The 72,089-nt window shown below is 40.0% G+C and overlaps 1 long non-coding RNA gene across 3 annotated transcripts; it reads left to right on the forward strand.

The window, feature by feature from the left end:
* Positions 1–1,836: 1,836 nt before the first annotated feature.
* On the forward strand, positions 1,837–55,660 carry LOC118777416. Of its 3 annotated transcripts, none has more exons than XR_005004964.1 (4): positions 1,837–2,426; positions 23,543–23,634; positions 42,964–43,051; positions 55,361–55,660. It is a non-coding gene; the product is annotated as an uncharacterized LOC118777416 (long non-coding RNA). The 3 variants fall into 3 exon arrangements; XR_005004965.1 differs by having other exon boundaries at positions 1,837–2,163; XR_005004963.1 differs by lacking the exon at positions 1,837–2,426 and adding an exon at positions 4,622–4,996.
* Positions 55,661–72,089: the final 16,429 nt, after the last annotated feature.

Consider the following 72,089-nt stretch of genomic DNA (forward strand, 5'->3'; position numbering starts at 1 on the left):
ATGTCTATCCGTACTTTGTACATTCTTCTGCTTAAAATTTCGCACTCAGCGGCAATATCCAGATCAGCCCGGGGTGATTATGCATGTCAGAGTGGTAATACGCTGTGTGTAATGCTAAATAATTATACTTTGGATAACAGACTTTGTAACATTAAATAAAGAATTCTAATTTGTGTGAGATTTTCTATTAATCATGCCACCCACGTTACCCACTGAATACTACCTAGATTTGTAATGAAACGGAGGATCGATGCAACCGTATTCTGGTTATTTGTGGCTTGTTAAAAAGATAACGGTAATAAAAAAATAATGGCTATTTTACTATGGACAATTTTAAGTTGATAGAAACAATTGTCAGGATGTAGGCAAAATTTCAATGGCAAACATCGAGACAAAATGTGTTGCGACGTCCATATATACACATATACGTATTGTGTTGGTGAGTATAGGCCTACTGCACATATATTGCCCTCGATTAAACCGGTCATTAAAAGGTTTCGAAGTATTAGCTACGCTGCTCACTTCATAGTCAGGCCTTCATTCTTCATTACGGTTTTCAGGCAGTGTGTATTTACTTCTTGATGAAGGCAAGGCCTACATTTCGGTTGTTATTTACCTCGATTCAAAGAATATTGTGGAAATTATGACTTCCCTCGAACTCCATTAATTATTTATAGTTATGACACAACTTTATAGTATGCTTTTTCTGCAAACACGGAATTCTTTTACCAAATGAAATCATTGCAATCCAAGGCATCCTGGTTTATGACGTTCTTGTGTGCGTCTACTTTATGTATAACTCCTGAGGTACCACTGGGTGTCGCAGTCACGCAACAAGAAGCGTTCGTCGGGAGAAATGTTGATAAAATCAGGAACTATACTGGGACCCTTTCAAATATCTCAAATTAAACAACAGTTAGTCTGAACAACAGCCAATATTAAACAAATACGCGCAGTTGCACACATTGCTTGTAAGCGTGCACACACACACACGCTCGCACGCAACACTCTTTCAGCCATCACGCTGTTCTGATCAGACTTCACCTTAAGAGTAGATATGCTTGGCTGCAGATGTTTTCTTCAGAAGCAGCGGAAACGCAACTATCTCCAAAGAAAAATCTCATTATTAAGTCACTGCAGCCAAACTTTAAACAACTTAATTTAAACCGGTGGCGTGCCATCCCGTTGAGTAGACACCGTGGGTATTTGTGTTCAAAACATTTTTATCTATGTGCGGAGTAATTTGTATATTATATTATATTATATTATATATATTATTATATGTAAAGTGACTTAACGTAAAATACATATCGACGGGATAACAAACGGGTGATAAAAACTGGATGACAGTACTAAAGATATATAACCTCTTCAAAAAATTATTGCTGAAAATGATAACAAATCCAGATTATAACTTTTAACAACATCATCATTATCCTCCACATCATCGTCATCATCATCATCATCATCATGTTGACACTGCATAACAATAAGTTTATTAACTCCACATAGCCAGCAATAAGTAGAGAATAAATACATTCAGTTGAAAATAAACCTGCGTCAAATGTGACATGAACATGTGTAAATGCCTTCTGATGAACGCCAAAATCAGGATCTTTTTGCCATTGCCATTATATATAATGTCTAAGTGTATGCCCAAGACACGCCCAAGGATTCCACACTATCATTAATGTATACCAAAACGTATTGAATGCTTCATGTAGTTAATAAGATTTTGAACGTACAATAGTTTTAAATCTAAACTAGTGTCATTTTTTATAAACGAATGTGTGTGTTTTTTTAATAATAAGATGTAAAACTGTAGATTAAGTGTGTGTGTGTGTGTGTGTGTGTGCGTGCACGTTTAAAAACACTTAAAAGAATTTACAAAAGTGCTCTGTGACTTTGTCCCGCTTTTCCCGTTCTTTTTCTGTGCTTGAGTTAGGGGTCTGAGACTGCAACTTCAGTTTAGTATTCGCGTGACGGGCTCTGCTATTTTGATTTGTAGTGAATATGCATTAAGATGGTAATCTGTCAGTAGTTCCGCTGCAAGCTCGTATTCAGTCGACGTGACTGAACTGGGGAAATCACGGAGACGTTTTAACAAGACGTTTTACAGGATTGCCATGACGTTTTTGTGTGGATATTAATATTTCGCTGCAGGTAAGAAAATCTATTGGTATACCGTTTGCGGCAGGACAGAAATGGAAGCAGGTGACATATCTTCTAATATGACTAAAAAATTGTCTAACCATGTCCAGCTCATTGGTGACACATATGATCACATCACAGGGCGAGGTATCCAAAATGAGGTAGCAAGGTTACTGGTGGAACTCATCTTAAAGCAATACCAATAGGTGACCGCAAGTTAGAATTTGGGTGTTATTGAAAGTCATGCATTTGGATTAGGGAAAAAGACCAAACTGGTAAGTTAAAACCGGAGGCAAACGCGCTTGGTTTTCCAACATGTGACAGTAAGAGCCTTCGCTTGCAATGTCTACCATGGAGTTTCTTAATTAACCAGCGTTTACACAGTAAAAGTAGATTTAATATGTTCGTGGCTGTAATATATGTCGTGTATAAATGTCTAATGCCTCTTCTTTTTTGAGAAGTATAAATATAAACAACAATAATAAAAAAGTGATTCGGAAACAGCGATTACAAAATGAAAAATATCTTAAGAAGAATATATGTTTAATGTTTTGGTTTAATAGAAGTAGGCAGTTTATCCATGTTTCTGTTTGTATTAAAGTTAATAGTACGTTGGTCCTACATTAAGGTCAAAACTAACAAAATTAAGTAAGTACATGCCATGGTAAAACTTGACTATACAACGCTATAAAACCTTAGAACGTCCACTTCATAAAATTATTTTTGTTCCTCTTCATCAGATAGGATGAAGATTGTTTATGATTCTTAAACTGCTGTTTTATGAAACGCATACTTACATAACTAGATTTCAGGGTATTTTTTCAGCATGGTAAGCTGTTGGGTTTTATTAATCTTATTAATGTTATAATAAATTAATAAATCAGATCATCATATCTTCTCGTATGTATTTTAAGAATATATATATATATATATATATATATATATATATATATATATATATATAAATGCGCACACACACGTTGCAATTCACTATGTAGAGATCACAAACATATAATCATACTAAACAGTGTGTGGATCATTCAGTAAAGTAAAGTAAATGCGAATCTACCTCACAAATGCATCAAGATTAAAACTGTATAGAGGCTGGAACCAACAGCATCGGGAGAGTGGGAAAGGCGCCGTAGACATCTCATTATGCATGGACGATTTCCCCGGCAGAACTCTTCGTTTCTTCACAACACGTCCCTAGCTTCGCATGACATGAAGTATACATGCTTGGGGCTTCATGAGAAAAAAAAGTAAATGAAAGCCTTTAAACTTGCGAAGGAATAAATAGGTTTAGGGAAAAATCTAGTCCGTCTGCTGGAAGAAAGACTATGCAAGCAGGATTTGCATATTTTGATGTACTAATTTGCGTAATGTATTTAAATATGGCTGCGCGTAGCAAATATGCTAGACTACGTCATTGGACATGACCTCGCTGCTAAACCTCAACGTGAATCCAATGGAGACAGGCAGATGCAACTGAGGTTACTGCCGAATTTTGACTCCCCAGAATCTTCGGATGAAATCGAAAACTGTCGCATTCAACTTTAGTCATGTTGTATGATCACTTAGGACATAATTAAATATAACAAAGACTGAAGAGATAAACGGGCAAAATAGCTACTAGACTCTTATCTCAGATTAACGTCTTTAAATGGATGGAAAAATTCAAAGTAATTATGTAATTCTGAAACATGTTAGCTCAATCTTTGGTAAGCAGAACACCAATATTTTCTCAATACATTCATGGATAAAATGATGGTTCGCATTAGCTCACGGGATATAATGCATTAACGTTCAATGAATACAAGCCTATAGTATGAAGTCACAACATACGAATTTAAGACTCTGTTCCCAATATTATTACATCTATGCATGCATCCACGGGCATTTCATTGAACAGAATTCCTTTTGGTTTGTTTCCCGAATACAATACACAGTTTTTCCACTACTCACACTAATGGTGACGGGTAAACGCGCAACATTGGATGGTAATTAAGTCATTATGTGGATGACCTGTCTATATGAAAGCACAGACTTGCCAATTATCATTAGTGCCATATACGACGTTAAGAACTATTAATCGTTATGCACGTTAAAGGGTCTCAATTTTGAATGTGCGAGAAAAAAAAAAAAACACTTTAAAAACTTTCTTAATGAAAGACAGTCCAGTCCTTGCTCGTTACCGAGTGACTACCATTACAAATAGCGAATGCCTTATATTTCATACCGAATTATTGAAGGAGCTTCTCTAGTTTAGTTTAATAAATATCCAATTTTCAATAAATGTTTAAACAATGACTCTAAACGTTAAACGCGGTCTAATAAGGCGCAAAGAAATTTCTGCCATCAAACCGTAAGGCTTGGGAACAACGTTAAATTCGCGGCTATAGATGAACAATGGCTCTTCAGTGTATGTTCAGCCAACTAAAGATATGGGCAACTTGTTTGAATTTCAGAGCACGTCCCTCTCTAAAAGGAGGGATGGACTATGCTTCGGCCAGCCCCCCAAAACTTGCCCACTCCTCGCACAGCACTTCACTTTTCCATTTGGTGCTGAAGACAAATATGTTATGGGAAAGTTTTTTCCTCCTTTCTCTCTCTCACCGTCATGTGGTTGGAATATGTTCCAGCTTTACTCACAGCAACTGAAGCACCGCGTAATGAGCTGAGAATTAGCGGCAATTTTAAATGAAGTGACGACAAGGAATGGATGGATTTTTGGTGGGAAGTCGAGAAAGAACCCTGAAAAATTTAGAAAGGCATTATTCCTGGATGATTTCGGACGTCAGGGTTGATCAAGCCACCTGCGATATAATATGGCATACATTTACAAAATGTAAGTACAATGCTTATTTCCTTACAAGTAAATCTCGTTGTGTGGAAGTTGCTGTAGTTATGAAAAAAGAGTTTATTAAGAGATAGTTCAGTATTGTTCATTGTTTGAAAATTCGAAATCAGCTTCAATGAAGGGTTAAAGGGTTATTACTGGCGACAAACTGCTTTTGAAACTAGGCTAATTTTGAATATTATGTTGGGCGCAACAGCGACTGGGTTTGAGCACGACTAGGATTTATTCTTGAACAGAAATCTCATTTCTGTATCATGCGTTATAATGTATGAGCACATGGCGAGTGAGCCGTGGGAGTTTACAAACTGTAACCTAATTTTAGGCATGTCGCCGGGAAGGTAGTGTCTTATGGCCGGTCACCCACTCGTACAGTCGGATAGAAACTGGTCCCCAGTGGGCCACAGATCACATCTGCTCTGTGGCCAGCTCTATAGATTTCCACACATTCGATTGGGACTGGTTGCAGAATATCAGTTATATTAATAACTTTATAAATGTAATGAATATGACAATATGCTATTGCTGACATGGTAGGCTTACTGTACAACTTTTGTAATGCATTTGTAGTGAAACATTGTAATCAATCCCTAATATTAAAAGAAAACAGTTGTGGGATATTGCTCCCCTCTACCGTGACGTCACATCAGTGCTGCGATTGAACCAGGCATTTGCTTAATTGCTGCACGAGATGATGATGTATGCGTGCATTTGTGCAGAAAGGACTGAAACCTACGTGGCTAACGGCTGGCCACGACACTGTTTCCCACTGCGATTACACGCTCTACTGAAGAAATCAGACACACACACATACACATAAAACTGGACACAATTTAATTGCAATAAACAGTATTGGATTTTTTTATTAAAATTTATAAATGAAAATGTACATGCTTATTTACATGTGAACGACAGTTCTCACACCAGGAAATATAAATAACCAAAAAATAAATGAAAGACATATTGTCTAAACGTTCCATGTCTTGGCTCAGAGACTTTCATTTCATTCCTACTCATAAAATTACAAAAATCACGGAACAATTTACTGAATTCGATTTGCTACAACGCATATATATGCATATGTGCATGTGATGTTTAAACTATGAACATCTAGGTAAGTGGCGGTTACTGTCGTACTCAGTTAAATAAAACAGAAATACGTCATGGCACAAGGGAAGACATTTTCCATTTACTGAAGACATGCACATTTATGTCTCCACGTTCTATTTTACAAGATCAATGGTTGGCATAATTATTTAAGGTAACTGCAATAGTGATGGCGTTTGTTTCCTTATTGCGTTTTCATTTGTCTGTTGAGTATGTAATGTCAGGGAATAAGCCAATCGGTGACAAGGCTACTAATGAATGGCGCATGTGCGTACAATTGTCATCTCAGTTGCTTCCCCCTCCTTAATTATTGATGGGAAATCAAGAATCGCAACACTTTAATCTACACGTGCTTTGTAATTCGGTTGCCATTGACGCTGAAATTGTTACTACATGTATCAGGGAACAACAACTTGGACGCAGAAAACACAGCAAACGAAACGATTCTATGCGCAGGACAGCAATTAAACACTTAAACGGCAGTCATGCTTCTAACTAGATATGAATGCCCTGTTAATAAAGATATGAATTAAATTCTACTGTAGTGAGCAATCGATTCCCAAACGTGGAAACAATACAATATAATAATCATACGTGTTTAGTTGATGCACTCGTGGCATGATAACCATGTGTGGTCACGAATATTCTCCAGTCAGAATCCGCTGGCGCGGCTAGAATGTAGCATTTGGAGCTATTTTAATGTACCAACTGGAGAACACTGTATTTATTCATTTACATGTATACACGGAGGTGCAGTAGACACGGGTTATGAGAGTCTGTGTGTGCGTGCGCGCGCGTGTGTGAGAGAAAGAGAGACAGAGAGAGGGGGATAGAGAAAGGAGGGGGAGGGAAACTGAGAATGAGAAAGATACGGCATGCTTGGTCAAAAAACCAAGAAAAATCATATCGAGATTAGACTGGAAATCGAAAAGCTATCCATCTACTAAACGGCACAAAAACTGAGACAATATGATTTTAGAGTTGCGATTTCATTCTGGTTCATTTGAACTGAATAACGATCTGACGCAGAAAAATCTGGGAGGGGTACCATGCAGGTGCTCAATGGTCCTGTAATTCGCCTTCTCCACACTTATACACGAGTTGTGTGTAGGCTACAACAGTATTAATGAAGAGCCTGGTTTGGTTGGGGTTTCGCGTGCTGAGATGTTCGGTGTTCTACAGCTATAAGCGAAGGTATGACACCGATAAGATCATTGTGTCTTAGTCGATATGTTAGTGCCTCTAAAATTAATAGTCTACTATCAGCACACTGAAATTGCTCTCAAGCGGGCGTGTGTATGGAGGTGGGCACGCGTTACTCCCTCTGTTACCAAATGTCATCTACAACATGCATTCAAGAAGGTATAATACAATATCTTCGCGAGATACAGTATGTGGACAGAAGCAATAGGCCTACATTTAATAATATTAACAGGTCGTTATAAGATAAAGTAATGCACCGGACGAAATTGAGACTGTACGAGTGAGCTGCGTGCAAGTTACTAAAGAAGGAAACCTACCTTATATTACACCTTTCCTGGGGGAGAAACAAAGTGCTGTGGTTTACGGCATGTGGAAATGAATGAAGCAAAGACGAATGTCTTCGAATACCTGTAAATCCCCGTAGATATTGACTATGCCTGTTAAATGAGATATGAGGTCATTAAAATACAACACCAAAGCAAGCTGCCAACAATACACCGATTCACAGCGTTCCTTGGACCCACTTGATAAAGCGATACAGCAGGCCCGGAGATCTCATCTGACCGCGCGAGGAGAAAATGTAGCCCAGAATGGATATTACAACGATCTTCCTGCAAGACAGCAGTATATAGGCCGTGTAATATTATTCCCCTTTTCCTTGGGTTTTAGTTCGTTGATGGAAGAAGGAATTATTCCTGTCTTCTTGGTAATACCGCGAGGAGACCGCTGCTCACTCGTGCATACAGCTAAATATAAACGTGCACTTGAGAATTCTTACGACATCATCATTACCATACACTCCCGCGGTCCAAGACCTTTGACCTCACCGTGTTGGTCCAGATTTTGGTACTGCAAGCCCCCTCCCTCTTTCAATGATGGCCCTTTTCTCCTTTCAGACTGTTGGCAGCGGGAAGCAAGGAAGGACGGCATCTTCGTCTCCCTAGCTCTCTCCTCTGTATGCGTCGCGATCCAGCTCTCGCTCTCCTCGAAAGACGCGTAATGCGTGCAATTAAGTTTCCATCAGCCGTTGAAAATATATTATTAGCATAATCAAAAGCGGTACGGCGACGTCTTTCTTGCATCCTTTCTACACTCTACGCTGGAACAGGAGGGGATTTTTTCGTACAGTATATTCGTACTGGGTGGATACGCAGGATTTTGTTCGTACCACAAGGTGTTAATAGTGGCAAAGGAACCATTTGTGAGAATGAAGCATTTACAATTCAAATACGGGCCTGTGCAAGGACGGATAATTCTTACTTTTTATTCTTTTTACAACTTGTCGAAAATTGTTTATACACACCAAGCCGGCACTATTCAACCTCTGGGATAGCATATTCCTTTGATTGAAAAACTAATTGATACAGGTAAAAGTTGGGATAAACTTTGAAGGACAGCGACCCCAATCAAAGGATGATACACTTTTGGAAATAGACCCAATTCTTGTCGTTAAAAACTCCAGACCACGAAGAGAGGATTTAACATTATTTTTATGGACTATAACGAATAGGACCAGAATTAAAATAATAATTGGAGTGAACATTTGCATGGAATACAAGTGATGGATGGGAAGTGGGTTGTTATCTTTGGTTATCTAGCTGTATGAGTGTGTTGGTCGTCATAAAGCTAGATAACCGAAAGTAAAAACTGCTTCCAGGATCGTCGTGGACGCTGGAAGGACGTTTCAGAACGTAAAGAAGACGTTACTACAAATAATGTTAAAAATGCTTGGCTTGATCTAGTGCGTCAAGTGGCAACTCCTTGAAATCATAAAATAGAGGTGGAAATTGTGCATTGCAGACATTTACAGTGCTTAAAGTTGTTGGTCGGATGAATCGGGTTAAGAGTATGTCTGTGTGTTTATCGCTCATGAACATTACTGTGGAGAAACATAAGGAGGACACTACTGTAGATCTGTGTCATTTAAAAAATAGGCCATTACTGAAGTTTGATTAGTGCGCGCGCGCAGACAAGCAATCTCTCTCTCTGCCCCCCCCCCCCCCCCCCCCCGCTCTCTCTCTCTCTCTCTCTCTCTCTCTCACACACACACACACACACACACACACAAAACAAACGAGTATGCGCACACTCACAATCATTTTAAAATGTTATTGTTACGGTGTGTACTGTTATTATTACTATTGTTATTATTACTGTTTTTATTATTGACTCCTACTACCAATAGTACTACCCTACTAATAATAAAGCAATGCATAGCATTTCCGAAAAGATACCTTTTTATACGTATATATAGAATGAATGCTCCTGAAAAGGGATTTTCCTTGAGGATGGTAATCAAGCTTAAAGACAAGAGAGAAAATATAGTCCCACTTGTCAAAGTGCGTGGAGCATTGAAATGAGATTGATATTCATGAAGGAACACACGTGCGCGCCTCTCTTCCTTTTCATTTAGGAATAATCGCTCTAACTAGGAAATGGCTTCGCAAACTGAAATAATTGGGACGTATGTAAACCCGACAAAAAATGGAATGGCTAAGGAGAGTGGCGCTGGCCATCCTTAATTGATTCCGTTAAACGGACTGCATGAGATGTGAACGACTAGAGCCTCTCATTCCCACGCTCGAGGGCAAGTGGCAATGTCGCGCAGAGGCCGAATATGACAGACAGCGCTGTCAGAGTTGGGGGTGGGGGCGACCTAGGTCACGAAAAACCACCAAGTGTCCCAGACTCATCTGCATCACTTTAGAAGGTGGCGACGTTTCCCACCCACAGTAGACGCGGGCCAAACTTGCATGGCAATAGTCTGAATGTTTAATGGCAAAAATATACAACGGGAATCAGGTACAGAACCCGTAGTTAAAAAAAAAAAACATTTGAAAACTGCAGATGTGAAATGAAAACAATATAAGCGAAAATGTAATTTATTATTTAACATCTAACCAACACAAACTAGCTGTATTTGATTTTGAACTTGAGACATGGACTGCCTTTTATTTTGAGTAAAATGCAATTTATAAAGATTATGTTTATTAATATATCCCATTTAGACAAATGTTTTCGTGGGAATGCACAAAGAATCAAATATAAAATGTACAATTTTAAACTAACCTTAGCCCTGGAGGTGGTGCATGAATGTGTACCTATAGCCTAGCGGCCTTCTCAGTCAGGAGTCGGTGTATTTTCATTGCACAGTCGCCAAGGCCTTAGAGGAGACTGCGATGAGTTACTTGGACTTGACTGTGAAACACGTGCCTGACTCTTACGTACCCCGTGGACCACTAACGTGTTGGGTGTTCTCAGTAAAGAGTTTTTGTCTTTTTTTATTAGGGCTACAACCAAAGTGTTGTAAAACATGGTTGTATAGGTTAAACTAAAGCCAACGCCTTTTAAAACAACAGGCCCTAAATAATAATTTACTTGACGTGAGGTCTGGGTGGTCTTATTACCCAATTAACAGGCTGCGGATAGTTAAATTGTGTTTGTCTGCATTGTATAAGAGCAGAGTTATGTTGTCCGGGCACTAAATACAAGTAAAATAAACTCGAATTATTTCGCCTCTTTTGTTACCTACGTTCTTCGGTCATTGTTGTTTAATTGGTGATTAAAGGCGAGGTTGTTTTAAGGTCGTATTTGTGGCTCTGCAGGAGAAGTTTCAGAAAGAAGGAGCTGTATGTAAATTACTTTTGGTAACTATACGCAATGAATTTCGCATCTGTTCCGTTCTGAGTTGGTAGTGTTTGTGTATGTTACTGAAAGTGTGTCAGTTCAAATGGTGTTGGTAAGATCCAACTAGTTTTTTTCCACACCGTCAGAACTCCCTTCAGCAGTCCTTAGTTAAAAAGCCATGTACGGAGATATTGTACGTTCGCTGTTCAAACGACAATATAATTCGGGTAACCGTTGAGTTACCAAGTGTCTGTGTGCCCTTAAGTCGATTGAAATTGTCTATAGTCAGGTGTGACAGGCGGCATTGCCATCCACACTGGGACAAATTTGGGGTACGTTTTGTAGAGTTGTTCAATATCGTTCTAGATTACAGTAAAAAGAGACCATGCGCCCCAGCCCCCTCTGTGTTAAACTGTGTGCAGCAGTGTTAATAAAACAATTAAATATCTATATGTTAAAATGGCCCAGGACATCGTGGTGAGCGACACCGTGACATCGTTTAAATTTATTTTTATCTGGATGCGTATTTGATAAAGGAAATAAAACGAATATCAGACAGGAAGTCACTATATTCGTCCTTTACATGTGAAAACACACTGGCACCAGTTTATTCTGTTGCAAAATTGAATTGGACTGCCAAGTGTAGCAAGTTCTAAGCCTTCTATCTACAAAACAGGTCAGTGTGTTTACTTAGACTCTCAAGAAGTTAATCAGTGTTTTGATTCAGTAAAATACCTTGCCTTGGCTAGTTAGGTGAGTGTACCTGGTATTGTGATGTATGGTTTATAATAGCGAATGTTCATTTCTCTAAACCCCTAAATACAAGTTTTAGTCAGTAATAAAATGCAGCTTGCTCTTACTTTAACAGTAGACAATATGAAGTCAGTGCAGGCTATACGGATGTTCCATTGCTGGGGGAGGGAGCATCATTTTTTTTTTTCTATTCTCTGTATTAAAGACACGAGAAAGTATAGAAATATCCTCCATCGTGATATCGTAAGAGAAGGTGTAGGTAGCCTATTTATTTGGCATAGATTTTAGGAATAATTTGTGTCGTTTGTTTACCTAGTGGGTTTATTTTCATGAATAGGTTATCTAGGCTTTTTATCCCGAAATCAAACATTTTGCCATGCGATTACTGTTGTCGCTGTGCTCATGGAAAAAATATTTTCCATTGTAGCTATTGTGTTTTTTTTTTTTTTTTGCGTATGGATGCTTCTTACCTCCTTAAAAGTTCAGCTTGACTGTGGTTAGCGGTTTGGTCACGGACATGGTGGACAAGATTCATGGATAAAGACATTAAGGTTTTCAATGCTGTGCACTATAAATTATTGGAAAAGTCACGCTTGAAACAAAACCCTACTCACAGAAAATTAGAAAATTGTTTTGAAAGCGAACATGGCTTTTACCGCATTCAGTAAACAACCTTGAAGTCCTGTTCCTTGTTAACTAAAATGAATAGCAGTTATGAGTGGGATCCATTACTTTTAATCATTAGTCATTGTTTTCAGAGGTAACTGCTACTAGTTGCAGCACAATACATACCTGTGCAGTACAACATATACAGTTTATAGCAAAATAATGATGATTGGAAACGCACAGTCAAATGGGAGTGTATAATTGTGAAAATAAAACAAGCAACCAATCGTACTCAGATAGGAATTTACATCTCCTGACCACCTCTAATATTGATACTGTATACAGTAATGCATCCAATTAAACAATATAAAACCGAACACCTCCATTGTATGGCTAAATACAAGCAAATTTCATTTGTGTAAATTTCACTTTAAATACTTTTTTGTACTTTTCTTAAAGACTTAATAGTTGAGCATGCCAGTCTTTTCAAGGGTTGTAAATGTTTTGTTGGAATCTGAATTTGCTCAAAATGAGTGTTTGATTATTGATAATCCATTGTAATCCTGAACTTCATTCAGCATTTTGATGGCCAGGCAATACTGCGTTTTTATACTAATTTCTTATTGAAAATACACAAGTATCTATTGCATTTTATTTGCCTCATGCTGGATTTATCCTGGACTGGATGTGCATGGGGTGTTTCACTTAAACAGCAGCTGTGACACTGAATCCATAGCTTCCAGCCTTTTCATCCTGCCTGTCTCCAGACATGAACTTGAACTTGTTTCAGATGGGCAGACCCAGTGAGTGGAAGTTTGGTAGCCTCACTGCATGGGATTGGGTTAAAGAATTTAGTGGTGGGAACTAAGCCCCTGCTGATGTGACAGTTAATCAATGGTGGTGGCTTTGTGCATGTGCACACATATATAAATGGTATTAGATTTGTTACTTAACATTGTAGTATCAAATACACAGAGCTTTATGCTGAAGCAGCAAAAGAGGAAGCACTCAGCATTTATCTGATGCAAAGCTGTGTGTAAAAATGTAGGTTAGCAGTATTTAAGGTTCTGACCTGCAGGAGAGAAAATGGAGTATTTACAGAAATAGAGTGTTTGTTGAAGTTATTTTTCCCTCTCTTCCCTTGGTTTACACTGTCTACGTGTACAAACATTTCACTTACTACCAAAGCTAGTCTCCCAATTCAGTGGGGCTAATGGTGACATGATGAATTTGGTGACAGCTTAATTAAAAGCTTCTCTCTTTTTTTAGAATGCTGAGATCAGGTATTTGGGAGGAGTGTGGTTGTTAAACAAGCTACTCTTAGTGTGAATTAATACGCCCACCCCCTCCTCTTCGTGCACCTCTGGCGTGTGCGGCAGACCCGACCCCCCCCCCCAAATACGCGATTGGTGTTGCTATGGCAATGGTGAGGTGAGCTCACGGCACACGTGCTGGTAACAGCAGCGGTGTGGCAGGTCCGTCTGTTGCAGAGCACAATGCCGGGAGAAAGCTGTGTGTCTGCCTGTATGTACACTATGCAGTGGGATAAAACGAGTCAGTTGACTGCGGTTTTAGCCTTTGTTTATTTAATCAACTATTATGTTATACATTTCATGTGAGGCACAGTGTATTAATTGTGGCTGGCAATAGAAAATTCCAGTGAGGTGCCTTGTGCAGGCTCATGTAGGACCATAAATTAAAAGAAAATGATATTGCACAGTGTTATGTGCATAATATTATGGCCAGGCCCTCTCTGTTACTGTGCAGTAGTATTGAATGAAATAATTATCACTATATTGTTCAATGAAATAAGCTGAATGTCCCAACCCACACTATCCCCTTTATTCTCAGGGCTAACAAAGGAACATGTACCTATAGGACTTACCTAAACCTATCCTTCATTGCCTTAAATACAGTAAATACTATGAATAATTATCATAAACTATTCAGAATGTGGTAATTCTGATTCCCCCTTACATGGTTTAACAGGTGCTACTAATCCTTAAATCAAAGCTTTGCTATTTATTTATCTCATTAGGTCTCAGAGAGTATTAGAGAGGGTCCAAGCTTAATGCTGTCACGGAGTGCCTCAGCTTAGCCAAGTGACTCAAACCCAGTTTGTGGGTGGCACACCATTTGTGTGGAGGGGTCATTACCCATCAGAGTAAATAGTCTTTAATCTCTTTACTGTAGTCTGTTTAATGGAGTTTATGATGTCTTGTGTTTGTGGGTCGTTGTTTCTGTGGCAGATCACTTAATTTGTGGATATCGTCACACATCTGGAGGACAAGGATACTGTCTGCTTGCCTTGTCTTAATTCTGCTTGTTAGTTGACTTCAACCCCCTTAAGCAAGGTGACAATGCCCCACCTCAGGTATGGCCCATGATCCTTAGGGGCATCAATCTTGCCATTGGCCCACACTGCCACACTGCTGGCCCACACTCTGCACCATTGGATGTACAAGTGTACAAGCAACTGTAATGGTGCTGTGCTGTAGTTCTGTGTCACCCTGCATTTAAGCACACAGTGACAGCTTGTTCACAGTCCACATTTTAAATCAGCTGCTGTTTGAGGGAAGAAAAAAACATCCAAAGAAGTTCAGTAAATAAAGCAGAGATAGATGAAATAAGGACGATGCAAGTGATAAAAAAAAAGTGATTCTGCATTTCCGTTCTGGAAAATGCCAGAAATTGAAAACTGAAAAATGTGCTAGAAATTGAGATTTTCTCAATAAACATCTAAATATTTTCTCAATATCAAGTTGCAAATATTTCCTTTTTCTAATTGCATCCTTATTTGCAACAGTCATAAGGCTATATTACTGCCCACTAATGATTTACATTGTAGATGACCTTACCCAGGGCAGCTGATACCACTCATAAGTGTACTTATTCAGTAACATATCTTTACCGCAGCATTTTTACTAGTTCAATTATGGATAAGCTTGTTCAAGGTTAAAATGGAAGAGCATCAGCTAGTATTCAAATCCCCTGTATCTACAGACCTTCAGTCTGACCACTAAACTGCACTGCTGCCCTTCAGTATTGAGTGGAATACCTCAATTAAGTATCTCGAGAGGTGAGTGAGATTATTTGAATGTTAGTGATGTAGTTTTATTCAGTGCATTGATGGATGCTGTCTTTGCAATGTACGCTGTCTTTTTAATGTCAGTGTGGTCACATGAACTAAGAATAAATGAGTATGATTGCATTTTAAAAATCCCTCGATTGCATAAAAAACAAAAATCTAAATTATACATGACACATAATTTGTTTGTCTATCTTGATAAAATATAAATAACTGAAAAGGTACAGCTTAAAATCTGGAGTGTTCTAAACAGACAAGGCCATAATATTAGAATTGAATTAAAAACGTACCTCACACCTGCATTGAGAATTAAACTGAACACGATTCTTTGAACTGGAGTCCAGACATGTCTTTTTACAGGAAGATGTGGTGCTGACTGCGCAGTCAAAGACAAAAAGAGAGGTGTCAGAAAAGCATTCTATCATTTAATAATAAATGATTTCATTATCAAGCTCCTCCCCCCAAAAGGAGATTCTTAAGCCCTCTTTGTTTATAGAGACTGCGCATGCATATGCAAGTCAATGCTGCACTGGCACCATCCAGCACAGTGCAGCAAGAGCATATTCATTTTACCCTGTACAGTAATAGCCGTTGAAGCTTTTGGCCGCTTTAAGCAAATTTGATTAGAGATGACTCAAGCATGTAGGTGTATTTTCAGATGTGTTCTATAATTTTCCGTATGTAGTGTTGTCTGTGCAACCTTGCTGTGTGCACTTTTTTTGCCTTTTCTCTGTAAGTCCCTTTGTAAGAGCATCTGCCAAGCAACTGAATGTAAATGGAGCATCTGCTGTAACCTCTTATTAGAAAAGGGGATGTTCAAAATTCATTAGAAAGCATGCACATGCCCCCTTATCACCATGAGGGCGTGGGGGCACCTAGCTGTAATGCTTTGCTTCCAGCAGAGGCACTCCTTTCAAGGTGCCACCATCTTATGACTTTGACAGTGGTGAACAAGGGAGGAGGGGGGGGGGGGCAGTGGTGTTAGACCTAAAATGTCTGCTGGCACACACATCGCTTGGTTTTTGCGCTTGTCACTAAACAATGAGCGCGGTTTTCTCTGCGAATGCAGATTTCTAATTAGTGCCGCCGCTATCCGTGCATGCCGTGCGGTGCATTTGCATGCGTAATTTGCATGATTGAAATCGCGCCGTGGCGCTTGCGGCATCCCTTGCCATGCTTAGCCAACGTAGGGTGTGCAATTTTTTTTCCAGATAATTACACAGGGATTTGCAGATAACCGTGTCAGTGGGTGCGTTGGAAATAACTGATTCCCCCTGCAATATTGTGCCACGGATATACATAATGTACCTACTTATGTTACAGCATATGATGTGGCATATGTATATGTGTGCACATGAGTCACTAGCGATTCTTGAGCTGCCTTCTGCAGAAGCTTCATTTATGTCTGGCTGTATTTTCTGTGTATTAAGAGGGAAATGTTGCCGGATCTTGTTAGTGGTGACTTTTGTTTCACGATTGAATGTGTAATGACTGAGGCCTGGGATTTGGTACAGCTGATTTTACAGTGTCATTTCCTCAGTTAAACAGCAGAGGAACCACAACTGAACACTCAAGGTGGAAGTGAGTTGCGTTCACCACTGATCTGTGTGATTATGCAGTCGTTCTGAATCAGAGCTAAATAAAAGAAAGAATGAAGGAAAACAGACGTAAGTTGTGGCATGCTGTCAACTGCAGATGTCTGCAGGAATGTATCAAGTTGCAATACTACATGCACAACATATTATGAATGTTAAGAATGTCGTACAGTGAAGAATATGAACTATGTAGTGAAATAAAAAATACACAAGGTTCTATGGCTCATATACAAATATATATCATGATTGATATCATAAATGTATAAAAACAGTTTTGCCTTTCATTTGGAATTTCGCTGATGAACCTCATTTATTTTTTTAAAATTCATATATTTTTGTTATTAATATTTCATGTAATTAATATTTTGTTATGAACACAAATACAAACGATCACTTAATGTATATACTGTATTTAATGTTCAATAATGTAGACAATATTTTATATCATTGTTGCATGTTAATATCATTTTTTTTGCATTCTTATTTTTACATCAAAATAAGAAAGCCCACTGTAACGGTGTTTATGTGTTAAAAGCATGGCCTGTATTTCGCCTGCAAAGGCCTGGCTGGGTACAAGCCATTTAAAGACACAGCTTTAAGACCATCTTACAGGGCACTTTGTTCCTTCTCTTGTTCTGATTATCTCAGAAGACTTTACCAAGGATGGAACAATCTCACCTGCACCGTGGTTTGCATCTCAGCTCAGGGTGGAGTGACGGGAGCCTGCATCCAGTGGTGCTAGGGTACAAAACGGGTGATGCTATTCAAAAACGTGCTACTGCATGTCATGCCTTTTTGCAGCCCTGTTTCTCTCTTAGTACATGTGAGCATGTCAGTTCAAGACTGGCCAATTGCAGTTCCCCTCTTTTAAATGTAGACAAGCCACAGTGAGGATGCTTTTGCATATTTGAATTCAAGGAATGTCTGAGTCCTTGAACCAGATGGAACACGAGTGAACATTCTTGCAACTTTGTCAATACTGACAGGACCACAAAGAGCACCTAGAATCAGCTGTGCTATTTTTCCTTAGTGGGCATTTGAGTCACACATGCAAATAAGGGGTGTAATTAATGGGCAACGCACCATATATAGCCAGATTAACCCTTGAGAATCTAAATCACTCACACACTCAAAGGTGACAAACTGGAGACATTTTAACATGTTTAGAGCCTTCGTATAAAATACGTGGCATTCTTGTACGTGTATATAGGCACAGACAAGCATTATGCAAAAATGAAAGAGTTCTAGTAATGAAGTGTAGTTAAATGCTTGCTGAATTACCCTGTGGTTCATGTGGGAGTACATTCGGCAGATGCAGTGGAGAGTGGAATGATGTAGACAGCAGATTGAGGAACTAGGTGAAGGCATCTTGATTTTGTGGATATTACAGGCATCACCTGTCATTTATTAATGTAAGAACCTCATCCTGGAAATGTGTGGTACAGAGGAAGCAAAATAGGTGAGGATCGGAAAAATGGTGTGCATTTGTGTTTACACCAGGCAATTGATAAAAACAGTACTGTAGCACTGTATCTTTGTGTCTAAAAAAAGTTTCTGCAGAAACGATTTAAGGTGCACTTGCGTTTGTGGTGGCCAGTGTTTATTGTCATGTATGATCCCTCAGTATTTCTACATATGTGAATGTATTTATTTATATCACCTGGTGCTAGCTGTCATGATTTTTTATGGTCCTTTTTATGCCTTGATATTTACTTGGAAATATGTAAATACAATATCTTGTTATGTGTGTGTGTGTGTGTGTGTGTGTGTGTATGTGTGTGTGTGTGTGCACATGTACATATGAAAATGAGTATGCATCAGGGTTGTGTTTTTCACACATACACATAAGTATTTTGTGTCTGCAGTGGTAGGATCTGGCCACCATTATCCAAGACACTGTCAGCTGCAGTGATGGGATTCCTTGCACATGCAATACAAAATAGGGGGATTTGGAAGGAAGGGGGTAATGAGACCAGCAACACAATCCATGCAGGAGCAGAGAGAATGGCATGGAGAGAAAATGGAAATGCCCCAGCTCCTTATTGCCCCTGCCACAGTATAATACAGGCATTCTGGCTGGTACATAGCTGTGTGTGTGTAGCTGTGCATGGATTGGGCACCTCCATTTGGTCCACGAACACTAGAAACCCAGGGAAAGACTTTTATTGGACATAATGTTATAGGCTTTTGTAAATCAGCTTTGCAAGGGAGCATTTAGTTGGTGATTATCCAAATAATTTGCTTCCTTGTGGATGCAAACTGCTCAGTTTGTCATTTCCAGAAAACATAAATTAATAGCCAGTTGTGGTTAGGTGTCCACAAAAATGACCACTGGAAGGTAACATTTAGGAAAAGCTTTATGTACAGTTTGTAGACCTGGTACCCTGGTTCTCAACTGTCACTTCCTCAATGGCATAGTGCCAGCCAAGCCCCCCCCCCCCCCCCCCCCTAATCATTCCCTGCTGGTCAGCTGATTAACCCCTCCCTCTGAGCCCCTTTAACTATGACCTACCACTCCTCATGTGTGGTTTAAAAGTGGTGGAACAAGCTGCATGTTGCTGTCAGAGAGGTTGAACCGCCGTGTATCTGGATAGCACTTATGCAGGGCATGCACACGCTGTTGTGGACAGGACCAATGCTGATACCATATTTCACTGAAGACATTGTCTCCCACTCTTTTCAACATCATTAACACTGTGGCATTTTGTGACCCAATTTTCTTGGCCATGGTATTTTTATAGGATTTATTTTGATGTCTGTGACCTATGTTGTCCACGATTTGCATTGGTGTCTGAGGAAAATGCTGCTTCACTGCACATTACTAATATTCTAATTGCTCGTATACTAAGCAGTAGTCTATTAATTATTGCACTGTATCTAGTCTTTTATTCGTTTTCTTGAACCGATTCCTGGTAATTGAACTCATATACTCATATACCTTTGCATATTACCCTGAATAAGGGTGTCTGTCAAAGAAAGTGAAGTAGATGTGATGTAGGTGTATAGTCAAGTATGCTTCGATGTCCAAGTTAATGACAGGTAGATGTGTGTACAGCCACATTTTTTATGCATACTTTTGGGTTAAATATAATTTCTTCAAAGTAGCTTTACAATAAGCTACATTCTTTGCTCAAATCCACACTCTTGTACAAAATGAAAAATCAGTTCGATTGGGCGATCGAATGGGTGATCGAATGGGCCACCACTACCCATGAAGCTAATGTAAACATTTACCAGCTCTGTGGACAACATCATGGGTGCCTATAAGCAAACTTCCATTCTCAGATGTGCGTTTCTTACCCGGTCAGAGTGCACACTTACAACTGAAAGTTATTTTCTATGCCTTTATCTTGTGAGTGGAGTGATGCAGACAGTCTGGTTATTTGGCAGGTCACACCATGATATTTGAGAAAAAAATGTCCACGCAGCCACTTTATAGGAAGTGCACAGACAAATGCATGAGAATCGGAAAGTGATTGACCTTTGACCCTTTGCGCTGTTCCCCAGCCACACTGGTGCTGATGCAGCGGTGTTCTGTGAGTCAGTGAATGGGTCCGTCGCGCTGCTCTGGCCTTCATTTACCTTGTAGATTGCCTTCCTCATCTATTTTGGGCTAATGATGCTTTTTACAGCACATTAATTTAAGAGCCCAGTTACACTGCTGGACTTGTACTGGTGCAATTCAGATGGAGTGCCTTTTGCTAAGTTCCGAAAGTAGTGTCCCTTGCAGAATTAGCCTCTCCCTTTCAGTATCATTACAGTGATTTTATACCACTGTGCATTGTCAGTGGACAGGAGTTCAAGCGTCTATTTAAATCACATGAACTGATGCAGTTGCTACCTTAGATTGGGTAGTTGAATTCAAAATTCCATGAAATTTGGTTGTCTGTGCATGATAGTTGTAATGAATGTCCTTTTTGCTTAAACCCTTGTGCAATTGTGTAATTTACTAGTGAAATATATGAACAATGCGCTAAAACTGCAATCATCATTGTACCACACTTACATTTGTCCAAATATATGTCTGAATTATTTTAGATAGAGAGCTAATATTTCACAGTACAATACAATACTGTATTCAGATGATTATGTTCTCCCTAATGTTTATAATATGTTACCTTCTTTTGTCTGTACCCCCCACAACATGTGACAAATGTATGTATCATTCTTGAAATGTGATGGAATGTTTGTAGACATTTGTAAGGATATTGCATTGTGTTCATACAAAAGAAAGTTTCTTTGTTTTCTGCTTTCAATAAATCATTTCTGTTTGAGTAATAAATTTTGATTAAATTCATTTTTGATTAAATTCATTTTTGATCATGCACTCTTAATCAGTTTTATCCACAGATAGTTTGTGAATGCAACACAAAGTATTGCACTTTTCATTTTTGGCACTAATCACACGATAAAATGCAAAACTGAAGCTGGTTTTTGATATGTTTTTCAGAAATGCAATGTAAGTGCTGTCACAAATTTTGCCTAGAATAGGACGCTAACTTTCTTGACAGTGACGCTCTAATCAGCTGATGCTAACGAGCTCACCGAAGCAAAATGTTTGCTCACATTAAGTAATCTGACAATCTGCTTAAAAACAACATTTACTTGGTTTTCATTCTCGTCTCATAATTGCAGTCAACTACAAATCAGTTTGCAAAGCTTAAAACTGCTTGCAGTGGAAAAACCAATGTCCACAATGTCTCTTGCCGTTTGTCATGGCGAGGAGAGTCCTGATGGCTTCTCAGGCCATTGCACTGTTAGTTAATCCAGAGTGACTACTCCAGTATCTGAGAAACTGTCACTGGCAGGCTGCAGGCCTACTCACTCCTCTGTCTGAGGCATTATTGACAGCTGGCCACCTGTAAAGACGCCTCCATCTGACTCACAACTGCTAAACAAAGAAATCACCCACGTTTTCCTTCTTTTTTTCTGATATTTTTTCTTCCACTCCCGACTTTTAGGGCTGCTTGGTATGGCTGTCACACCTGATTGAAACGAGATGGCCCTCGTCCGTTAATTCTCCCTCAGTGTCTCCCCCCCGCCCGCCCCTGCCTTTATGATATGGGTACTTCCTGTAAGCAGTTTTGTTCTGGTCGTTTTCCTGTGACACTCTCCTAATCCCCGCAGGACAGTGTTGCTTGGAGCCGTGACGTGGTTTCTGATGTGTGGAAACAAGCTGGAGCCGCTGTGGCAAACAGGAGTGTGTTTTTTCCCCCTTCCGTTCCGTTTCCAGCTGCTTTGGTACGGTCTTTGTAGTGTATCCCGCTCCTAAAACCCTATCGGCTATCTCTCTGTACTACTGTGGCAGATGTTTTCCACTGCATTTAAGCCTAATTTAGGGTTCTGTCAGACTATGCAGCCATTATGGCCTTGGGAGCACATGTCCTTCAACATTTGGGGGTTAATTCAACCCAAGCTATTGCTGAAGTTATGTCATTGCACAGTATTTGTTTATGTGTTCCAGAAAAAAGCAAAAAGGAAATCCAAAGGAATGATTGTGACCTTCCCATGTATCAATTCAAACCAAAAGGAAAAATTTATTCCAGGATGTAATCCCCTGCTAAATTCCTGGTTGGCTTCAACCAGAGCGATAAATTCTATGTCAGATATGCTTGTTTTTTAATGGCAATTAAAAACATTAAAATGGTATTACAATTTGACTGTGATGTCTCCCATGTAATCCTTTTTTACCATATAGTCAAAATGTTCAGAAAATTCAATGCATAGGACTGTATATCCGAACGTGTAAAACTTTTATCCACCACAGATAATACAAACCATGTTATGATACTGTGTATTCTGTTTAGCAGTCCAACAAAATGCTACCCATTTCTTGAACTTAGCGTAATGTTTTGTGATTGTGCGCCAGCATAAAAATGAATTCAATTTTGTCTCGGCGCACACATTGGCCAATCTTGACCCTCAGATCACAGAAACTTGGCTTCTGTGACAGTGGGGTCAGTGTGTTTCAGTGTAAGAACGTTCCAGAATGTCAACACTAAACGCATGCGATGCCTCCGGCACCTTTCGCAGTGTGATGTGTGGTATGATGGCCAGGGTGGTGTTCTGAGCCCAGAAGGAAACAGCCTGTGTTTTTATTGAACAGTGCTCACAGAGACGACAATCTCAGATCTGTGAGGCAGGTTGTTGCTGTGAGGTCTGAGTGCCCTGGTGTATGCTCACTGCTGAGGACTTGTCAGAGACACATATCCACGGTGCACCTAAGCTAAACTTCAGACAAGGATTGCTGCACCAGCTAGGCCAGCACCAGCAGAGACTTAAATCATTATTTTTATACATTGTTGGGATGCTTTCAACAGACACTTGTGTGTTGTTATTGTCGGTGCAAATAGCACAAGGAAGACAGTACTGCGATTCATGTTTGGGTTGCATTAACCTCTTCACAGTTCCCTTACTGAAAGAGACAGCTAGTACCACGACTCCAGTTCTTTCTGCAGAAAGTTTTTTTTGGCCCATTCCTCAGCTAATAAAAGTTACACACATCTTTGTTATCTTCGCATTTATGCATTCTGTGTATTCTGTTCTCTTGTGTGGCAGAAAGCGGAGGCTAAGATGACCATGACGTATCCATCAGGACAGAGAGACAAAACTGACTGGTCTGAAATGACTTAAGGCTGAGCCAACATGAGGTGAGTTGAGTTGAGACACCCAGAGAGCTAGAAGAATAGATGTAGTGCATGTTCAGCTGTCTGTACACATGCACTATGCTCAGTGTATGTGTGTGTTCTTATGTGTGCATGCATATGCATGTGTGTGCACGTATGTGTCTATGTTGGCATCTTTGTCAATGTATGTGTTTATTGAGTGTCTGTGTCTGTGTGTGCATGTTTGTGTGTGTGTGTGCATGCTTGTATGTGTGTGCACATACAATGCGCCTGGTGCAGAATAAGTGCAAAAAGCTTGGTGAGGCTTGAGATGTTACCGTTCCAGAGGACACGGTGAGCATAACACAGTGTTTCAGGGGAATTCAGTCAAACAGGCCATGGGCTATATCAAAACTCCTGACCTATTTTTGCTCTCATTTACCCTTTTTAGTGATTTTAGGGAAAACTTTTAACATACTTGTGTAGTATTCATGAGTAGCTGTACTCAGTAAAAGTGTATCTCCAAAAGCAATAACAGAATTAATGGTTATGGTGACTTCATGTGGTTTAAACAGACACAGATCATTCATTTCAGCAATATACACTCTTCACCATTACAGTGAGTCACATTGTCTAAGACAGTAGTAGCCGGTTGGTAGTTGGCCTGTATAATGTCACCCAGTCACAAATAAGAGTTCATGTGACCTTTGAACTGTACACACTGTTTTTTTTTAAATAAAATGTAGACTGATCATTTAGTCTGGCAGATGGATCATCACTGGGATTATGTGCTTGCTTTAGCAGACACCCCTAACCACAGTCACTTTTCTCTGTGACTCTATCACGGTCACAGTGTCAGGATGAACCTCTCTGGTGGGAGAATAAGGAATATGAGGCGTAAAAGAAGGATAACTACGACATGCACAAGTTGGTTCTTAAGTGAGGGCCTCAGCCTGACGAACCTGGAGCTGTTTTGTGCCCAAAATGGTTGTCCTGTTTATTAGTTTGGTCTGGAATGATTGAAATGATCTGTTTCTGAGCCGCTTGTGCGAGTGGATTGGGCAGACTCCTTTGGCCATGTCTTGTTTGGAGTGGGTATCCAGCTGTGGCCTGAAGAGGAGACGTGCTGCTGGCTGTCAGCAACGCCACGCGGTGTCGCACTTAATGACTTCCCCCATCTCCCCCAGACACTGTTTGTGGGATGCATTGAAGAGCCAATTAAAGTGAAGTTACAGTCTTCAAAAAAAAAAAAAAAAAAAAGCCAGGGAGAATCCGTTAAACTATGAGACCTCCACTTTTAAACAGACTTGCAGCCTTGCCAGTAAATCAACAGTCTTTCTTTGATACAACAGAGTGTGCTTTGTTTCTGAGCTTGAAAGAGAATACGCAAGTCAAGTCACTGAGTTCCATGTTTTCCTTGGTAGTTTCAAAAACAAAGAAGTGGTCAAAGTAGTTTATTTCACTTTTCATTACTTTGCAAACAATGTCAGGACAAGAGGGAAGATATTTGGGGTTGTGCTTCTGCCAGGACCTTCCCAAAATAGGAGATGGGTGATATGCTTTGCAGTGGAAATCTCAATGTGTAAGAAAATACCACCTTGGAAACATTGTGCATGTAATGTTGACTTCCTATATGAAGCTTCAGGAAGCTTGTTATGACATGTGTGAGCCCATGAAGGAGCCCAAAAAAGATCAGTATGATTGGTTCAAGCTGTTGAGGATGCATTAATATAATGCTCAGTGTATTTTAAAAAATGTCTACACATGTCTACATTAAAATCATGTTATTTTCAAAAGGAAGATGGAAATTGGAATTCTAGGTCATCTTAAGACAGAGGAAGTCATAATTTGTCAATTGTGGACTAGCAAATAAAAATATCTAAAAATTATTTCAATAGTTATTATTTAAATAATAATAGTAAATGCCAGTAACTAGAACACAGTTTCCCATTTATATTCAAATACACATTAAATTCACAAACCACTGGATAATCTTTTATTTGAAAACATCTGATTAAATACAGAAATTCTGTACAAACCAGACCTCTAAAATATTCATTATTATTATTGCTGGATTTGTTGTATATGTTGCTGAATTGTAAACATTATCTGAACCCTGTGATGGCATCAGCTGCTTCTTTAAAGTGTGTTGTTGTTCCTTTCCTTTTCATTCAGTGTCTCCCCTGAAAGTTGTGCATTGGAGTATATATAATGTACTCAGATAATAATTAAACTTAAGGCAATTCAATAACAAACAGAGCTGTGTACATTAGTTGCAGATGGGGTGAGCTAATTCTGTTGGGTGTTTTACATACAGTGAAGTAATATATTTTGTGTGATGGTGGTTTAAAGCCATATTACTTGCCTTAATTTGTCATTATAAAGTTCCTTTCTTTCATGACTTCATTCAATATTCATTGGCTGTTTGTGGGCTTTTCTGTGTCTAAAAGAAAAACCATCTCTCCTTTCTTTCCAGTGCAACATGGTTTGGTATTACTGTTGTAATTGTGAACCAGCATGAGTCCATTATTACCCAGTGCTCAGCTTTATGCTCCAGGCTCAGGCATATTTTTTGCGTTGTCTTGCTTGTGTTGTTCAATGTACCTTACCTGCTGTTGGATGTTCTCTGACAGAAGAGCTTTTGGCAACAGAAAATCCAGTGGCTAATAGACTTCTAAAGGAGATTCACAATGTATTTACAAAATAATGCCCGCAAAAACTCCAATGAAAAATCCCCAAGCTTGAAGTGAGGAATCCAAATAGGTGCCAACTGTTTATAAGAGGTAATTTAGCCACAGTTCATATCTGGTAATTATGGCTGAAGTATTTTGCCTCAGTGAAGTACCTTTTCTGAGGTATAGCCCTATACAATGCTTGTTTGAACATTTATCTGAATGCAGGACAGTGAGTGTCCTGAGCTACTGAAGAGGTGGTTATAGTTGACATGAGATCTGTCATCCAGTTTTAGAATGTGACTTTTCCTCTGTGCCACATTGGCTTCACAATTAAAATTAATTAAAGGCTTCTTTTCTTTCTGAAACTGTGAGCATTCTGACTTTCCATGAGTTCTTATTTAATGCTATGGTAAGTTACACTACATATGTTTTCAAGGTCACTTTAGCATACTTGGACCTGTAACAATGTTGAGAGGTTAGAACGATGGGGTTATAGTTTTGATATAAAAAGCAATGCTTTTCTTGTTTTGTATGTCTAACCTATGTCCACTTTAACATCTTCATTTTAACAACATCAAACCACAATTTCAGGCATTTTATTGCAAAAGGAAACAAATAAACCAATAGTTCATTTTTATCAAATATGTAAGACAGAACCCTGTAATTACAAGCTCCTGATGCAAGCATAATCACTTTTTGGGGTACTTGGATGGTCACCACCATTTTATTTGTGTTATCCCGGCACCTTCTGTGAGCGTTGTGCAGGGTTAGTGGAGTCAGGGGTTCGACCCAGAGCAGGAAAGCAAAACTAGTGCCATCTCTCAGATGTAGATGCGGTGTGACAGAAATAGGACGTTTCTTGGGAAACAAAAGACCCCACGTCTTCTCGTAGCGTGCACCACTGATGATGCTGGAATACTTCGACCATCATTGTTTACCGCATCCGTGGTCATGTCCGGGCGTGTTTAGCATTCATGCACTGAACAGTCCAGAATTCTGTGTGCATTGCATGATTCTGTGTGTAATGGCACATTTCTTTTTAATTGTCAGGCAAAATAACGTAGATATTGTTAGGCCTGATATTATACTCATTCACAAGTAGACCTTCATACAAAAATAGTGTCCCTCTGTGGCAGTATGGTGGACCTACTGTCCTGCACACTGTAGATAGAGCCCCTTTGAAAACCATATCTGCAACAAGAATTGTGCCTCTGTTTAACGAGCTGTATATAATAAAATGAAATGAGTGTATTACTGTACTGTACAAAATATGCATTGCATATCTGTCTGTCCTTGTATGTTGTAGTATGCACTGGAAGCGGACAGTATATGCGAAAAGAAAAGGTCTAAAAAAAGACAATAGATGATGATCCAAGCCATTTTCAAGAGAAAAAGAGGGTGGGTCAATAAACATGCATCAAACATGCCTTATACCTACAGTATGTGAACTATGTAGATTAATATCAAGCATAAATGCCCCTGAGAGAAATGTGTCAATTTTTCTGCAATTTATACTGTACAATTGTATACAAGCTATAAAACAAAGAGATATTTAGATTTTTTTTTTAACTAAAGTATGTTTTCTTTTATATTGTATAAATGTGTACATCGGTGTGTGTCTATCCACTGATGCATATGTTATTCTGACAAATGTATGTATATATCTGTATAAATATAGAGGCAGATATGTCTGTATACAGATTATAGATGCATAAATAGATAGACATGATGTACTTTTAGATATATATGCAACAGGACATACTTATCTAACGGTGCTTTAGTGATGGTTGCTTCATTCCTTCCACTGCTTTTCAAGAAACGCTTGCCTATGGTGTATATTCCCTTTTGTGTTCCTCATTTGGGTGAAATCACCAGTTTTCATGAAATCATTAGAAATCATATTTTCCCCTAATTCTGCAGCTATTGGTGTGAAATATCCTAGTTTGCCAGCTTCGACGTGCATTCTTTCGGCATGTATAGCGTGTATTGCTCAAGCATCATCACTGTGCAGTGCTACACATCCTGAGAACAAAGGCCCTGCAAAAAAAAAAAAAATAAAATTATGCAAATGCATGCAAATTGTGAGTGACAAGAAGGAGCATGGGTTTGGTATTTACCCTGGCCAAGCCATCATGTCCAGACTGAACGCTTAAAACCACAGCTAAGAATTCTTGGCAAAGCAAATTACTGTTTTTGCGCTTTTCCTCCTGTCTTATTTACGTTTTTACTCTACATCACTGTATTTGAAACGCAAATCATTTTAATTTTCCACCCTCCCCTGTAAGCCAAAATGGATTCACCTAAGACAATATTCAGCCCAGCTGTAACGTGAATATGAGGTGAATTTGTAATACAAACGGCAAATTTATTGCCTGGCCCTCACCATCTTTTATTTGCATATTAGCAACATGTACATATTTTAATGGAACTAGAAAATACTTTTTGGTGACAGCTAGATGATAATTCACTTCACATTTATTGGCCAGAACAAAGTAAGCACACACACCAAACTGTTGTGTTTCTGTCCTTCTCTTACGACGAGGTAAAAGGGATGTCTATAAAGTGAATGATGAAAATAGCCTAATAATAAACAACACAACTCTTCAGATGTGTCAAAACATGACATTTTCTGCAGAAGTTTTAATGGCTACTTATTATTCTGGATGCGCTTTTCCTAAGAGTAGAATTTAAAGACATCTCAGAAATTAGTTTTCATTTTTCTTCCGTGAATATATCACAGAATGTACACATTGAAAATATTATCTTGAATTATTTGTCTTCGAAATCTTCTGTTCTGTGGTAATTTTTTCTTCATTTGTATGTCAGTAAAATCTGAAATTGATGTATTTAATCCCATCTTTTCTTTCTTAAAACAACTCATTTTTTTAAGTTCTATCCATTTGGATACGTTTTTGTATGTACATGCTAGGAAGGAGTTTGAAGGAAACATATGGATAACAATAAGTCCGTCTGATTCACCTGATTGAGCTAGTCTGGCTACACAATGGTGATGCACATGAAATCAGGTAGATGGAAGCTCCACAGAAGTTACATTTCATCTTGTATGTTGCAATGTGTAGTCTTTGACAATCTAAATATAGTCTTGGTATTTCAAAATATTTACATGTATGTATGTGGGTGTGCATGTGTGTGTGTGTGTGTCTTTGTGAATCTATGACGTGGATGCAATCCCTTCCCTTTAAAAAAAAAAAAAAAAACGAGTAGAAAACAATGCTCTTTTTGAGAGCCGCACACATTTACATAAAGATCAGTGATTTGTGTGCACCAGCAGATGAGACGGTGCTGCTGTTAAAATAATACTTCCCCCGGCCAGCACAATGCTGCGTCTTTGTGTCTGCCGGCCGAGGCTGTTCCTCAGACACAATATGGCGGGTCCTGAGAACAGTGGGACCAGGGGACACAGACAGACACTTGCAATAATGCATAATAACATTAACATTCCTGCATGTCTAATGACCTCCCGAGACAGACACAGCCCGGGTTGGCCCGCTAAGCTCATGAGAAGGATCCCTCGCGTAGACGGGCCTCGGTGATTTATCAGTCTTCACTGCCCCGTCCGAATGCCGCGGCGTTACGGCCCCTTTGCCTGTGTCTAATTGAGTGCCACCCGCCTCAGAGGGCAGAAGGGGGCTGGTGTGCCGTTCGCCCCACGGTCGGCCGCTGAGAACCTGCCTCGATGGGAAGCCCTCAGCGCGGACGGGCTCAAAGCGCCGCTTAAAGCGGGGGGGTATCTCAATGAGTCCAACGCGAGCCACGAAGAAACGTCTTAATGCTGATTTGCATTTCAACAAGGGCGTTTTTTGTTGTTCCTTTAATTATGAGCACAGACGGGGTTGTGTTTTTTTTATTTTTTTTTTTGAAGAAGCCCTCTCTCTTTTGTCCATGGTAGTTAATCAGCTGCACAAGAAGGGGGGTGGGGGGGTGCTCATTTTCGTAGGAAAATAGAGGGGTAAAACACACACCTGGGAGCAAACGATAAAAAAATAGTCTCCTGAGGTTTTGGGTGAAGATAATTTGCCGTGGGCACCACGTACGCCCCTCATTGCGGAAATCCCTGCCATGTTTTGTGTGGGTCTAGAGTAGGGTTTTTGTTATCAGTTACTTTTATGTGCTTTGTATTTTTTTTTTCTGTATCAAATGTCAAGTTAATTTCTAGAGTGCTATCAGTGGTGTTTTTCCCTGGTCTGAGGTTTGGTTTGTAACATGCAGGCGGCTGAGGCAGCGGGTGGAGGTTCGGGGATGTGGAGGGGGAGCGGTTTGCGGGAAAAGGGCTGGGGGGTGTAGCAAGTGTCTGCACTGTATGCCAGTCTGAAAATTGGTTGCCTCTGCTGCTCTGGACTGGGGGTGGGGTGGAGGGGGTCGGGTGGGAGGGGGGGTTCCAGCTCTTATTTGCATGCTGCACAATATCAGAGATTAGACTCTGTTGATTTTCATAGAGGATTTAAACCCAAAACATATTACATTGTTCGCAGACCTCCCTGAGGAAAGTTTGTTTCCACTCATAGATAAAAAATAAATATGTTTGTATATACATACATATATATATCTGTGTGTGTGTGTGTGTGTGTGTGCTCCTCTATGCTTAAATGAATACATTTACGAGAAAATAAATATCCGTCCTGTTTATCTTAGTATTGGAGACCTATATTATCACCGAAAAATATTGCCATCATATGATTTTTATTTTGGTGCAGGCTTGATAAAAGGAGCTTTTTATTATCTGTGAATCATGTCCAATATAGATGTTGGAATTTCACTCGTTTAATAGTTATGTCTATCTTTTTGGATTTTTTTTAGTAAAAGCTGGCACTTGAGACAAGAGGTGATGTTTGTGGCCTGTTGGGCCAAATAAAAATAAGTTGTTTTGTATTTTATGTCAGGACAGTGAATATGTACCGTATTTTACTGTTTATATATATTGTAATTGGGCTATAACAAAAATACATATTATTTTAAAGATAAACATATTTAGATTTTTTACACATTGGTTCACAATAGGTGAAATACTGGAGAGTATTCTTCAGTGTGTATTTTTGATTTTTTTTTTGATTTTGCAACCACTTAACAGTCGATTTAAGGATATTTCCCTCAGTCATACAGGTGAAAATACACAACAATTAGACAACAGCTGAATTCAAAAATAAGATGTTTTATACAAATCATCGGGTAGGCCATGTGCTGTCTTCCTGAAAATTCAGTCCATGGGATTTTCGACCTGCTGTTCCTGCTGATATCTGCAACACTCCATTCCAGTATAAGGACTACCATAATGTCTCTGTGACTGTACCTCAAAACACAACTCTAACGTTGTTATTTTTCTTTACAAATTTATTGTGCATTCTCAGCGCTTGAGACACAATAAAGCAGGGATCCCCTCCTGAGATCATCGTGTGTTCGTGAAAATAATGTCTGAATTCAAGGTGCCACATTGCATTTCCTCAAAGCTTCGGTTTAGGGGGGTGGATGTCTCTTGCACCAAGTGATATCCATAATGCAAATTAATTTCACGAGTGAAAAAAAGACACTCTCTCCCGCATGTGTAACATGTATGAGTCTGAATGCGGCCATTGTTGTTCCTGTAAGCAAATGTTACATTGAGGTGTGAGCGAGACTGTGGACTTTGCTAAATACGGGAAGCATATGAAATCTTTTCCAGGGCAGCGATAACGTGAAAACTACATATATTTTTTTGTTGTATCCAGCCCATATTATTGCTTTTGTCTGATTTGTTCATTTTCTGTGAAATGATTCGCTGCTTTTTACATGCTAATACCCATCCCCATATGTAAGCCTTTCTTTGATCCCCACGTCTCCTAAAACTGTCCTGCTAATTATAACTAGAGAGGGTTCCTGAGTGCATGGCAACTAGGTGGAGCAGAGATACATGTCATTATCATGGTAGCTCACTGGATCTAATATATGCCGTATTTAAAATAAAGGCATGTGCATCATACAATGGGTGCATACATAACTGCATTGGCAGCTCATCATGACATTTCCTAAGAGCTGACAGGGAGATGTGGAAATAAAATTTGAAGGCTCCCTATTACCTTGATACATACAAAAGGGAAATCTAATTAATTTTTTTGTGTAAGAGTAGAATTATCTTGTAATGATAGGATTTTTTTTGCATCTAACCGCAGAGGAATGCATTTGAAAAATGTATATATTTTTATGTCAACAGATGAACCACCTAACCCGCAGACTGCACATTTGGCAACATGAAATTACAGAGACATGAAGTTTAATACATCCTGATGTGAGCTTAGTCATTTAACAAATGACTCACTCCTGTTCATCAACGCATATAAAATGTCTACGGCCTTTCAGATGCATGACTATAAGTGTTTTATGTTGCATGCAGATTGCTATATGGGTGTGGCAGGGAAAGGTAGCAACTTAAATTCACCAGATGCCTGGTGAGCCCGTCACCATTTTCAATATTATCCTCAGGTTGTTATTATGAATAGGAGGAGAATGAGGACAGCACTGCTGGTTGGTCTAAGATGATGTCATTACAGAGGTACCAAAAATATCCCTGAGAGAACTACATCATGATGAAAGGGCATTCTGATCTTTGTTCCCTACTGTTTTAATGCTTTGGCATGTACTGCATTTTTAATCTGTTCATTTGAGTCTGTGTGTATTTCAGATATATTTTTATTCTTTTTTTACACCTGATGTATGTAGAATAAATGAAGTAAAAGAAAGGGGCAAAAGAATGTGGAGGGATATGGTAATCAGATAATTGCTAACTGTGAATGCACCTTACATTTATCAGGCAGAGAATAAATTGACAAATGAAGAAAAGAATAAAGAAGGAAAGTGAGATTTGCACGGATATATCCAGTAGAGTCTGGTGTAGAATATCTCATCTGTGGGTTCATTGGCATAAGTGCCAGATCATCTGGAAAATTAATTGTTTCTCCTTGTCGTCAGGATGCATAAACAGACAAAAAATGCACATGTAATTCCATATACTGTAAATGTTAAAAATGCCTCCTGAATGTCATTTTGATTAGTATTTGTGTGTCGTTTTATAGACTAAGTGGAGTTAATATATGTAGTATATGCATTACATAGCAACAACAGTAGTTATTATATATTCTCAAATTATTTTAAGAAAATATATGGCCATGTGTATTTGATATATGTTTCTTTAGTACAGTAAGTAGCTGTATGTGTATTCCATTGGACTTGTAAAATGGTACAATTAAGAGAGAGGGAGTGAGCATTTTTCCCTCAGTCTTACAGTGTGCGTTGATGTATGCTTCTGCCCTACAATCATTGCATCACTCAACCCATACTTACACATATTCACCATGCTGCTTGGTATATAGTTCATAGCATGATGCTATGATAGCAATGATAACAATTTGTGACTGAGGGAAGCACTTGTCATTGCCTACTGTAGATGCAAATAAGGCTGCTGGAAAGAGCTTGCTGTATTATGATATTTCAGATTTTCTTTGTTTAATTTGGAAATGTTTCAAACTGCCTTTTTTGTTGTTGTTTTTTTTTTTTTTGGTGTTGCACAAACAAGTTGCTGGATGCCACGACAGGAAAAGCTGTTATTAAAACAAAAATAGTTTTGTCACAGTCATCAAGAAACCAAGAAGGACACAGAGAGAGGTGGCGGGATTTCAGTGGTGGTTTATTCCTTCATGTTGCTATTTGTTCATAATTCTCTATCTCTCTTACTCATTCTGGGCCTTGCAAGGGACCAGGATGAAGGAAGACTTGGCCCAGGGTAGTAAGAGAGAGTGAGAGTGAGAGACTGAGGGACGATGGGGCAGAGGAGGACTCCTGGTGGCTGTCTCAATGGCCCCTTTGTGCCGATGCGGAGAGCAGAGTTAATCAGGAGTCCTAGAAGCAATCAACGGCAGGGTCTGAGTTTGTACAACGGCCTGAGTAAACACCAATTGTTCTTCGGACAGGGTTCCAAACAGAGGCAACAATGGCATCATTGTCGATGCCCCCCCCCAATCCTCCCCCCCCCCCCCCCCCCCACTCTCATTAGGGGAAAACTCGGGGGAACAGCAGTGCTGGGTTCCAAGCGGGTGGGAACCTGTCAGGCAAGCAGCACCACGAGAACGACGCTCTCGTCATCCCTTTACAACGGGCTTTGGCTCTTTGGCATTGGCCGCGCTGGCTGCGCCAGGCAAAGCCAAGCCTGTCATACCGTCTTCCCATCAAAACCTGTGCACGGCCAAGGACGGAAGCGGGTGGGTGTGGGGGGGGGGGGGGGGCAAAGCCCACGGCCTCAGCTCTAATGAAGGTAGAGAAAACAATGCACAATAGAATACATTATGCATTCAATTAGTGGACAACGAGACAACCTGGCACGGCCCTCTCTCCAGCGAGTTTCACTCGCCGCGTAAGAGGGCCCTCTTTTTAAGGCCCTCTTTTTTCTTTCTCCTCATCTCCTTCATTGATGTGAGATTTTCAGCCAAGTTTTTTCTTTTCTTTTTTAATGTGAAAATGCGAAGGAATTAAACAGCTCTGCGTATTCTCCCTCACTCGGCCGCGTCCTCCGGAAGGAAGCAAAGCAATTGAGCCGTCCTGAGTGCAGTAACGATGGCACTGCATGGGAGTGAGGCCGACCGGCACAAAGGCATGCGAATTTAAAGACAGGATGTTCTGATTCCCGGAGCACAAGGGCCCCTGTACAGGATAATCCGTTTGATAGAATTTGTACATATCATATTCTCGCTGTTTTAATAAATATTGAGAAAGACCTCTAACCATTGTTCTTCAAGGGGCACTTTTTTCCCAGACCCGCAGCCGGCTTTGTATTAACATGGCAGCTTTTGAGGAAGTGCCATCTGGGACAGTGCTCTGCAGCCTAATCATGCAGCGCCCCTAATCAATAATTCCTCCATAGCTGTGTTTCTTTCTGATCTTGAGGTGTACACTGTGCTCTGATTACACGCCTTGTGCATTGCCCTTGTACGTGGGTTTGTTTAATCATATGTATTTAGTCTGCCACAATGTTCGACACTTTTCATCACTGCACCAGGGCCCCCTCGGAACCTGAGACTGTTAATGATTCAAAATGAAGCCAGGCCCTCTGAGGCTTTCTGCCAAGGCACTCACATTCTAAAGCACTCCGGCTCTCTGATTCTATCGCACTCTGACTCTCAGATTTTAAAGCATTCGGGATTTCAGATTCTGTAGCACTCTGACTTTCGGATGTTCAAACACTCCTACTCTCAAATTTTATAGCACTCCGACTCTTAGGGCATACTCACACTAGGCCCGGTTGCCTTGTACCGTGCCGAGCATTATTTTCCCCCCTCCTCCCTCCCCCACTGGCCTGCGCTCACATTGTGCTTAACGTTCCGGGCCCAAGCACGCTTACGTCATCACGATGCAATTTATTGTGTTGAAGAAAAGCACTCTCACACAGCACAGTGGAGTTCATGATTGTACTTACTTTGTGGTTTATTTGGAGTCGTTTTGGGTGCGGTGACACATGGCCCTCTCACATGCCTTATAGATTTATCGATTATGCAATGCAGCGATTTTCAGTTAATCATGCTGCATGTATAACAAGATTTTTACGGAGGCAGCTGACGTTTCAGTCATTATGCTAAGGGACAGACCAATACTTTCTGTCAGATTTGTGTCAGCCTAATCAGAATAATGTTAGCTAATGTTAACCAGTTAGGGCTACTACTTGTGTGTGCGCTACTGTCATCATTACAACAACAAACATCTTCTATTACTACTTGGATAGTATGCTTTTCAATTCATTCGAGAATATATGGGTTAATAACGGGTCTGGTTCTCACCTTATTGATGAACGTGAATTGTAGTCAGCGAGTAAAGCTCCAAATTCCTCTCTCAACGTCAGTTGCATAATCGATGCTAACTGGCTGAGGAGCTAACAAGCTAGCGACAGATTTGACAAACATAGCTAACAGGCTACCTATCTGAACGATTGTTGAAGACTAGCTACTTAAACAGGTTGGTTGCTTCATTTGTGATACTCTGATTAAGCCCCTGACAACAGAAATGCTTACATTGCCCCGTAAAGTATTGTTAGTTTTATTTCGCTTGCTAGTAATCAAGCTAATATGGGGATCCACAGAGTTATTTTTAGGTATAGATCTACAGAACTAACCAATCAAAGATCATTTTGGAGGTAGCCAGCTTGTTATATTTAAGGAAGTCTGCTAGCTAATCAAATGACGGTTTAAAGGATTTATTATGACTGGGTGTGTAACTAACAGATATCCAGCTAACTGTTGCTATAATGGACATATTTGTTGAATGGGACAGTCACATCATTGACGTCATGTTAGAGTTCTGTGCTTGGGCATGGTTAGTGACCACACTAGATGCGTACTATGCATGAAACCAACTGAACCGTGCCTGAGCCCACCTCTTCAAGTGGCCCCAGGCGCGGTTCAGCGTACCGTGCCCGGGCACGGTACAGAGCGATCACACTAGTCAAACGAACTGGACTTTGGGGGTTAAACGTGCTCGGGCACGGTATGGATCGCCTAGTGTGAGTACACCCTTAGATTCTAAAGGACTCTCTGAGTCTCACATTCTGTAGCACTCTGACTCTTAGATTCAAAAGCAGTCACAGTTTCCAATTCTAAACCAGCCCAGCTAGATTTATGGATTCTAAAGATAGTAAAGCTGTCAGATTCTCTGACTCTATGCCAGCAAGATTGTCAGATTTTAAAGCGGTCTGATACTAAGATTCTAAAGCTGTCAGATCCAATGTCAATGAGATTTTCAGAGTCCAGCCAAGTCCGATTCACAGTTCAGTAAAATTCTCAGACAGTCTCTGATTCTCAGAGTATTTAGGGTTGGTGAAACAATAATTCTCTTGTCGTCTGCAATATTATTTTATTAAAATATTTTTTACATGTGCAGTCATTCAGCATAATAAGAAGGGCTGGCAGCAATGACAATAAATAAAAACTTTCGTACCTTTTATTTACTATTGTGCTTAAATTGGGAAATAAACGGAGATGGGGAGAGATTTCCATTAAAAACACTGATTGAGTAAGAAACAATCCAGTTTTTTTAGAAAAGCAGGTTTTGTACCAAATTCAGAGAGGCTCTGACTGATAACAATTGCATAGTGAACTGTCAACCTTGTTCCATTAGTAATTCATATGAAGTGTAAATTCCTCTGTCCTTTCCTTAAAAAATTGCACCGGTAATGACAGCAATCCATACTCTGCCACCTTGGCACTAGCTTTTAGTTGCCTACAGAAAGAAGGGGCATTTTTATTCTTCTGTAAGACTTGAGTGATTTCCCTCTCAAATTTACTGGAGATGCTCTAATTGATCTTCCCTGCTGGAGTGATGATGGACAGACAAGGGGTGTGGCTCTTTATCCCCACCCCCCCAAATGAAAAAAGGAAGGAAAGTTCAGTGTCTTTTTTTACCAGATAGGATAGTGCCTATCAGTTCTGGAGAGAGCCAGGATCTAGTTAGAGGCAATTTATTTTGGAAAGGATGAGTCAGAGGCGGGGGGATCAAGTTTTTGTCTGCAAGGTCATTGTTTAAAGCAAGGTCTGGAACGAACAGGTGAGACTGTTGATGCAATGCATGGGTACCTGCTGTGGAGCTCATTGGCATACAGGGACATTCACTGTGTACTAGATGAAGCTGCCAAAGGAATATCTGTTGACTGATGGTGTGAATCACCTTGCACAGCCTCAAGAGTATACAGAAGCTGTCTTGGTCAACTCCCGCTATGTTACCAACATGATACTGTACCAGTGCCTTGTGTTATGCCATTTTGTTTCCATGTGCATACAATGACCTCAGACAGCCAGTGCACACTTACAACAGTTGCCTTTATTATAAAGCTAGTTTTCTACAGGATTTAGAAGCCGAAAGCAAATTCATCTGTCACATACTGTATGTGGGATTATTCAATTCAGACTAATTTGAATGGAGATTCGATTTTCTGAGATTGTTGCCCACCTATTAATTTTGCTACTGTTATTTTGGGGCTGGAGAAAGGAACCATGTGTCAAATTCATTGGGTGACATAACCAAACCCTTTCATCCTCCCCTAAACCCCCTGCACATACACACTCAAACACACAAATGCACACACATGCGCACACACTCAAACACACAAAACACACATTCAATCCATGACTGGGAGGCTTTTGCGATCATCAAGGGAGAAGGAACGCACTCTACATTTTTCACTGTGGCTCCTATCACCTCCTATCAGTGTACAATGTGCCGTCTCCCTTGTTCAGTGCCTGTAAGACAGTATCACGCCTCTCTCTCTCTCTCTCTTCTCTCTCTCCCTCTTTCTTTCTTTCTCTCCCCCAATCCCTCCTCGCCACTTCTTTCCCCCATTTGCAGTATTTGCCTTTCCTGCAGTCTAGCTACAGAATACAGATCAGACTTCCTGCTCTTTCCTCCATAATGAGGAAAGCTATTTCAATCGCAGTCGTCCAATCAGAATCAGAATCACACCAGTGGGTGCACTGCCCCCCAATTTGCATAGAGAGGAGGGCTGATGTGCCTTCTGTGCCAACATTACCAGCGGTAACATACAATGAGCGACCAAATAATTAATGCCACAGTTTGTTCTGTAGGTAGGCAAGGATATACTCTAGGCAGTTATAGATGTACACCAAGATGAGGTTGCTCAAAATCATTAAAAAAATTGAATAATAACAATATGAAAACAAGGTTGGAAAATCAACATCAGCACGGAGGCTTCCATTTTGAAATTATTATGGTAGTCAGCAGGGCTAACAATGGAATGGAATGGCACAATGCTGAAATTCCTCTTTAATAGTGAAAGTTGCATTCTTAATGTTTAACAGCACATTTATGATGGCTCTGTGGTAAACAGAACAGCTATCAGAATGTAGGCAAATGTGGACATGTTGTTTGCACCACTGAGTGTGTTCCTACAGCTGCACCTTGGTCCAATCCTTGTTTTGTTTGTGACCTCATTTGAGTTTATTATGGTTCTGTTTCCCGGTGCAATCGAGTAGGCAGCTGAACCGCTGCGTCCATCAGACTTTCTCCGTCACTGAGTCGCAATATCCACTCACTGTGTTCGAGGTGGATGGTGTCTGCTACGTGGCAGTTCTGATCTTACGCGCTGGCTGAAACGCTAGCCAACAAAGACAGAACAGTCGGTGAAGGTTACTTCATACAGGTCCGCTGCTCAAGGCTCAGCATATGAAAGATAAATCCGGGTGAATGTTGGTTTTGAGCTCAATAAGGCTTTATTCAAGCCTTTATCAGCAGTCCTTTCATTATGTTGTCTCCTGTCTTGTTTTCATTTTCATATACATTTTGTGCGCAATAAGCATTGCCGAGGCAAGCTGTATGCTTTCATGCTACACGTTATTGTGTCTTTAAAGCACATTCACATGAATTCCATGTATAGTTTCTTATGGCAGCTCTTTTTTTACAATGTTTTTGTTTGTTTGTTTTGCAAAATGCAAGAGGCTAGATGAAAGATGCGAAAGTCTGTATATTCAATATTTGAGATCGTGTCTATCACATGCGATTTTTTAAAATATCAGCATTTGTACCCCTTGGAATTTCTTCAGAAATAAGATTTAAGATATACTGGCCTGAATAAATGTAGTTTACTTAAAAGTGAGTTTGTTGTAATTCCAAATACCTCCTAAATTACAATGGCCGTTTTCCTGTTTTCTCTGAACTTTCAGTTGGAATCACATATTGGGATGCAATATGTAAATACTGATATTTGGCTGAAGTTATTAAGTTATTGTGTTATTCTTACAGTGTGCCAGTATTTTGCGGAGGGGATAGTGCCAATAGGCCAATAAAGACTCCTATCAATTTAATGACATTGCGCCATCAGCCATTTTAAAAGTGCAAATATGCTTTAAGGTTATTTATCATGTGCTTTACAGTTTGGCTGGCACTTATATCTTCAATTGTACAGGCTATCATCTTTATTTAAGGTGTGTTGCTTTCATTGGTACCAAGCATGTCTTTGCAATGGAGCTGTTGGAAGGTTTACACACTGTGTTAGGTTATGCATCTCAATGTGAAGTCACACAAGCGCTAGTAACACTGATGGTATAACATCACTCATGAGAGTGTATAGACATTCTAAATGATTGTGTCTACTGTCCTGCATAGAAAAATAACACAAGTTATGAATTCATCTGGAATTTGGATTCATTGTAAATCGCACTTCAGTGAAAGATAGGCAGGGTGTCGTAAAAGGATTTAAGCCATCAATAGTTATGAATGGGAGCGAAAATAATTTTATTTGCCTTTTGGTTTTGAGCTTGAGAACCATAACCACTCTTTGTCAGTAATACAGCAGACATAAAGCAAAGTCAGTGCTGCATTGGACTAAATTTGTCTGTCACTGTAGCTAAGTACTTGAATTTCCCTATTATATTTGAAAGCACTTCAACTCTCAACAACGCTTGCTCCTATTCATAAATCTCAAACTAGGCAGCACTATTTACTCGTTCTATTAAAGTGATGAGAATCTATTTCGATGACTGCCACTTGCATTTCTACAGAGAGTTCTGACATTCTGTTTCGCCTTGGTGAGATGAGGTGAGCTACGTTTTCCCGACTTTGTCAGCCCTGGTCAAATGGCTAAGGCTGGGATGGAAATCTGATATCATTGAAGGGTAGAATTTCATCCGTGTGGGAATATTTGAAGCCAATTTTTCTCATGTTTTTAGGTCTGCTTTTTATAATTGGCTGTGGGTAATACTTCCATGGCTCCTACTCTGACTTGGCCTCATCGTTTGCAGCTTAGCAAATGTGGCAAACATGAGTGGTAGCCTTTTTCCACCCCCCTTTTTTCCCTCAAGGGGTGCAGGAAAGGATAGAGCCAGGTGTGGATTGGGTGCTTGACATCACATGACTCTTTCTCCCTCGCTGGTGCAGAGGTGTATGAATTTTGCTCTTCTTTGCCATTCGGCATTTTTGCACCTCATGCTTTGTCCTCCCCCTTATTGGCCAAGTTGCAGGTAATGCATCAGCTATCGAGCGTTTGTTTATTGCATGATAACACATGCAACAGCCACCATTGCAGTCCATGTGCAGTATGCAGCTGTCCGCTGTGGCTGCCCCTCTCTTGTTTGCCTGTCCGTTTTCCCACAAATCATTTCTTTGCGTAATTCCTGTTTTCAGGTCTAACCATTGCACCCCGTATTTAAGTTTTTTTTTACCAGGATTGTTATTTTAGCCTTAATGACACAATAACCCATTCAGTATCCTCTTGCCTTACCAGTATTCCTGTGTACAAATAGCCTGCCCAGAACATAAAATTAGGATTAGATCTACATTAATAGAGCTTTACCATGTGTGATAAAATAATTTGTTTACCAATAGGTTGCCTCTAGTCCAGTTATATTCATTATAGAAATGCATGTATCATTGTGCAATATGTGTGTTGGTATCTACTGTATGGACAATACAAGAACAATTCCCCTTCTAATGAATTTTCCTGTCCCTGCAGTAATTAGCCTAGTAGCCTGTGCACTGTATGTGCCTCTTGTTGGTAGTGAACCACCAGATGACACCTTTAGAGTTAATGCTCTTCATGTTTATGAAAATGCACACTACCAGCTCTCCCCAATGCTGCCTTTTTATTACATATATGTATGTATGTGTATGTGTGTGTGTGTATACACGTATTTATAGGCTGAATGAAACAGAGACAAAAGAGCACTGTCCTTCACAATGCACAGACAATTATACAGGGCCTGCTGTGATGCCTGAACTTCACCAGAATTTAACAGCGCAGCACAGCACACTTCCAGCTCTCTGCCATTCACCAATCAGGGCTCTCCCCGTCCTGTCTCTCCTGACTGCAGCATGCAGCATGCAGGGACTCGCATCAGAGCAACCCCCTACAACCCCGCTCCACCCCCACCACCACCACCACATACGCATACACACACACTCCCCACACACCCGATACTGCGTCTGTGCAGACTGAACTCTCACATCAGAGCATGCGCAGTGAGAAGGTGCCACGGGGAGATGCCAAACCCGACGTGTTTCTCTAGTTACGACAGTTGCAATTACATCGTAGGTTCAGCGTTTTTTTTTTTTTTTCTGCCTGCCAGGTCTCAGGAAATGCAAATGTATGCCCGGCAATCTGACAACGGCGGGATTTAATGCTATGTCGTCTCGTGGAAAAAACGTCCCTCTGCCCTCTGCCCCTGCCCCCCTTGAAAACATCGCGAACAAATGCCCAAGGAGGGAAGGAAAACACCCGGGCATCATTTTTTGTTCCCTTTCGTCGTATTTTCTCAAGTCATTATGTCGCGGGGTCCTGATTAGAATGCATAGTGCACTGTCCCCCAAACTTTTACTAAATGCACATTCCCTTATGCTCATTAGTAAGAGGTGGGGTGTGGGTGTGTGTGGGTGTGTGTGTGTGCGTTGGGGGGGGGGGGGGGGGGGGGGCGTCTGGGAAAAAAAAAAACGGACAGAAAAGGGAACCCAGGCAATGGCTGTGGGTGCAGAAGGCCCAGCTGTGAGCGCTGCACCCGCCGTCACCGGAGTCATGGGAATGACAACCGCCAGGGTTCAAGGTCAATGCAGGCACTCAGCTGCCGTGGGCCACATTGTCTGGCCACCCCCTCTCCATCCCTCTCTCTTGCTACCCTTCCCTCCAGCTCTCTCAAGGATTTTCTTTTTTTTTCCTTTTTTTTCCCAGGGGACCAGAAAAGAGAGAGGGACAGTTGACACCATTGCGCTTTGGCACCGTGTCTGGCCATAGCCCGCGAAGGTACCTTGAAACAAAGGTGGGCCATCACCGTCTCCTTTCTTTGTTCACGTCGTTTGGCACACAGGGTGCTGGTTTGTTTCGGAAACATCCGTTTTCCTGGCAAAGGGTGTAAATAAAATGCAAATGATATCAGAGGGCACAATTCTGTTGGGGGAGGGAGAAATAGGGGAGGAAGGACTAGGGGGGCACCAGTGGTAACGGAAAATGGTACTACAGTTGGGAAAGAGGTAAACTGGCCAGGCAGATTGCATGCAAAATCATTTGGGCTGAGCTGTGAAGGTTGGGGACCAGACTGTGATTGGAGGTCTCTTTAGCTTCATTGGTCCCAAAGAATAGCCCTCTAATGAGTCTATCCAAGCTTGGCAGAACTTTGTGTGGAAAACAAACAAAGTTATGGTGGCCTTCCAGGGCGTAGCACCATAGCACAATGATATATAACGTTTACACATATGGCCTCCTTATTTTCAGGACCAAGATATGACTTTTTCACGTACTTAATTTTAAGGTTGCTACTGTGGTGGAGGAAAGCAGACAAAGAGACAGACACACACACACACACACGTGCATGCATGTACATACACTGTACATTGGGTGTGACCATACCGTGTTGTCTTGAGACAACCTAGACTTTTTTCATCTGTATTTGTCTTTAAAAAAAGTAGAAGCTCACAGTGTTCTCATTAACTTAGTTTTTACGAACAAGAAATGTTTTGCATTATTGTAGTATTGCTTGTGTCCAGACATTTATACCTTTATTTATGTTTGATGAATGTATCTTTTGTGACCATATGTGCTTGTGTGTGAGTGAGTGTGTTTCTGCGAGAATGTGAGCGTGAGTGTGTGTGCAGCTGTCTCTGCTTATTTGTTGTTGAGTCTGCTTGATGCTCAGCTAAAGAGACATCTCCCCTCGAACTCTGTGGAGGGACAAAGAGCTCAGGGCTGCATTTCAGCCTCTGCTGCCTGATGGAATCAGGCCTGACATCTTGGCTTCACCTGAAACAAAGAAATCTGCGAAACATTGCTGTGGATCTCGAATCCAGCTCAAGGATGTGCAGCTAGAGCATTCTCACTTCCTCTGCACCGCTGCTAATGAGGTGCATGAATGAGGCTGGATCTGCAGTCCACTGCAGCATATTCCACGGCAATACTCAATTGTGTGTGTGTGTGTGCATGTGAGCGTGCGTGCTTGTGTGTGTGTGTCTGTGTATGTGTGTGTGTGGGCAGGTGGGGGGGTTTGTTGTGACCCCTGCAGCTCCTGGGGGTTTGAGGCTAATTGTTTTCGTCAGTGTGGGAACGTCTTGGATGTTGCTGCAACGTTCCAGCGGCGTGGCTTCAGTAAACGAGCCGCTGCGCCAAGGATGAGGCAGCTTTGTAGCCACTCAGCAGGCTCGAACAGCACCTATTCTGTGCCCCAAACTGTCATGCAGAACAACTTCATTGTGCTAAATTGAACTTGAAAGCAACCAAAGGCGGTGAGAGGGAGAGGCAGAGAGGAGCGTGCTGTCAGCGCTAGAGAAGGGCTGCCCTGGTCCGCCGCGCCTGAGGAGGGGAATAAAAGCTCCCGGGCCCGTGAACGCAAGCGCATTGTTTCACTCTGAACTGAAAGAGGGCCATAAATGGGATGTAAATTTATTAAAATGGATTCCCGCCCTCCAAAAGTTTCACTCTTTTCTTTTTCTGTGTGTGTGCGCGCACTGTTCGTGGGACTTTCTCATGCACAGCCGCCCCCCAACCAACCACCCACCCACCCAAAACCCCCCCCCAGTCTGTCTCTGCTCACGGAACGATAATGACGCACTGCCGCTATAGCGCCGTGGTCTTTTCGAGAGAGATCCAACAATGGCTAATGGCAGGCCATGGCGGTTTCTCACGAGGGCCGGAGTAAAGTATCACTGAGCAGCCCCAACACCCCCACCCCCTCCCACCAAATCCCACCCCCATTCTGTCCCGCCGAAATGGTCCTCCTATGGGGCCTTGGCCCCGTGGACAAAGCCCATGTTAATTCCAGTCAGCTTTACTCCCTGTAAAGAATCCTTGTGTTTTTTTTTTTTTATACAACAGCTTCATGAGTCCTCTTGCACATTTTTGAACTGGTTCTGTAAAAGCCCTGATAGAAGGCTTGTGATAGCGATGTGTGTCTACAGTTTCTCTCGCTGTAGCACAGATTTACCGAGCAGTCCCCGCCCCCCGAGCCCCTCCATGGAGAAGGGAGGTTAACCAGCAGCTCTAGAGTTCGATAAAAAAGTGCGATCCAGGGGAAACAGGATCCCGGCAGACACAAATCTGAGGATTGTCTGGAGCGCCGTGGGGCTCAACAATAGGCCGCTTCTGTCCTTTGTAGCACCGTGCGTTTCCCACGAGAGCGCCGTAAACCGAGGAAGGAGCGTATCGGCTTTCCCTCCCGCCGATGTTTATTCCTTTCACGGCAGAAGGCACCGCTCGGCGAAAAAAGGATTCACCTTTCAGTTTTTGACATGTGTCACACGGAATCCGAAAAGACATGGGGTATATCCCTGACCTCGCCGCGCCGACTAACGGCAAACCCGCTCATCCGTCGGGGCATTTTCCTCACCGGTTCTTATCTGGTTCTCCTCTCACCACGAACGATCTATAGCGCGAATTATACCACCAGTCTTTTTTTTAACATGCCACTTTTTATCACATCATTTAGGTGGATTTTGTTTGTTACTTTGGACATGTTGACAAGACTCAGACTTATAGTGCTTCTGACAAGTCATCCACATGAGTAGGATGTTTAGTGGGGGCTTTTATAAAACTCCTAACTAAGTACAAATTGCCAGTTGCATGTATCAGCATTGCCTATTGAGGGTGTAATCTGATTGGTTGGGCAGGGATGGAACAGATTAGTGGGCCACTGAGAGGACAGGAAGTGAAATGTCTTTTCTCTGGTTGATGTCAAAAGCCGCGAGAAGAAAGTTCATACATAGAGTTAATCAAAACTTCTCCTGTCCAGTCACAGCAGTTGTGTTAAGTAGACGTAAAATCAATGTGCACCCTTTGTAAAGACACATTATTAAATTTTCATACAATTAAGTTTTGTACAGTTCAATACAATATCAAGACCTGAACTCAACAACAGCATAAGTCTTGGCATTTCTATATTCAGTAAACAAAACAACGAATTACTTTACCAATATGTGTGTGTGTGTGTGTGTGTGTGTGTGTGTGCATTATATGTGCAGATACACATAGTAAGATGTTCAAACAACCAAAATTTTGGTATTATCTACTTGTAAATACCATCATAGTCTTGAAATGCTTGATGCCAGCTGTACTAGCCTTCAGTATTTCAGGGGAGGGGAGGCACTTAAAAGCACAAAAGTGTTCAGATGGAACTTCAATGCTGTGCATTGTTCTGTTGTAACCAGATGCCACGCCAAACTGTTTGATCCTCTGTGTTTGAAGTGAAGGCTTTTAACCTGGAAGATAAGCTGGGGTCAGGGGACAGACTCAGCCTTCACTTTGGAGTAGGACTGAAGCTGGTGGACCACCTGTTGTACGTAAAGATGCACTTAGTGTAAAAATATATTATAACAAGTACATTTTGATTGGTTGCTCTATTTCATTCATTCCTTGACTTTCTATAAGAGGAAATGTCTAGGATCTTTGTCTGAATTGGCAGCTTCTACAAAGGTTTAAAAAACTGCAGTTGTGATTTTAACCATTTGATATGTGTTATTGGTCGTCTTGCCTTTGTTATTGCCATCTCTAGCATCACTGGCATATTGGACACTGGTGGTTTGAGTCAAATTTGGTTTTCGCAGTCAATGTCATTTTCTGCCTTGAGGAAACCTCTTTGGCGATGCCTTTGAGTGACCAATGACCTGTCTCTAACCCCATAACCTTTGTGGGATCTATTTATCAACTGGTGCTTCCCCCTTCTTCCCCCACCCACTTTGGTAACACAGGGCAGATGCCCTGGCTCACGAGCAGGCAACCCCAGCCCTGGAGCGCCAAAGATGTGTCTGGTTTTTGTTCTGTCCAAACTCCTGGTTACGTGCCCAGTTCGTATGTTAAAAGATTGCAGCAGATTTCAGTCTGAGCAGTCAAATGCTGAGCATGATGAGCACATCATGACATGCATCCATGCATCAGAATCGTTCATCGAATTGTGTGTAAGAGCTCAGAATGAGGCAAAAAAACAGGCACTTCTCCAGCAGTCCCAGACCAGGGTTACCAACGCCTGTCTCAGGTCCCAGGCTGAGCCCCACTGCAGTTGTCGTGATGAGTGGCACAGGCACGGTGCTTGTGTCCAGCCTCAGATGTGTCATACACAGAAGGGGAAAAAGGTTGAGCCATTGATGATACTCCATTGGATGGCACGTAGCAGTTCAAAGAACCTGTCATCCCTTTCACAAGCATGATGGTGTGGTACTTTTGTACCATTCTTGTCCTGCTTTATGGATGCACTAGAGAGAGTAGAGAGAGAGAGAGAGCGACAAAGTTGCTGGAAAAAAAGGCCAGTGGAAAGGGGGACACAGATATGCCCAACAGTGCCTCTACGAGGGTATCATTAGATCTCTATGGTGCCCGCATTCGACGGTCTCAATTATACAGCACAGGACAAAAGCATGCAAATGTCGTCGCTGCATCTTGCGGGCTTTTTGTCCGACTGACATTCTTTGTTTTTTTTTTTTTTTGATTCCCAGAAATAAAAAGGTTGGGGGGGGGGGATTTGTGTGCATCCATCTGTGCCATAAACCTTCAGCAACGTGAGAAACTGTAACCTCATTAGCATGAGAATAATTGATACATCACATAAGCCATTCAATCACAGAGGGCCATTTGCTTGGGATGTGCACAGGCGGACAATGCTGCCATCTTGAAAAAAAAAAAACAAAAACACCAGAGACAGAGCTGGATCAGAGGCAGAACATTTAACCCTTTGATGTCTCCTCTGTACCAGGCTGTGGATGGTATTTTCCCAGGCTAAACCATCAACATTAGTAAAAGGTATTTGGGCTTGCAGGGGTTAAAAATAATCCAAGTTTCCAATAAAACATGGCTGTATTAAGACACTATAAAATAATGTCAAACTTAAATGGTTAAGCTGCAGCGCATGTTGTTTCATTTGTCAAGTTACTAGAGTAACTAGTAAAAGGGAGACATACATAAAGTTGATAAAAGTTGTTTTGGGGAAATTATTCACATATTTAATGTTCATTCCGGCATACAATTTTGTTGTAATTGCATTACAAAATAAAATTAAGTGTCTCTGTTGCAGCTCATCGTCACTACTATTGGATAGCACTACAATCTGTGGCTGTAGCTCAATGTGTTTGCATGATTACTGTCAGTTTAGTAATTGCACTGATGCTTCTGAGAGGACCATCAAGGTGTAGTCCTGATACAAGACCTGGGAGGGTAGCAGCATCTGGTCTTGGCCCAGGGTGAAAACAATATGTTTTATGGGTGTGAATTGTGAAATAATTATTTCTCAGATAAGCTGCATATGACATACAACAGGCCTCCCCTTGGAAACATATTCATCTAAAACTGTTGAGTCATCTTTGTTTTGAACATAGGCCTGATTGATGATTGATTGAAGGACATGGCCCCTGTTTTGAAAGGCCTCATGATTTGTACACTGCATCTGTGTGCTGTAAAATGTTTGACAGCTTTGGAAAAGCAATTGTCTGCTTCATTTGCACATTTTAAGTTTATGTTTGATTTTATTTCATCGTTATTCTTTTGATTGCTTATGCTCAAAGGGACTCCTGTGGTTCTGCTTAAGTGCAAATCAAAGAGCTGGCCACCCTGTATTAGAGCCATCAGAAGAACACTTTCAGCACACTAGTGTTTTATATATGTATATGTATGTGCATATCTGCAAATATTACACAAATACCACCACAGACAATGTATTCAACTGCTTCTATGGTGCTGAGAGACCTTTTTGCTACTGTAAGGAAGACAACATTAAGAAACTTTTCCCCAAACACCTTGTTCATTATTTAGAGTGTGAAATAATGGAGGTAATTTTGATTTGGACCACATTTTTCCACCTGGATAAATTCTGTGCCTTTATTATAATTCTCTATTATGCAGTGTGCAACTTCAGCGGGGGCTTTTTAAAAACATCACCACTATGAGCATGCAGGTTGCAAACCTCATCCTGTAGCTTGTAGGAACATCGGCAGAGGTGGGCCTTGTTAAGGGAGTCCTAGAGGGCAGTGTATGTACTGATATGTTCACGTATGCAAGTCTCGCCCGTCAGAGTAAGTGTTGAGAGGAGTCTGTACAGTATAGAGCAGATTAATGGAGTCGTGGGCGGCGTGAGGAGCAGCAGTAAATAATTGATTACGGCTAATGAAAAGGATCGCTTTAAGATGTGTGGCAGAAGGTGTATCCGTGTCTCCCCTGGGTGGCAAAAAAGCCACTGTGGATCTTCCACGTGCATTAAGATCCCTCTCCTTTTTAACTCGGCAAACCTGGCTCAATATTAATGCGGTGGGACGCAGCTCTGTGTGAAGGCATACCAAGGGGTTCATTCACCCATACTGCCTGTTGTTAAATGAAAAAAAAGCCTGATGTGTTAATGATATGTACTAAGAAGCACAGGTTTAAAATTACATTAACGGGTATAAGTAACATAGTGTATGGCCAAGCTGTGAATGGGATCACAGACTGTGATGTACAGGTGACCTTAATTCTATTATTTTTTTATGAGCCACTGATACGGAGGAAGCCTATTCAGAGAAGAGATATATATACGAACGCCTTTTCATCCTACATAAAGCGTATTAAAGAAATCTGTTACTGCGATGTCCAGGCACTGATGGACAGTGATCCCTGTTGTAGCAGTAGCGAAGCGTTCTGTGTAGCACATTTACAGACAGTGTCTTCATGTATCCGGGTATCCATGACAACACTTCAGCGTGCTAAGGATGTACCAAAGCTATCCTGCCAAGGGCAACGTAGGGTTTTGAAATGGGATAAATTGAAAATGAATGAATAAAAAAAAATGTTCTGAAAGCCTTTATTGTATTTTCGCAAAGGCAACTATTTATAAGTCTAGTCATTTAAACTCAATAGTTCAATAGCTGCGGTTGTTGGTGGTTAGGTAAATCTCTCACATTTGAAACGCATGGTATTCTCTTCATCACATGAACTCTGTTTAACCATTTTAGTGTCAGTGTCATCGTATTATATCCTCTGTATTTAAATTGTCATCATGTGGCCAATCTGTGGATTTATTCAAAGGGATGTGCCTAGAAAAAATACACTTTTATATTGTTTGAAAGGCAGAAGCTAATATAGTACAACACATGCTGTTGAATGTGAATTCCTAATTTATAAGAAAAATAGTGGTCCAGTAAAATTAGTTGTTAATGGTAATTGTTCAGTAATAATTAATTGTTTGATTTCTTAAATCTAAACCATAGCCCAAGGACATTATAATAACAGACTCTAGAAATATGACCATGAATTGTGTGCATGGTGTAGTTTTACCGAGTTATGAATAAGTCCTGTTTTAAATGGAAGGCGCTTAGAAAAGGGGTAGTCTAAACCCCAAGATGACTTTGAGGCGCACATCTGGATGGCAAACAGATATCAAAAATTCTCTTTCTTCACAAAAATCCTTTTCATCATAATCGCGGCATGTTTCTTAATTACGCCGCATGCTGTTCACGCCACACAATTTACATCTGTCTCCGCAAGGTGTGTGCCGTCTGCTTTTCCCTGCCTCGTCCTTCTGCTCGGTCATTTTTGATCCCGATCTTGATATTCCCACGTTCCTTATGCAAGCAACGGAACAACACGTTTATGCCTTGCGTGTGTGCTATTGATCCACTCACTTTATTTTATTAATCCAATCCCTTACTGTTCAGTCTCTCTTCAGCATGGCACTGTTTATTATAGCACTGTTACGGACTGACACGTGTTCATGTGGTCTGTTCCTCTCTGTATGTATCATCGTTCATGTGACCCGATAATATCCACTTATGTACGTTTGCTCTGTAAATTTCTTCAGGTGAAAGTGTCCATCAAATGACTAAATGTAAATGTAAACCTTTGTTGTGAATCCATGTGAGAGCTATGTATATGAGTGTGTGTTTCGCTGTGTATGAGTATGTACATGTACAAGAGTATTTTTGTTGTATGTATCTGTCAAATTAGGGCAGTGCAGTCAGAGTCAGATTTGGTGCTTTGTGTCAGAAGATTATGTCTAATAATATATCTAAGGAAATAACTCAAATTTATTTACTAAAGGATTTGTGTGTTATTGGTAATGTTTAGAGAGATGCAAACTGTTTTCGACAGCCTGCCCAGTGTGTATGCGTAAAGCGAACAGAAACCATTGAGTTAACATCCTAGCACACAGAAACCCGGTATGCTAACTGATTGATGTAATGACATCCAATTGGAGGCATTCATAAGTAGATTGCACTCATGTATGACATATGAATCAGACCCAGATTATCCATAACGTGGAACCCCAGGTGTACTAACCTAACTAAACCTTAAGGGGTCAAAAGGCTAAATGGAGACTCTGATCCACAATTATCCACAGTAGCTGAAATGTTTTTATTTGTAATATTTAGACAGAGGAAATCAGAACTCATATTCTGCATTTCTTATTTCTAAGATTAGCAGTGTGGCCCTGCTTGCTATTTTTTACAGCATGTTGGGAAGAATAAAAGTAGGTCAAGTAATTTGCCCAAGGTCATACACAAAGTGACACCTGATCTCTCCAGTCATATGGAAGGTCCCTCATTAAAACAGCCTCCCTTTTTACCAAGACCATTTTTTATATATAAAACTGTGATTATTTCAATTTTTTCAAGGAAAAACAGTGTCTGTGGGGAGAAAACATTTGACAGCTAAATTTGAAAGGAAGGACAGCAAAACCGTTTGGGAGTAATAAGCACTTACAGAGAGTGAAATATCAAGTCCCTGATGATGCTCACATCTATCGTATAAGCAAAGACAAATATGGGAAATATTGCAGTGCTATACCAGGCCACTGTGTGCTTTGTTCCTGCTGGGTTTATTCTCCAAAGCTTATTGTTCTGTCTGTGTTCAGATGTTCTAAAATGGGAGTTTTTTTGCTGTGTTTCCTATTGGAAATGATAGATATTTCCATTTCTACTAACACGTTAAAGATACCTTAGAATGGAGAACAACAGATTTCTTGCTAGCTTCTGCTTTTAGCTTTATCCTTTATGCTGCCTTCTGACTTTCCACTCACACCACTCACAGGACATCAGAGACAGTTTGATTGCATGGGTTTGTCTGCAGAGCATCTCATTGGTTGTTGTCTGGTCATGCATCTTCCTTTGAACCAATTAAAATAAGCTGCATCACAAAACTCAAAAGTCATATAGAGCACAGAGAATTGAGACAACTTCAACTAAAAACATACTGGTGTTTGCATGGAATATAACAGGACATGTAAGATGATTGCACACCGCAGTGTCTCAGATAGGAAGGGAAGGTGACGACAGAGTTTCTTTTAAAATGCTCTTTTAGGGCCATAGCCGAGTGGACCTCCCAGGACCCACGTTTACTTAGCCCTGCTTCGATTTTATCTACACAACAAGTAAGCTGTACTACATTTGCACAGCTACCGTCTGCAGTTTACAATGTTTTTTTTTTCCATATTCCAGAAGAATGCAACATTATTCACAACACAACAGCATGGCACACAGCAGCAGATGAAATTGAATAGAATTACTATAGTGGAAGTATGTGTGAGTGGGTGGGTGTCATGGGGTTGGATCTTCTCTCTGTCCTCATATTTTTTTTTTAATCCCATTATATTGAGTTGAGTTGAGTGTAGTTTGAGGTACTTCTATTCAGTTGAAGTCTGTTGTTAACTTTGTTGCTGGGATTCAGTCTTTTCTTAAAAAGAGGTTCAGAGGTGGATGTGCCTGTACTGGTTACTCTTCTCCAATGACAACTGGAATTGCAAATCTTTTCGCAGTTTGTGTGTAGATGAATCCATGTATTTTTGTCCATTCTGTGTAACACAATATATTGTCCTTACTGTGTACATAAGCAGTATGGTCTTAACTAAGTAAGTGTTAGGTAAGTGGCCAAAATTTTGCAACAATATGACACAAATCCTAATGAAAAATAATAGTCACTATCAGTTCACTGCACAAAAACACAGCTCCTTTGACAGGTAGAGAAATCAAAGTCTTGGATTTACTCCACTGGGTGATGTGACCATCCATTGCTGGCTTACTTTTTATGGCAAGGTCTACATCATATGCTCATATATGACTTTGTACTTTGTGAAGACCTGTGCACCATTAATGTTCAGGCAGGGAAGGCAAGGTGGCCAGGAATACCTACATAAGCTCTGTGATAAAGTCTGTTCCTTTTAGAAATGGGTGCATGTTTTGTCAAAACAGTGACAATGCTATCAGAATGCCTTGATGTGATGTCAGTCGCATGAGTAGAAGTAATTTGCCACTTTTTACCTGTGGCCATTTTCCTCGAGATTGCTTTTGACCCGACATTTTGTAAATATATACCCAGAGTGAGAATGCGCAATGGCGTTAATATGTGTAATAGCACCCTTTGAAGGCTTCCAGGTTGGAACATAATTACAGTACAGTGATTCATTCGATCTGGGGGAATGCTGTTCTAGGTAGGACACAGCTGTATGACCGCTTGGTTAGGAATTATTGATTTGGAATTCCAGTTTGTGTTGTGGTCTGTAATGGACCTGTGGCTCTGTCGAGTAGACTACCGAATATGGTTGGTGCATATTTGACAGGCTATAATTTACGTGTTAATAAGTCTCTATTTTCATAATGTTATTCTTTGTTTTGTGATATTTCTTCTACCTGTGTGGGGCCTATGGTAACAGACTGAAGAGCTGTGGGTAGTTGTGATACTCACAAGCTGTCTTGATGTATCAAGATCACTGCTGTCCAATGAGCAGCCCTGAAATCGATTAGCATGCATTGCAGTATGTTGGCGACACCTTAATAGAGGTGAGACTGGTCATTAAGTCTGTGTCCTTAGGTCATATGGGAAGTTGTCAGCCTCATTTTCTGAACTCATGCTACATGCTCGCAGTTATGCAGTTACATGAGAGGGGCAGCTGGAAGATCTTAACAGAAGCATGGACACAGAAGCAGATGTAACTGAGAGTTTAAAAAGGATCATTTTCAAATAAGTGCTCAGTTCAAATGCCGGTCAGGAAAGGCCTGTCTTGAAAAGTGGACTTCCATTGTACTGACACTGCTTTGAAATGGACCTGATCAAAAACATGGCACACAATTGTAGTTAGTCAACATGAAAATTCCTGACAAAAATACTGAGACAACAGCAGTGGCTAAACTGGGACTAGAGCAACAGCCTTTGGGTTATACACCCTGTGCCTTACCACTGTGCCACACTATTGCTCTGCGTATGAACAGTATATACCAGTGATCACACTATCCACACTATCCAAGCAAAATTATTCATCAGGAGAGAAAAAAAATACTGAATTAGTTCAACAATAAATGCATTATCATTATTACCCATAATGACAATAAAATCATATTGTATTTTGTCAACAGTATTTCTCGGGGATCGAAATCTAGACGAAGAAAAAAAGATATGTCCAAAACACAGTGGCGATACTTTCCTGCAGCCACTGACAAAGGCTATCCAGGATGAACTGTTTCTTGTCATCAGTCGCTATAGTTTCAGGAAGCACAATACTGTAATACCTTATTTGAAGAGGGGTTTTTTTTTTAGATCTGATAAAATGTTCCCTTGCTTGGCAGCCTTTGCCTGAAGAAAAATGGCATACACAGATCTCCTCAGACAGGTGTTCAGTAATGCACTCTGCAGAAAACGAATGGTCTAATCAGGTTATACTGATACTATGAAAGGAAATGCAGCTGATGAACATCAAAAGAAAAGTACTGCACTGGAAGAAATGTGGTGGATTCCTCCTGCCGCATATATTGCTTATTGTATTGTTGGGCAGAGGGAACATTACAGACATTTCCTTTGATTTGTTTGGAATGGAATGGCTGCCAGAAATGCCTTCCTAACTTTAGCACAGTGTTACAAATGCAGCTGGCTATCACCCCCTCAAGTTAATGGCTCTCCTGGCTTCTGGGGTGGGATGTGTTAGCGTATAAAGACCTGTCGAACAGAAAAACTTGACATTATGGTTTCATTAGACTGACTTTTTTTTACATGTGAAATATTTTCATAGTTGATTGCAAAGCTTCCATTCCGTAAGGCAGTTGACGTGTTTGCTCAACAGCAAAACTGAATATTCCCACATATAATATTAGTACGTGCTTCTCAGTGTCAGTTTTTTAAAACTCATGTGCTTCTCTTTCAGGTGAAGGACCTGTCCAGATAGTGTCATGGCTGAAGCTAAGTGGACGTCTGCTGGTACAGTTGGAGGTGATGGTACAGTTCTCAGATTATTAGCAGGACAATGAGACTTACATTCACACCTCCCCGTCCCAGTGTTCTGTTGATTGTCAGACATTGAAAATATACCCATGAGGGATTAATTGATCTCATTTACAATGAGCAATAAAGAATATTGTACTGTATTTACCAAGTACATCCCCAAATAGCATTTTTATCAATGAGAGGTAAGTGGTTGTGACTGGTATTCTGTCTTACCATGCAACTGCCCACAGCTTTGCTTTTTGTCTATATTATTTATGTTGATTTCTGCATATGAAGCTGCATATGTATATGATTTATGATTCAATAAAGTATTATTTTCAAAAAATACATTGTGTTAGTGCATTTTATGTGTTCCTTGCAACTGTCACCTTGTTTAACCCTGTGTACCACTTTTCAATGCCATGTTGCACTGTGAGTAATGGGACATCACTTACTATTTGATCAATTAGGAATGTTCAGATATTGAAACTATTCAATCAGATTAGATGGCACACAATAAACTTATATTCTTCACAGATTTCTGGGGTTTTGGTTCCAAAAAAGAGACGTTCTAGTTAGCAAATTTAACAGCGTTTATGCTAGTACAATTATTTGATAAGAATTAAGCTTATTTCTTATAACGCATGTATAAGAGCAATTCCTAATCCAACATAAATAATCAAATTAAGCAACTTCCAGGCAACCCAACTGTTTATGCAGTACAGTCGACAGGACTTCACCTAGCAGAAGGAACATCTCTTTCATTTGCCACACAAGCATCATGGGCACTTGGCGAGCTGTTTTATTTACTGCGGGATTCCACTCCATCACATTGTTTTCCTTCAATTTAACTTTGTCCCGCTAAAGCACGTTTTCGCCCATGCTCCGTTTCCTATCTACTTACCTCACACCTATCTGCCAAAGAGCTCTGTCTGGTGTCACATCTGAGTGCACCCCTCAATTTCCTCCATCGTCACCTTTTGTACAATTATTTGCTGGTCTCATGTCCGGTGCCTGAACGGCAGAGATGAGAGAGGGAAAGGATCGTGTTTGCCATTCAACCTTTCTCCCGCTGTGGGGCCGTATGAGCGAACCGCGGTCAGGCTTATTTACCGGGACTGGAAGAGAACGGGTACCGCATGGAACATGTATCTTTCTGGCATTATTACTTTCTTCTCTTTTTGTTTTGGTTTGTGTAAGAGTCTAGAATGTGAAGACTGGGAAATAATTTCCCATAGGAATTGTTACAGCACAATATGTATATGTAGATGTAATTGTAGAATAGATAGATGTAGATATGTAGAATAGTATTATTCATTTTAAAAGGATTCTTCACATGAACAATATCAGCATCAACCTGAAGTCTGTTGGGGGATATTGTACAGATTCATTGTATTGACATTAAACAAAATGGCAGACAATCAAGACAGTAAAAAAATTCATCAGCAGAACCCAAAATTTAAGCATTTAAAACAGGAGAATTGGAACAGAAACTTCTAGTGAATACCTCCAACCTCCACAGCTGACATTTGCTATATCTAGACACTTTTGTCAACATAATATTCATGCCAATGTGTCTAATGTCAGACACCCCACACGTTTAAATTTGGCTTTTTTTGAGAGTGTCTAAACTAAAAGTACGGTTTCTGGAATAAATCTGTGATAGGTTGCTTTCAACTCCTCAAATGTCATAATCTAAAACTTCACTAGCTGATAACATTGGTGGGCACACCCACCTGAAAGTTCATTTGAAAAGGTCAGCTGCTGAGCAGTGTCATTTAACCATGTTAAAAATAATTGGATAATTGGGATACTGCACAGATAACTTTAGACAGATGGATGGACAGATGCACAGATAGATGATAGATAGATAGATAGATAGATAGATAGATAGATAGATAGATAGATAACTGACTGATACCTCAGCTTTTTGGTTCATCTTAACAAATGAAGATATTGAGGCTCAGGGTTGATACTGATACAGTTGCTTTATTAGTGAGAAATGAGTCCCTCAGAAAGTAAAAAAAGTCCATTACGAGACAAGAAAAAGCACCAACATTTAATCATTTCTTTTAAAAAGTTTTGTGATTGATGTCTATTGAATTTCTATCAAGATATATTGACCATTTAAGGTTACTGATCAAAAATTTAAAGTGCACCTTCCCAGAACTCCAGCGTTCCTTGCTTCATATTTCTGGAAAAATTGAATTGAGGGAAAGACACGAGCTAGAAGTGAAGGCAAGGCTTCTGCTGTGAAATCACTTAGGATTGATCCAAAATAAAAGATCTGCAAAATGAAAGCCTGCATTTGTTTTTGACACTTAAATAAAAAAGTGCTTTTAGTCCAGCACATATGACCTTGGTGAAGTCAGTAAGTGGTATCTAATTTAGAAATTCATCATGTGGCAGAAAGTTGTAACAGTTTTAGCTGTATTTTATCTTTTAATAGCAAGAGGAATGTTGAGATCACTTCTTTGGAAAATACTTGGTCTCATGCACACTGCAGTTCCCAAAGAGCCTGCGAACTGCAAACAAGACATACGGAGTGTACTGAATTAATAATTTTATGAATTCTTCCTTAAGCTTAGAATGGATTGTCCATAAGACCTGAAAAATGAGGCTAGTCATGAATGTAATTCACTGTTTGGCTCAAAAACGACATACAAAAATATGCAAGACTGCCACACATTCAGGAGGATAACTTCAGAAACGGTAAGTTTACAGTTACACGTACAATATAAAGTCATAACTTTATTATGTTTGGATAGTGTTTCCCATTTTGATACTTAATATACTGTACCTCTACATTATCATTCATCTGATAAAAGTATGGAATCAGTCATTACACCAAATTGATCAGTTGACATCATTGCGGGAGATAACACATCATCCAAGGCCAATGAAGGAGAGGACAGGTTTCCAAGAAGAAGAAACAGCCCACATTTATCAAAGACAGGTCTCTCATTTCTCCATAAATTAGATATAAGAGAAGCAATTCAAGATAGTTGTAAAGAATATTAATGACAGAATGAATACCATTTTAAATGTGGTACAGATCTAGCACAGCACAAACACAATGAGTTAGACTACTTCCCTTAGTAAAATGACCTTATGGATGAGGCTCAGTACCATACTTCATTGTAGCTTCCATGTGCTAAATTTTTAGGGTTGAGTGGGGCTGGGCTTGCTTAGTACATGGATGGGAATGCTCCTGGGAAAACCAGGTAGCTGTTGAGAATTGTGTGGATAGGCTAGCATAGGGCAATTGTCCTCTTCGACTACTGAGATATGAAACCCACACCTCAGAGCAATGACGGGGACACCATGCTTCAGGAGAGCTTGTCATTTTTCAGAAATGTCAAATTGAGGTCCAGACTCACTGTGGTAATTAAAAATTCTACGGAACTTATTTCTGATTTCCAAGGGTCTTAGTCATTCCCAGAGTCACTTGAATAAGTACTTGCCTTTCTGCCTCAACCAATGTGTGGTATGCATTCTGCTGAAAAATGTCTCTTGTGTATCACTCAGGTGTGTACTGTTCCACATTGAGATTGAAGTGAGCAACCCCCCCTAACTGTAAACTCTTTTGAGACCTTTGAATGGCACTATTAGATTTCAATTCAGTATTGACCTTAAGTTTTAACCTTCTTCAGGCCATGTTCCCACAAAAAATATATATATATATTGAGAATATATATTTTAGAGAGTACATTCTAAAGACAATTCAGAATATACTCTATATACAGTATATTGAGCATATCTTTAGAGAATATATTCTTATCTGTATAAATATAAGAATTGTAAATTTTTGCTTTTTTGGTAAATTGATAATATATTTCTGATTTACATTAACCTATGTTGATTATATTTATAAAATATTCTTGGGCTGCACAACATATTTCTCAGTACATTGCAATGTATTTCATTTCCAGACGGGTTTGAATGAGGTCGACCCTCAGACATGAGAAACTTCAGAAAGCAAGATGTCGAACTGTGAGGAAAATTCACCCATGACTTTAGTTGGCACAAAGCCAAAGGCAACGAATACGTTACATTTTCTCCCGGCTCCCTCTCTGCCACTGGCGAGTGATACGTAATGATGCACTCTTCAAAGAAAACAGACCTGGGGACTTGTTGTGTAACCTTGCCCTGGCAGCTCCTGACGCAGCACTGTGCGGCCCTCGCCCTCAGCTGCCGCAGCTAGGGTGGAGCAGCCGCTCTCACCTCGCATCGTTTGAGAGGGCTGGGACCTCCCCTTCTGACGTCACAAGCGGAGGGTTTCTGCCTGGGTCGAGAGAGAGAGAGAGAGAGAGAGAGAGAGACGGTGATGAGGTGGAGATGCGCAGAAGTGCGGCACCTCCTCCGAAGAATGGCTTGTTCCAGTGGCTGCCAGTTTGTGGGAGGAGCGCCGAGGGGCTCGACGCAAGGGAAACAAAAAACTATTCCAAAATCTTAGCACCTCAGTGTAGAATCCATGCGTTCTGAAGCGGGGGGTGCACATTTAAGAAGGTTCTATTTCAGCGATCCGTTCAGAGAAGGACCCTGTGGCATGATCGAGAGAATGTTTACGCGCTCTAAGTGGCAAAATCGGGTGCCGGTTGATGTTGTTTACTTGCACAATTGCTGGGTGACCCTGCCATGTCTTGTTGGCGCTCCCTGAAAAATAACTCCTGCTAAAGCCTCCCAGCATTGCCTTGATGTTGTAAAATATTCAGATTATAAGGACATGTGCTTTGGCCTCATGATAGACTTGGAGAGGGGATGAGTGTAGAATGCCCTCACTACTTTGCTCTTATCTGTTTCACATTTCAGTGTCTCAGAGCCCTGTAGCTCCACGGTTTAAACAAGTGGAATACTCCACTTTCTGCCTTTCAATTAGTATGTACCCTGCAGCACTAAACCTGCATCATATCCAGGTTGGCAGGAGTGAATGTTAAGACCATTATACACAAAGTAAAAGCCGTACTACTATTTGCAGTGACTTGTGATCACCACACATAGACGTACTGTAAATTACATATTTGCTTGACAGACTCCCTTTTCTGCAAGCTTACAAATCCTACATTTCACAAATTACCCATTTATACAGCTGGGGCCTCATTTATCAGTGAAGCATATGCACAGATCTCAGTTGAAGCCATGCATGCCCACATTTACAGACAAGCGTATGATTTATTAGCACAAAAAGTTATATACACAAATATACGCAAAATGCATGCACAATCCAGGCCATGTGTGCAAATGTTTCCTTCTGCCTGACTAACAGCACTGCAGGGCAGAAGTGCAACCCCTTTTGTCTTTGAAAGTCACTGCATGAGTGACAAACAATTACAGTTGGGCTATCTGGAGAAACCTTTATTGTGCATTCACAGTATTTGGCCGTACTTCACATATGGGTGTCAACAGAAAAAAACAACTTTGTTCATATGAAAACTCTATACCTATACCTAAAGTCTTACCTACTGTGCCCCAGAACAGTTTATATGTGTCAATAAATATATGGATCATCTATTTGCAGTGCTTGCTAAATATTCACTGAAAGTATGAAAAATTGTCTTGAAAATTAATTGTGAAAATGTTGCACCAAAATTATGATCCCCATTATCACAGACAATTTTTCTGAGAATATTTAGGACATGATAATGTTATTACCTGAGAATATTTTCCTGCTGAGGTGGAAGTGAAAAATACTGCCTCACTACTGATGAGCAAGTATAGGTTCCCAACCAAATCATTCTCTTGAACACTGGAAGTGGGGAGTGGGGAGTGGGGGGGCGCTGGATATTTGCTGAAACCATTCAGGTTAAGGGCCCAACCTGAGGTTCAGTGACCCAAAATCTGATAGCAAGCCTGGTTCCTCAGCGATTAGCACATACTGCTGCCCCTGATTCACAAAGTTATGTATCTGATGACATATTCAAACTAAGAGGAAAAATTTTATTCAAATTATTCACAGTCCTTAAGACTGTATTTGAGTAGCAGTTCACTGGTCACACCCTTGCTTAACTATTGCATAAGGTGAGCGATCTGTATACATTCCCATCAGATTCTGTCAACCACTATAGACCATAAGACTTTAAGCCTGATCTATGGTAAGCGTGACTGATGTACTATATTTGTACCGATATTAAATGAATGAAGGTCTTAAGCTCCACTTGAAAGACTTCAGAATCACAGTTGTACTGAAATTCACAGAAATTAGCCACAGTAAAAATATCTAACAGAATTGTAATGTCATATAAAAATGGAAATAAAAAATATCAACATCTTCTCAGCATTATGAAATGTTTTGCCATTTTATTTATGTTCAGTGACCTTTTATGACCGTGGTCAGAGTGCTAAAATACCCACAATATTAGCTGTGATATTAGCATGTAACTTCTAATCGGTTTAGCAGAAGTTTCTTGGTTTTTTTTTTACATAGTCTTTGTTGTTAAACCTCAGTAATCTACAATGCCTCTTTGTTTCCAAATTTTGATGGTCCTATTGTATGCAAAGCAACAAAATTCCATTTTATCCTTGTAGCATGCGTTTCAAACATTGCTCTTAAAATTCAGTTAGCATAACACCAGCTGTTATTCTACATAGTTTTTTATTTAGACACTCTTAACTTATGACTTTTTAGCAAAAATTTCAAATGCAGTAACATATCCTTAGTTTTTCAATGATAAGGATTTTTAATACATACTATTGGTTTTACAACATGTACACTGTATATATTTGAAAATTCCATTACCATTACTCGTGTGGTGAAGTTGCAAAAATTGTGGTTCAACTCAAAATAGGGTATAAAACAAAGTGATGTGCTAGATAGCTTGGAAGGTCTTGCAAAAGATTATACTTTATTCGTCTATTATTGCTAGCTAGCTGAGCTAACTACACTATGTCACCAGAAAAGAGTACAGACTTAACACGTTCCTCAAGCTGGCAGGTGTAGTGGGAAAAGGAGGCGAATATGTTAGCTAGAAGACTTCTCTTATGAAGAATTTATTTATCCTTAGCCAGCTGCAGCCTGTAAAGGTTAACAAGCAGATCAATCCACAGGTGACCCTGCTATGTCATATGGTCTCTTCAATATGCCAGCCTCCTTTTTCCATATTTTTTAATAATTACAGATTTCACAAAGTGCTTCTAACATTAAAAATGTCTTTGGAGCTGCATTTCATGAGAGCAGTGGGCTACTTAAATGTTGGGTTTTCTTTGAAAAATGAGTTCCCCTGATGCATGTGAAATGCCAGGCTGTTCCACCTAAGCACATCAAGTGATACATCGTTTTTTATTGTAGCAGTTAAATCGAATGGCCCCCTAAGTGAAATTTTAATGCTTTAACAAAATTGCTCCAATTGCAACCTACATTTCTGATCAGTTTGCAAAGCTGTGGGGCCCACTTTAAATCGATGGCAATATCAGTATTTAATTATTGTCTTTCTCATAAGACTCACACATTCTTTTACAGCAAATACAAAGAGATGCAACATGACACTCTTAGAATAATTGTATATTGCATGGATCCCCCCAGGGCTTTTTGTAGCAACACAGTTGATTTTTCATTTCCAAGAAACATGCAAAGGTACAGTCTTTAAAAAAAACCCTCATAGCAATATTCTGTATCAGTAAAAAAAAAGAACCAGAACATATGGGTGGGGGATGGGGTCATTGTAACAGTGGTACACATGTAAATAACTTCACATGAGCAATGAATGCACCTTGTGTGGGGGCAAGTGATCATGCTGGCATGGGACCCCGGCAGTACACTCAGCCTGACCTGTGTCTGTCCCTGTCTGCCCTCATGCCTCAGAGAAAAGGGCTTGGCAGTATCCAAGTTTGGGTCAAGTGCACCCATTCAGATGGGACGATCAAGCGCACAGAGGGTATCCAAGCCACCAAAGGGGACCGTCTAGACGCTGTCACTCTCTCCAAATTTGGAGTCATATCCCCAAGGGTGATAAAATGTAATTGTTCAGATGTGCATGGATATTTTCCAGCACCAGACACTTGTCTAATATAATTGGTTCTCAGAGAGAGAACACAGCCTGAAGTGAGTACAAAGTTGTTTTGTCTGATAATTGTTTTTAAAATAATTATTCATGATAACAAGGGAATTCTCCAATACTGATTGATGTTTTAATGAAGGATAAATAAATGTATTAATTTTAAATGTTAATTAAATGGTATCTTTAAATGTTAATCCCTCCTTAATGTTGAATGCTTTTTTCTTTTATAGATATTTTTCCTATCTGCTTACATCTGGGCAAAAATGCATAATCGCTCATTAAAACATCAAAGCGCTGATGATATTAAGTAGCAAATTTTCATATTATAAAATAATTTTTACTGACATTGAATTGGACTCACGTAAAGAGATTCATAGATATTCTTTAAAGATTAAAGTAAAATGAGATCAATAAATTAGGAACATGAAACACCAAACCAAAACATAAAATGCAGTTACTGCAAATATTAAGTTTAAACACGCATGTATCGCTTTGATAACATGATATTTGAATAAACACTAATATAACTTTTGCATCCCCATAGTGAGTCAGAAACCATGTCACATCGGAAATAATGGAGCAGGATGTTGATCTATACACCAATTACGTTCTCCCTGAGAACTGAATTACCACAATCAACTCTGCACAATGTGTCTGTGTGTATGTGCATGTGTGTGTGCATGCAAGTATTGAGGGTGGATGGTGGGGGTGCTGTGATTTAGTGATAAATAATTGGCTGGAGATGCTTAAAACACATCTTCAGACAGGTGTGAGACAGCCTTCTTAGTTGGCTATTAGCAGATGAGACAATAAGAGACCGCTCACATTCAATCGCACCCATGGGAACACAGGCCACTGTCTGTCTTGCAGAGGTAAGACCCCCAATACAGTCTGGCCTTCCTCGTCAGATCCGACATGGCTACCATGTATGCAAATGTAACCAGGACAGCCTAGTTTGAACTGGAGTTTTTGCCATCTCCGTCCACAAAGAAGGGACAGGCAGGCATCTGTTAACTACTGCAGAGGACAGAGTTAAACAGCAGCCATCTCTGCATTGTTAATGGTTGCTTGTCGATACCTGTCTCATTTGTTGTGGTGGTATAGAATCATCAAGTCATTGATATTGTTTACTTAATGCACTGATTAAACTGTCCCCTCCCGCCCCCCGAACAGGTACCTGACAAAAGGACTTGTCTTGCATTCCTTTTTAATTTATTTCCCTCTTAATGTGGTTGATGATCTGAAACCATCTTTTTCCCCTCTTGAAATTTGCATACCACTCTTTGATGAAAGTAAATTAGCAACACACATCAAAACAGCAACAACCTGGAGAGGGGATGGCTATACCGTTCCCAACGAGTCCAATTAACATTTGGATTAGTTCAGTTTTACCTTGGCGCAATTACCACACTTCTACCTGAATTGGACATCTTTGTTCCAGTCTCCTTGGGGCTGCAGAGTGACAATACATTTCAATTGAGGACAAACAACTCTGTTGACACAACCTTAGTCAAGGGGCTTTGCCTTGCGAAGCAGGATGATACAGGAGGGATGGGACAGTTAGCAGCGGTTAAACAGTGGGACAGTGCTGTCATGCCCTTCAGCAAGATGCTTAACCTGTATCGTCTCAGTAAATATCCAGCTGTACAAATGGAAAAACAATGTGAGCCACTTTGGATAGCGGCATCAGATGTCGGTCTAGCTGGCGACTCTCTCATACCGACAAGGCTGTCAGGATCTTACAATGTTAAGACCTGAACTAAACACAGCCACAGAAGGGTCTTGTGCAGATGGATCACTCCAGCAGAGTATCCCAGAGTATCATCATGGTTTAACCAGGACATGTACCTTGTGCCTTGAGCACCTATGACTGGTCAGTCAGTCCCTGTTCCTTCTCTGACCGGAGTTATCATCTCTGCTTGTGTTCTACTGCAGACTGGGTAGTGGCCTCTGCTGCTGAGGGGTTTGTGTATTTATTTGTTGCATTTATTTCACATTTTACTATTTTAAAAGCCGTTTATTCCAGTCCAAACATTTGCAAATGCACACCTTCAGCAATTACACACCTTCAGACAAAGGCAGATGTTTTGATTGAAAGCCCATCTGTTAAACATCTGTAAAGCCCCTGCACACCGCTCCTGTGGATCAATCTGCTCTTATAGTTCTCACATTGGTTGCTACCTCTCCTGGGCCACCTTTTCATTTGAAGGAACTGTGTTAACCCCATTACATTCATACGTTTCCTGTCCCTATGTCATGGCTGCAGCACACTGGCATGGCCAGAATGATACTCGTGACACAAGGTCCCTACTCTTGGCCAGACCATATAAACCTACTGGAAAATCAAGAGGGGGACTGAGTCACCTTTTCATTTCAGCAACATTCATAGATGACATAATGAATGGGCCTCTCGTTCTGCACTGTGATTCACACGCCCAAGTCCAGCAGGGCTTGTTGCTCGGTGACTCATCACTCCAGCTTCGGTACCTGGGCACAGTGTGACACCTACATCGCAGAAACAGGAAAAGTAGCCTACACACTGCTCTAATGCTCCCAAGTGGCTGTATTTACACAAGAAATCTTTGTGAGGACAATGAATGTTGACCTTTGTAAATAACTTCCAGTTCAACTAGTGTGAGGTAAATTGATTATATATGATTACACAATATAGAATAACAAGGAAAAACAGCACAGACATTTTGTCATGTAATTCACATTCGTCTTTGAAAATACCTAGCTGTCTCAGAGAGCTAATCAATATGGATCCTCAGAATTAAAATATGAAAATTAAATATTTTCAGATTAGATGATATAATTTATCAAAGCTAATAATATCAGTAGTACTGTTTACGTTAACTACATTACAGCATTTGTTGAATCTGCACTAGAAAATAAACACATTTTTATCTCATGTTACAAAAAAAAAACTTATTTATGCATTAAAATCATCAACAAGCACAGATTTTTAATTAGTACAAATAATGTCCTTTTATGCATTACTCTCATGAGCAAGAACATGCTTGTAGTATGTCACTCCTTGGCAGTGCCCCTGTCTGGAATAATTACTGTATGCAGCAAATCATGCTGGATCATTGAAGCTTGGATACAACTATGATCTCAGGCTCACTTACACATCACAGTCTTGAGGATGCTTCTCATCAGCCAACTAGAAAAGAACCACACCTAACTTCAGCCTCTACATATATTGCACTGATTTTCCATTTACCACGGGACTGCTAGAATTGACCCACCTATCCCTCATGCTACTGTCTTTTTAACTGGAGCCCAGGTATTATCTTACCAAAACAATTACATTATCAGTTTTCGGAATTTCATTTTCATCTATATAAATCAGTATTGCAAAAAAGTTAAAAAAAAATCAGTAGACAAGTAAGACAATAAGAGTATTTATTTAAATTAACATAAGAGTTATCTGATACAATGATTTATAGATAAATCATTCACTCTAGCAATATATGACAATATGAATAAATAAATAATTAAATGAATGCTTGGATGATTGTTCATTTGTTGTCTGCAATTGTATTTATTTCCAAATAAAGTCAGGATTAGTAATTGTACTAAATAAACTTTTAAGGCTCTAAATGCCTATTGTCTAATCAATTTATAGGGTGTTTGACATGATACATGATAAAATACAGAAATCTAATGTCAGGAAATGTAAAACAATTTTAATGTTCAAAAATTATTCTGATCAGATTTAAAGAAAGTGATGCCACAATGACAAAAAGAATTAAACATTGATATAAAAGCTGCTTCCAAGTGCTCAATGAGGTCACCTACAGTACATAGAGCTGATAGCCTTGCAGAAATGAATAAAACTATTCAACTTGCTTTGAAAACCTATGTTTCTCCACCAGTGGACAATCAACAAACAAGTTGACTTTGTACAGACACCCTATGCACAAATATTCATACAAATCACTTTTTATTTTACATGATCAGCATGATGGCAGTACAACCATGACCATACTCATACTGTCATATAGACAATGTCCTGTTTGCCATAACTTCCAAACAATAAATAGCTCATTACATGAAAAATTGCAAGATCACCCAAAACACAATACATTATTATGAAGTTAGGTATGTTTTTATGTGTAACCTCAGAATAAAGTGTAACCTTTGTGTGATGGAGAATTGTATTCTAGCATACAGTAATTTATATCAATATTCTTCACTAAACGGAATGAAAAATACTAATTGCATACAGTCGTATAAAAAACGATTAAAAGGATGCAGTACAAAAATCAGACTCGCAGACAGCTGCGATGGGGGACCTGAGAAGCAACAATTAAATAAAAGTCTTCACAAAGGCTTTGACAGATGCAGAGAGAAACACTCTGCTCCATGTCTAACACTGACATTAGCTAATACTTTAGGGACGGGGGAGGGGCGGACCCTTATTCCGATGCTACTTTTTACACTTTACAGTACAAATGTAATGTCAGCTGTGATACCTCTACCAAAAAGTGCTTTTCGAGGATTCATACACTGAGTCGGCGTAAAAAATCATTTAGCCTTGTAGCGGTGTGGCGCGCTAAATTAATCCGTGTTAATTTAGAGGTTTGCGCGAATAAAAACGGGGGGAAAGTGGTTAACATACACCCCATTATCATCGCCACAATTTGTCCCCGCCAAGTTTAGACGGTCCCATTCTGAGAGTTAGACATGGTTGAGAGGCTTTCACGTTCAAGTTGGAGGACAGACTGAGGACCGGTTCACCCCCAGGCCTCTGCTTTTTTCCAGGCCCTCCTCAGTGTTGTTGATATTCGTACATTTCAATTGAGGAGGCCGGAGACTGCAGCTGCCCGTCTCGCCCGCATGAATAGGGTAGACTTTTTTCGGGGGGAGGAGAAGTGCTGAATGCTTTTCCCGATGAGAGATGAGGCATATTGAAAACTATATTAAATTACCCTGATTAAGAATTTAGCCACGAACAGGGGAACTGTGGAGGATCTCTATAGGCGAGCCTGGGGGCTATTCATCCTCGGAGCGCCGAGGTCGAAAGGTTCCCCAAGTTCACAGGCTCCGGGGCTTTGTTATGCTAACGCACGATCTCAAATCAGCAGACTGATGGAGTGTGAAACAGAAATGATTCCCTGAGAACTTTCAGTAAGTTGTCATCCTGTGTTCCGCAAATACCGGGGCTGGTTTGAATTTAAAAACTTTTTTTGTGAGGAAAACGAAATAACAACAAGGAAAAACGTTGACGCCAATGAATCGCCCAGCGAACCGTCCACGATTGACTCTTTACATAATTGTAATTCAGCAATAGTTTCAAGGAGATTGTTTTAGAACTCTAAAACACATTGAACTTCAGTTTAGCTTGTGAATAAAAAATACGTGCAAAAGAATTGGGGGCCATGGATTTCAATAGCCAAAACTGTAGAAGTTGCTTGATGTGTAGTTCACTGTGCAGCGGCGTGTCCAAAACCAGTCTTACAGAAATGATGAGCACACACAGGTTTGTGAATCTCGCCACACTGTTAAACTATATAATAGTTGTTTTCTGTGGTTTACAATGAAAACAAATGCTGCCTACTAATGTTTTAAAGCTTAAAAAGTACGGCTGTCACAGTGAAATAAAACTGCAGCAAATCACATTTAATCACTGATCATCAAACTGAAAATACTTATTTCAAAAGACATCTATAATACTCGATTTGGATAAATGTTAAAGAGAGATCGAGATAATATATATACAACATAAAACTGTCAGAAATGTATTAATGTTATGTACTAAAACCGAGACGATAAGAATATCCTAGAGGAGCGCCTCGCTCGCGACTGACAAAATGTGTCAGATTCTATAATTAGTGCTTTGGGTACAAATGTGACGTTATTTTCCAATTAAACAGAATAACTATAACTTGCCTATATATGCAACAGACTGTATGTCTTGATTTAAAAACATGTTTAAATGAAGAAACAATTCTTTAAATTAAGAAAACATTCACACTTAAAACATGTTTCAATATGTTTAAAAACACGAACGCACTCAGACTTTGCTTAGCTGAATTGGATTTAAATACTGTTGCGAATAATTAAATCCATTCTAGTAGACGGTAGATATGCTATCTCTTTAAAGTATCAAAAACCTAAACGTAATAGTTACGCAGTTATATCGAATTGAATCATTTATTTTCTATATCATTTCTACTGTAGTTTGAATAGAAGCGTGTAAATGTTATAAGACATTTGTTTATGATTATGGGACCAAAGATGCATATTTAACAGTTTTGGACTTCCATGTGCATTCAAAAATAAGCCTACAGCCTCCAGGAATTACTTTATGTTATCAGTTGAGCGTGATTAATGAAAGAAATAAGTAAAAGAAAAACCTTTTAGTACCTTGCAATATAAATTGTGTGCACACTTGGCAGAGACGTAAACTGATATATATAATTTGGTCGTATATATCTACAGAACGGCGTGGATCTACTATTGATAAATGTAAAACATTCAGCGTTCACTGGGACCGTTTCTGTCTAATCAAAGACAAAAACAACAAATAATAATAATGAAAAACAACCTGGAAAAATAAAGGAAAAACGCACAACCAAGAAAGTCACATTTTCAGAGAACATTTTCGTGTTCTGCCTTTTGCGTTCAAAATTCTGTTTAACATTATACATGTACGCAAAAATGAACAAAAAAGACATGCACGCTTCTGTAAAAATGTCTGGGTGGCGTAAACAACAACCGATAACTACCAAGGATTGATAAGTTAAACATTTATGAGGGGTCAAAGGTCAAATGCCAGTGAAACAATTCTAACCCCTAGGGGCACAAATTTTAACACTGAAGACATGTGGTATAATGCAACCTTGACCGAATATGGCCTTCTGAATATGGGTTCCGTTCGTACATGTTGTTCATACTTAATAGCATTAAATTAGTCGATTATAAGCCATTTGTCTAAGGGAGATGAATATGTATATGCAGATACAGCAATTACAGAAATATAAAATTACCTAAACATAAATACACACAGGTCAAAATATTTATACAAATACAAATAATGTAGATAATCTGGATTTTATTTCTGTATGCTTTGATTTCACAGTGATTTACAAATACTATATATTTGACAGTTACTGACGGTCTCATTGGAGGAAATAGGCCTACATATCAAACAAGAAACGAATTATTTGAGACCATGTGTTCATTAATACATATCCTTGACAAAAAGATGATCCAAATAATGACAAAGCGCGAAACAGCTTTGCAAAAACGCCTTAACGAGTTTTCATTTGTAACAACATATCCCAATGAGCCACGACGTCCACTCACCTTTTTAGATATTTTCAATGCAAGGGAAATCCATTACTTATATGAAAGAAAAATAATTCCCTACACCATAGACAAACGCACGCCCTCCTAAACACCGCGAGTCGCTTCATTTTAAGAGACTTAATGGCCATTCTGATTGCATTGTCAACTAACAAATAATTTACTCGAGCCTGCCTTGCATTTCATTAAAATCTCATTAAATTATCTGTGCTCCAATGGAAAATTTAGCGTTGAGCAACCTGGATTGGCATCCATGCTAATCATTTATTTGAATGAAAAAAAAGCAAGATTGAAAGGAGTATGCTGAAAAACGACGGGGACGAGGATAAATTGAACTTTCAACGACTTCGACTGTAATACATGATAGAAAGATTCATGTAAGTTAACGCTTAATCCTTTTTTATTGCAGTCTGTTGAAACATTCTTTCAAATACAATGCAAAATTACGATGGGAAAGGTCTGAGTAATGTTTCGCAGCGTCTGTGCTCTTTCAAAACGTATTTTATTAGGATGCAACTTATTATAAATCAATTCCATTTACGTCTTGAGTTTCTTGCCGATACCCTCAAGACGTTATTTAAATACATATAGATGTGGGCCTGTATGTATGTGGTGGCGGTTTTGTGATAATACAACCGAGCGTTTGCGCATGGTCAGTCCAGGTAACATTTAGGAATTCATAGGTAAAAGAAAACTGTGGTTATTATATATTTAGGTTCGTTTATATACGCGACCGCGTCTGACGTCCAGGGGCAGTGGTGTGGGTGCGTGGCCATGGCCAGGTATTCATTCATGGCCTTGTGCGATGTGTTAGTTAGAAAAGTGAATGCTTCTGCATTGAACAACAACGTGATAAGCGCAGTACCAGAGAAACGCACTACCCGTGACTCACAGACAGCGCAAAGTAAAGGATTCGTCTTTAAATCATGTTATTCACTTTAGGTGTTCGGGGACTGCATGTTAGTCAGGAAGGGGTCAGCTTTATTCCAAGATTGCCGTAAGTATAGTTCCTGCTGACTTTACCAAACAAAGAGCGAAGAGGTGGAAAACAAAGGTTGGGGCATCAGACTCCCGAGTAATTATTTTAGCTTTGTCTGTTGCCTGATTCTTGATTATCTGTTATAATGAGATGCTGTTTGAGGTATGTGTCGTTGTCTGTGAATATAACTGAATAACCATTTAGGTGTCCCCATAGTATAGTTTGCATTTGTTGTGAGTCTTTAATAAAGTTGCAACGATTGAAAAAGCTTGACGAATGTTTTGAGTGAGTGAGTTACATGATTGAAGGCTCTCCTTCAATATTTATATGTCTATATGCTTCTATATCCATCTTAAAAAGATGATCATAATGAAATTACC

The sequence above is a fragment of the Megalops cyprinoides genome, chromosome 5 (genome assembly GCF_013368585.1).
Source record: "Megalops cyprinoides isolate fMegCyp1 chromosome 5, fMegCyp1.pri, whole genome shotgun sequence".
Classification (NCBI taxonomy): Eukaryota; Metazoa; Chordata; class Actinopteri; order Elopiformes; family Megalopidae; genus Megalops; species Megalops cyprinoides.